General features: G+C 51.3%; 2 protein-coding genes across 2 annotated transcripts in view; both read left to right on the top strand.

Annotated features, from left to right (window-relative positions):
- Positions 1-6443, top strand: part of CKS1B (CDC28 protein kinase regulatory subunit 1B) — a 14656-nt gene extending 8213 nt beyond the window's left edge. Inside the window, exon 3 of the mRNA XM_069949728.1 lies at positions 6232-6443. Within this exon, the coding sequence (XP_069805829.1) occupies positions 6232-6281 (50 nt within the window). The 3' untranslated portion in view covers positions 6282-6443. The remainder of the gene's footprint in view (positions 1-6231) is intronic.
- Positions 6444-35824: 29381 nt separating this feature from the next.
- FLAD1 (flavin adenine dinucleotide synthetase 1) lies at positions 35825-60217 on the top strand. The gene is made up of 9 exons (XM_069949723.1): positions 35825-35886; positions 43047-43248; positions 52923-53682; positions 55504-55651; positions 55734-55832; positions 56172-56361; positions 57109-57182; positions 59729-59860; positions 59945-60217. The coding sequence occupies exons 2-9, from the start codon at positions 43066-43068 to the stop codon at positions 59961-59963; spliced, it is 1605 nt and encodes a 534-aa protein (XP_069805824.1). The 5' UTR covers positions 35825-35886; positions 43047-43065; the 3' UTR covers positions 59964-60217.
- Positions 60218-72089: the final 11872 nt, after the last annotated feature.

The raw sequence follows: 72089 nt of genomic DNA, 5'->3' as shown, positions 1-72089 counted from the left end.
GTGGGGTCCCCCCCCTAGGAGGCCACCGCACAGGACCTTCCTGCACTGCGACTTTACATGGCATCACCCAAACCAGAAGTCCCAGAGGGATGGTGTGTGGGGTTCCCCCCCCCCCAATCTTAGACCTCTTTTACTTGATGAATCTGTTCAGGAATTTTAAGTTTATCATTCTAAAAGACCCATTTGGCTTGGGGACTAAGAAAAGAGAAGAATAGTGTCCCAGACCTATTTCCTCCATATGCAATAGAACTACTGCACCCAGACGAATCAGGTCCTGAACTCCCTCCATCAAGCGATTCCTCTGGGTTTCTGTCTGAAAGTGGGTTACTTGAAATTTTGAGGCAAAGACTAATAAGTAACCCTCCTTTATTATATTCAGAATGAAATGATTCTTGGTAACTTTCTCTCATTGATGTCTCCCCTCAGTTTGAGGGGGTCACTTATCCTTCCCATTGAACTGGGGTTGAAATCCTCTTCTCCTGCCGCCCTTGGGAGAGGACAACCTGCCGCTTTTCCCTTCACCCAGGAAAAGCAAGACTTCAAAAAGGTAAAGAGACGAAAAAGCTTCTTCCCCTTCTGCTGCTTAGGTTCAGGGAATCCTTTCTTCTTGTCTGCTGCCCTTCTAGGTCCGGACCAAAGAGGAGTTCTCCCTGAAAAGGTATTTGGCAAAGCTTATTTTTAGAAGCAACGTGGCCCTGCCAGTGCTTGAGCCATGAGGCTCTTCTAGTAGCATCTGACCAGACAGGGGACTTTGCAGCCATTCTCACCGACTCCGCAGATGCATCAGCTCGGAACCCAGCTGCCAATTCTACTCATTGGTTTTTTTTTTTTGTAAATATAACTTTTATTGCAGAAAATACAATCATAGAAATAGAGCAATTGGGACATGAAAAATAACATGAAATAAACAATTTTTCAGTGTCGTTATACCTGAGGAATCGTATCCTGGCTCAAACAAGTATTTGAACAAACCTAGATTATCAATCGCAAGGCTCACACTTGGTAGTATCGATAGAAACATGACACAGAGGATCCAGTATAAGCAAAAGACCAAGCAAAGGGAGAGAGATAGGAAGGAAGAGAGATAAAGAATGAAAAATAGGAGGGGAGAGTTAGGGAGAAAGCGGGGAGGGGTACAGGAAAGGCAAGGTGCCCTATGTAAACAACACTAGATCAAGACAACACAGAGTCACTAAACACATCCCAGCAGAAGCACACTTTGGGAAAATTGTCTTTCTCCTTCTAGAATGAGCAGTAAGCTCTTCCATTCGTCTAAGAAAGGAGAGACGGTCCAAAAAATCTCCAGAGGAAGGAGATAGTGTGGATTCCCACTTACGAGGAATTGCCTGTCTTGCTGCCTTCAAGGAGCCATTTCCGGAAAGTTTTATCAGATCCAGCCGGGAGGGACAACCGTGCCAGACCCAGGGAAGTGGTGGCTGAGCACACCTTATCATGCAGAGCCAACACAGCCCTCCAAAAGCTCCTGATGACTGGACAGGATCACCAAATATGTTCTAGGCTACCTCGACCGGAGCCACACCTCCACCTAGAAGGGTCAACTGAGGGGAAAAGCCTGCGGAGTCGTTCTGGGTAGTAGTTCCAATGTGTCAAGACTTTAAAATTCAGTATGCCAAATGAGAGAGTATAGTGGGCACCACCCTATAACCTGAGCGCTAAACCAATGCATATAAGAAACACAGAAGGACTATGAAGAAAAAGCATATGCACAAAAAGGTAGCACATCAAGAAAAAAGGAACAACCCCGGAAACAATCATAATATAATTACATACCATGTGCAGGGGAGCGCTGTGTGTTGGACCATACACCGCGGTGCAACCTTGTGTATAGGGCACATGCTCCAGAGTGTTTGAGACCCTAGAGCATGTGCCCTATACACAAGATGGCACTGGTGTATGGTCCAACACACAGCGCTCCCCTGCACATGGTATGTAGTTATATTATGATTGTTTCTGGGGGTTGTCTCTATAATTGGAGCTTTATATATATATATATATATATATATATATATATATATATATATACTGCTACTCACATCCCTGAGGGAGCCGGGTACGGAGGAACGCGTGAGAGCACATCCCTGAGGAAGCCGGGTACGGAGGAACGCGTGAGAGCACATCCCTGAGGAAGCCGGGTACGGAGGAACGCGTGAGAGCACATCCCTGAGGAAGCCGGGTACGGAGGAACGCGTGAGAGCACATCCCCGAGGAAGCCGGGTACGGAGGAACGCGTGAGAGCACATCCCTGAGGAAGCCGGGCACGGAGGAACGCGTGAGAGCACATCCCTGAGGACGTGTGGGGTGTTTTTGCTGCTCCCACCTGACCGATCCTTTCATCTACTGGACCGCACATGGTGATATTCTTTTCCATGCACTTTACGCCCCCAAATAAATCTGTTCAATAATGTCTTAAGTTTCCGCAGGAAGGGACCTACGGGGACCATAGGAAGAGTCTGGAAATAATATAATACGCGTGGTGATCTATCCATTTTCACCGCCGCCAAATAGGGACAAGTTCAGATGTAACCAGTTATCTCTCTCCTTCTCTAAGTCTCATATAATGCCCCTCTCTCAGGCGTAATCTGCACGCCCAGATATTTGAGTGACTGTGACGGAGGGGGAAGCTGGTTTGAACTGGAACATGACAAGGTTAGGGAGGGAAATATTCAAAAGTTCAGATTTAGATGTATAAATTTTACAATTAAGAAGTTCTCCATATTGCCTGATCTCATCTAAAGCGTTGGGGAAGCTAGCTGATGGTTAGGAGATGCATAGAAGGACATCATCTACATGCATAGCCAATCTTTGGGCCCAACCGCCCACTACCGGAGCTATTATAGAGTTGTTGCCCCATTACCTCACACCTGTGCAGTTGGTCCATTGTACATCCCAGCTGCCAAGTCATTTTAAACCGGCAAACCTAGCGTCCTGGGCTGCAAGCGGCTGCTCAGTGTGATCCAGCTCCATAGCCGCTCTAATAAGAGTGTCCCAATCCTCCGGAGAAAAGTAAAGCTTCCCTGCCTCCGTATGGGAGGTACATGGAGAAGCAATATCCCCATCATCCTCCGCAGCCTCCCCACGAGCAGAACCCTCCATAGTAACTACACCAGAGACAGACTGAATAGGTATTACCTGTATTATATAAGAGAGGAGGGGAATCCCCGGCATCATGCGACGTGCCGGCACAACGCACCCACGCTCAGAGGCAAAGATCATCAGGGAAGGCGCAGGGGGACCGCAATTGTGCCCAAGGGCCAGCTCCCTAACTGGGAGCGCCGCAAGGGGAGCAGGGAGCGGAGGCACCCTGAGTATGTGATGCTGAAACGGAGACTGCTCTAGGAGAGGACCATCGTAAGTCCCAGGACCCCTGACCACATAGGGGCACAGGGAACAACTCTGTGCCTTGATCCTGTCAGGAACAGTAACACACTGAAGGGGGTTGGGGGGGGAGTGCCCTTTTAACATCTGCGCGTTTTGTGTTCTTGATAGGGTCAAAGGTGACGTCCTCCATGTTGGTGTTGTCATGAGGACAAGATGGAAAAAAATGGTGTATACAGCTGATACCAGTGATGGAATAGAATGGGGTGTATACAGCTGATACCAGTGATGGAATAGAATGGGGTGTATACAGCTGATACCAGTGATGGAATAGAATGGGGTGTATACAGCTGATACCAGTGATGGAGTAGAATGGTGTATACAGCTGATACCAGTGATGTAATAGAATGGTGTATACAGCTGATACTAGTGATGTAATAGAATGGTGTATACAGCTGATACCAGTGATGTAATAGAATGGTGTATACAGCTGATACCAGTGATGGAATAGAATGGGGTGTATACAGCTGATACTAGTGATGTAATAGAATGGTGTATACAGCTGATACCAGTGATGGAATAGAATGGGGTGTATACGGCTGATACCAGTGATGGAATAGAATGGTGTATACAGCTGATACCAGTGATGTAATAGAATGGTGTATACAGCCGATACCAGTGATGGAATAGAATGGGGTGTATACAGCTGATACCAGTGTAATAGAATGGTGTATACAGCTGATACCAGTGATGGAATAGAATGGGGTGTATACAGCTGATACCAGTGATGGAATAGAATGGGGTGTATACAGCTGATACCAGTGATGGAGTAGAATGGTGTATACAGCTGATACCAGTGATGGAATAGAATGGGGTGTATACAGCTGATACCAGTGATGGAATAGAATGGTGTATACAGCTGATACCAGTGATGTAATAGAATGGTGTATACAGCTGATACTAGTGATGTAATAGAATGGTGTATACAGCTGATACCAGTGATGGAATAGAATGGGGAGTATATATCTGATACCAGTGATGGAATAGAATGGGGTGTATACAGCTGATACCAGTGATGGAATAGAATGGGGTGTATACAGCTGATACTAGTGATGTAATAGAATGGTGTATACAGCTGATACCAGTGATGGAATAGAATGGTGTATACAGCTGATACCAGTGATGTAATAGAATGGTGTATACAGCTGATACCAGTGATGGAATAGAATGGGGTGTATACAGCTGATACCAGTAATGGAATAGAATGGGGTGTATACAGCTGATACCAGTGATGGCATAGAATGGGGAGTATACAGCTGATACCAGTGATGGAATAGAATGGTGTATACAGCTGATACCAGTGATGGAATAGAATGGGGTGTATACAGCTGATACCAGTAATGGAATAGAATGGGGTGTATACAGCTGATACCAGTGATGGAATAGAATGGGGAGTATACAGCTGATACCAGTGATGGAATAGAATGGTGTATACAGCTGATACCAGTGATGGAATAGAATGGGGAGTATACAGCTGATACCAGTGATGGAATAGAATGGTGTATACAGCTGATACCAGTGATGGAATAGAATGGGGTGTATACAGCTGATACCAGTGATGGAATAGAATGGGGTGTATACAGCTGATACCAGTGATGGAATAGAATGGGGTGTATACGGCTGATACCAGTGATGGAATAGAATGGGGTGTATACGGCTGATACCAGTGATGGAAAATAATGGTGTATAGAGTTGATACCAGTGATGGAATAGAATGGGGTGTATACAGCTGATACCAGTGATGGAATAGAATGGTGTATACAGCTGATACCAGTGATGGAGTAGAATGGTGTATACAGCTGATACCAGTGATGGAATAGAATGGTGTATACAGCTGATACCAGTGATGGAATAGAATGGGGTGTATACAGCTGATAGCAGTGATGGAATAGAATGGGGTGTATACAGCTGATAGCAGTGATGGAAAAGAATGGTGTATACAGCTGATACCAGTGATGGAATAGAATGGGGTGTATACAGCTGATACCAGTGATGGAATAGAATGGGGTGTATACAGCTGATACCAGTGATGGAGTAGAATGGTGTATACAGCTGATACCAGTGATGGAATAGAATGGTGTATACAGCTGATAGCAGTGATGGAGTAGAATGGTGTATACAGCTGATACCAGTGATGGAATAGAATGGTGTATACAGCTGATACCAGTGATGGAGTAGAATGGTGTATACAGCTGATACCAGTGATGGAATAGAATGGTGTATACAGCTGATAGCAGTGATGGAATAGAATGGGGTGTATACAGCTGATAGCAGTGATGGAATAGAATGGGGTGTATACAGCTGATAGCAGTGATGGAAAAGAATGGTGTATACAGCTGATAGCAGTGATGGAATAGAATGGGGTGTATACAGCTGATACCAGTGATGGAATAGAATGGGGTGTATACAGCTGATAGCAGTGATGGAATAGAATGGGGTGTATACAGCTGATAGCAGTGATGGAATAGAATGGTCTCATCCTCATTCTCCATCCTTCTTCCCCCTTCCTCATCCTCCATCATTCTTCCTCCATCCTTCTCCCTCATCCTCCATCCTTCCTCATCCTCCATCCTTCTTCCCCCTTGCTCATCCTTCTTCCTCATCCTCCATCCTCCTTCTCCATCCTTTTTCCCCCTTCCTCCTTCCTTCTCCATCCTTCTTCCTCCATCCTTCCTCTTCCTCCATCCTTTTTCCCCCATCCTCATCCTCCTTCCTCCATCCTCATCCTTCTTCCTCCTTCCTTTTTCCCCCATCCTCCATCCTTCTTCCTCCTTCCTCCTTCCTCTTCCTCATTCCTCATCCTTCTTCCTCATCCTCTTTTGTTTTCTTCCTCAGAGCCGCACATCCTCCTGTTTCGGCGTCCGCTGCCCATGAAGAAGCTGTAGCCATTGGGGGCTGATCCCGGCTCTGGAGACCACCAGCACCTTGTCCTGCAGTGCCGAGAGCTGCTGCTATTTATATGTTGTGTATATGTGCCTGTCCTGTCTGTATATCCGTGTCACCACCACTCTGTAATATACTACGCTGCAATAAACTCCTTTCTTCTACCTCTGTGCTCATACGTGTTCCTCTCTGTACAAGTATACAGCATATCCCTCCTCTCTGTACAAGTATACAGTATATCCCTCCTCTCTGTACAAGTATACAGCATATCCCTCCTCTCTGTACAAGTATACAGCATATTCCTCCTCTCTCTGAGTATACAGTATATCCCTCCTCTCTGTACAAGTATACAGCATATCCCTCCTCTCTGTACAAGTATACAGCATATCCCTCCTCTCTGTACAAGTATACAGTATATCCCTCCTCTCTGTACAAGTATACAGCATATCCCTCCTCTCTGTACAAGTATACAGCATATCCCTCCCCTCTCTCTGAGTATACAGCATATCCCTCCTCTCTGAGTATACAGGATATCCCTCCTCTCTGTACAAGTATACAGCATATCCCTCATCTCTGTACAAGTAAACAGCATATCCCTCCTCTCTGTACAAGTATACAGCATATCCCTCATCTCTGTACAAGTAAACAGCATATCCCTCCTCTCTGTACAAGTATACAGCATATCCCTCATCTCTGTACAAGTAAACAGCATATCCCTCCTCTCTGTACAAGTATACATCATATTCCTCCTCTCTGAGTATACATCATATTCCTCCTCTCTCTGAGTATACAGCATATCCCTCCTCTCTCTGAGTATACAGCATATTCCTCCTCTCTGTACAAGTATACAGCATATCCCTCCTCTCTCTGAGTATACAGCATATCCCTCCTCTGTACAAGTATACAGCATATCCCTCCTCTTTCTGAGTATACAGCATATTTCTCCTCTCTGTACAAGTATACAGCATATCCCTCCTCTCTCTGAGTATACAGCATATTCCTCCTCTGTACAAGTATACAGCATATCCCTCCTCTCTCTGAGTATACAGCATATTCCTCCTCTCTCTGAGTATACAGCATATTCCTCCTCTCTCTGAGTATACAGCATATTCCTCCTCTGTACAAGTATACAGCATATCCCTCCTCTCTCTGAGTATACAGCATATTCCTCCTCTCTCTGAGTATACAGCATATTCCTCCTCTCTGAGTATACAGCATATTCCTCCTCTCTGAGTATACAGCATATTCCTCCTCTCTGTACAAGTATACAGCATATCCCTCCTCTCTCTGAGTATACAGCATATTCCTCCTCTGTACAAGTATACAGCATATTCCTCCTCTCTGAGTATACATCATATTTCTCCTCTCTGTACAAGTATAGAGCATATCCCTCCTCTCTCTGAGTATACAGCATATTGCTCCTCTCTCTGAGTATACAGCATATTCCTCCTCTCTCTGAGTATACAGCATATTCCTCCTCTCTCTGAGTATACAGCATATTCCTCCTCTCTCTGAGTATACAGCATATTCCTCCTCTCTGAGTATACAGCATATTCCTCCTCTCTGAGTATACAGCATATTCCTCCTCCTCTGAGTATACAGCATATTCCTCCTCCTCTGAGTATACAGCATATTCCTCCTCTCTGAGTATACAGCATATTCCTCCTCTGAGTATACAGCATATTCCTCCTCTCTCTGAGTATACAGCATATTCCTCCTCTCTCTGAGTATACAGCATATCCCTCCTCTCTCTGAGTATACAGCATATCCCTCCTCTCTCTGAGTATACAGCATATTCCTCCTCTCTGTACAAGTATACAGCATATTTCTCCTCTCTGTACAAGTATAGAGCATATCCCTCCTCTCTCTGAGTATACAGCATATTCCTCCTCTCTGAGTATACAGCATATTCCTCCTCTCTCTGAGTATACAGCATATTCCTCCTCTCTGTACAAGTATACAGCATATCCCTCCTCTCTCTGAGTATACAGCATATTCCTCCTCTCTGAGTATACATCATATTCCTCCTCTCTCTGAGTATACAGCATATCCCTCCTCTCTGTACAAGTATACAGCATATCCCTCCTCTCTCTGAGTATACAGCATATCCCTCCTCTCGGAGTCTATTCCTCCCCTTTATACACGATCTGGATCACATCACTGAGGAGGTGAAGGGCCGGTTCCTGAGTGTGTGACACTAAACATGGCGGAGGAAGCCTGATGGTCTGAGGTTCTGGATTTCTGCTGGTCCAGGGTGAGTGTCTGCCCCCTGACTACCACATGTAATATCCTCTGTATGTCAGTCAGTGCAAAACATTGATCCACAACACAATAAAAGAAAGATGGTCTGGGAAACACATGACTTAAAGGGATTGTTCACCAAAAATTTTTCTTTCAAATCAACTGGTGCCAGGGATTTGTAATTTACTTCAATATAAAAATCTCCAGTCTTCCAGTACTTATCAGCTGCTGTATGTCCTGCAGGAAGTGGTGTATTCTCTCCAGTCTGACACAGTGCTCTCTGCTGCCACCTCTGTCCATATCAGGAACTGCCCAGAGCAGGAGAGGTTTTCTATGGGGATTTGCTGCTGCTCTGGACAGTTCCTGACATGGACAGAGGTGGCAGCAGAGAGCAGAAACATTGTCCCGGAGGAGCAATCCACACATTCTCTGCCGGCCGGAGTCTGCGCCGTAATGACGCTGATCCCGGCTCGGCACTCGGTTGTTTTTGGCTGCAGCCAAAAGCAATCGAGTGCCGATCTCATTGATCTATGCTGCATATCTATACAGCATAGATCTCAATGAGAGATCAGTGTGCATATACTAGAAGTCCCCCAGGGGTAATAACCCTAACCCCAGGGGGGGAGGGAATAACCCTAACCCCAGGGGGGCTTCTAGTATATGAAATAAATAAAGTGTGATATGTTGATCCAGGGATTGTTCTGGTCGCCATTGGAGTCGGGGGGGGGGGGAGTTTTCTCCCTGTGGTGGGGCGATTGTCATCTGCCTCATAGGGGTTTTTGCCTTCCTGGATCAACACAATAGGATTTCCATATGTTAAACCTGATGGACTCGTCTTCTTTCAACCTTATTTACTATGTTACTATGTCATTATCGATAAAAAAAAAAATCCCCTCCCCTAATAAAAGTTTGAATCACCCGCCTTTTCCCATGGTATAAATATAAATAAATAAACAATGTATATTCGCTACACCCTACTATGGATATTGGGAGGTGTTGAGGGATGTGTACTCCAAGTGCACTACTATTCTGCCGCCCAGGAATAATGCAAAGTGTAAATAGTACGTAGGCTCTCTAGGAGTAAGTCCTGTTTATCTGAGGTTTGTGGAAGGCAAATTGATTGCAGAGAGATATTTATCATAAAATAGATCACACTTATCTTATTAAACAAGAAGAAGAATTTCATAGATTCATAATAATAAACATAATCATATAAAATAGATCAAAACAAATAGTTCAGTTCATAAAGTAAGAAATAAAATCCAACGTTCTATGATATAGTTTGCCTAAAATAGAGGGTCAATTGACAATTCTGACGCTCTATTTTTGGCAAACTTTATCATAGAACGTTGGATTTTATTTCTTACTTTATTTATGAACTGAACTATTTGTTTTGATCTATTTTATATGATTATGTTTATTATTATGAATCTATGAAATTCTTCTTCTTGTTTTTAATAAGATAAAAGTGTATTTTATGATAAATATCTCTCTGCAATCAATTTGCCTTCCACAAACCTCAGATAAATAGGACTTACTCCTAGAGAGCCTACGTACTATTTATAAATAAGCATGTTTGCTATCGCCGCGTGCGTAATCGCCCAAACTATTAATTAATCACATTCCTGATCTCGCACGGTAAACAGCATAAGCGTAACAAAAATCCCAAAGTGGAAAACTGGGCATTTTTGGTCGTATCAAATCCAGAAAAATTGTAATAAAAAACGATCAAAAAATCGCATATGCTGTTGTCTTGTCTTGTTCGGCCTCCATATTATGTGGTGTGGGGATGGTTCTAATGGGAGGTGTTGGGAGTGCATGCCGGAGGAGGTGTCCCCAAGCTGGGGGAGATGTCCCTGGGGTTGGGAGTGCATGCCGGAGGAGGTGTCCCCAAGCTGAGGGAGATGTCCCTGGGGTTGGGAGTGCATGCCGGAGGAGGTGTCCCCAAGCTGGGGGAGATGTCCCTGGGGTTGGGAGTGCATGCCGGAGGAGGTGTCCCCAAGCTGGGGGAGATGTCCCTGGGGTTGGGAGTGCATGCCGGAGGAGGTGTCCCCAAGCTGGGGGAGATGTCCCTGGGGTTGGGAGTGCATGCCGGAGGAGGTGTCCCCAAGCTGGGGGAGATGTCCCTGGGGTTGGGAGTGCATGCCGGAGGAGGTGTCCCCAAGCTGGGGGAGATGTCCCTGGGGTTGGGAGTGCATGTCGGAGGAGGTGTCCTCAAGCTGGGGGAGATGTCCCTGGGGTTGGGAGCGGGCACGCCAGGGGAGGTGTCCTCAAGCTGGAGAAGATGTCCCTGGGGTTGGGAGTGCATGCCGGAGGAGGTGTCCTCAAGCTGGGGGAGATGTCCCTGGGGTTGGGAGTGCATGCCGGAGGAGGTGTCCTCAAGCTGGGGGAGATGTCCCTGGGGTTGGGAGCGGGCACGCCAGGGGAGGTGTCCTCAAGCTGGGGGAGATGTCCCTGGGGTTGGGAGCGGGCACGCCAGGGGAGGTGTCCTCAAGCTGGGGGAGATGTCCCTGGGGTTGGGAGCGGGCACGCCAGGGGAGATGTCCTCAAGCTGGGGGAGATGTCCTCAAGCTGAGGGAGATGTCCCTGGGGTTGGGAGTGCACACCAGGGGAGGTGTCCTCAAGCTGGGGGAGATGTCCCTGGGGTTGGGAGTGCACGCCAGGGGAGGTGTCCTCAAGCTGGGGGAGATGTCCCTGGGGTTGGGAGCGGGCACGCCAGGGGACGTGTCCTCAAGCTGGGGGAGATGTCCCTGGGGTTGGGAGCGGGCACGCCAGGGGAGATGTCCTCAAGCTGGGGGAGATGTCCTCAAGCTGAGGGAGATGTCCCTGGGGTTGGGAGTGCACACCAGGGGAGGTGTCCTCAAGCTGGGGGAGATGTCCCTGGGGTTGGGAGTGCACGCCAGGAGAGGTGTCCTCAAGCTGGGGGAGATGTCCCTGGGGTTGGGAGCCGTCACGCCAGGGGAGGTGTACTTAAGCTGGGGGAGATGTCCCTGGGGTTGGGAGCCGGCACGCCAGGAGAGGTGTCCTCAAGCTAGGGGAGATGTCCCTGGGGTTGGGAGCGGGCACGCCAGGGGAGGTGTCCTCAAGCTGGGGGAGATGTCCCTGGGGTTGGGAGTGCACGCCAGGAGAGGTGTCCTCAAGCTGGGGGAGATGTCCCTGGGGTTGGGAGCCGTCACGCCAGGGGAGGTGTACTTAAGCTGGGGGAGATGTCCCTGGGGTTGGGAGCCGGCACGCCAGGAGAGGTGTCCCTGGGGTTGGGAGCCGGAACGCCAGGGGAGGTGTCCTCAAGCTGGGGGAGATGTCCCTGGGGTTGGGAGCGGGCACGCCAGGGGAGGTGTCCTCAAGCTGGGGGAGATGTCCTCAAGCTGAGGGAGATGTCCCTGGGGTTGGGAGTGCACACCAGGGGAGGTGTCCTCAAGCTGGGGGAGATGTCCCTGGGGTTGGGAGTGCACACCAGGGGAGGTGTCCTCAAGCTGGGGGAGATGTCCCTGGGGTTGGGAGTGCACGCCAGGGGAGGTGTCCTCAAGCTGGGGGAGATGTCCCTGGGGTTGGGAGTGCACGCCAGGGGAGGTGTCCTCAAGCTGGGGGGGGATGTCCCTGGGGTTGGGAGCGGGCACACTGGGAGAGACCAGGGGAGGAGTCTCCAAGCTGGGGGAGACCAGGGGGAAAGAGCCGACACTGAGCATCCCCCTGCCATCGTCCTCTGGGAGTCGGTGTCACCATTTTTATCCTTCAGGCAGTAGTAAGTGCAGGGAAAGAAGCTCTATCTGTCCCATTTCCCGTAATAAGTGTATGGGGATTTGTATACATTTTGGGGGGCTATACAATCTCTTCATATAACTTTTGTCCGGATTTCTCCTTTAAGGTTCTTAGCTGACTCGCCTGTTCCGGCACTCCTTATACCACGCCTGCACACTTCGGGGGCTCAGGTTATGGTAATAGGAGCCTTTCTAAATGGAGCATTTCTCTTTGATCGATATGTTTCAGCAATGAGGCAGAGTCAATCAGCAGGATAACGATTACTACAGCGCCGCTCTGAGCAGGGTCAGAAGGAGAGGTGTCCCTACCGTTAGTCAGATGGTGATGCTGGGTACTGTGGTCCTCCCACCTCGCGGTCTATAGGTATGTGGAAGCCATTCTCCATTATTGTGCATTGTGATGCAGTGTCCTGGATGATTGTTCTCCAATAATGGAGGTTATAAGAACATTACAAGTACCCCCAATGCTCCAGCCGAGTACCCCCAAGGATGCCATCCATTATAAACATTGCCTTAGGGTGGATTCACATGTACGCTTTTCAGCTAAATCCACTGCAAAACTCTATAATATTTTGGCATATGGCTTCTGCTGCAAGAATGTAACCATTGCCTATTTACTTAATTATCTGCCAGGCCCTGAACAGATCATACTTACCTGCCTGCACTCCAAACTGCTTCTCAGCCTCACGGGTCGCTGACAGCCCACTCAGCAAATGTCTGCAACGAGAACAGCGCACTGATTGACTGAGAGGCCATCAGAGAGACGGGAGATAGAGAACTAGGTGGGAGCACAGACAGGTAAGTATGATATGTCCCTCTATGCCAGGTATGTCCCATGGAGCCACATATACACCTTTCGGCTATGTACGGCCAGGTATGTCCCATGGAGCCACATATACTCCTTTCGGCTATGTACGGCCAGGTATGTCCCATGGAGCCACATATACTCCTTTCGGCTATGTACTGCCAGGTGTGTCCCATGGAGCCACATACACCCCTTTCGGCTATGTACGGCCAGATGTGCCTCCAGCCAGATGTGTCCCCTGTAGTGAGATATACCACTTGCTATGTCCCCTAAGCCAGATATGTTTCCACACAACTGTGTCTGCGGAGTTCCCCTTGATGAAGGAACTAGACAGGGCTGCCCCCTCTCCTCTCCTGTTCACTATTGCAATTGAACCCTTAGCAGAAAATGTTTGAAGGCCTCCAGATATTGTGGGATTTGTATATCCAAAGGGAAATGAAAATAAAAGTCACTTTTTGCAGATGACGTTATGTTGTTTTTGGCCAATAATCAGATATTGATGAAGAAAGTGATTGATGTGATGAAGGGGCTTGGGGTGTACTCTGGGAAATCGTCCATGTTGTTGTTTAGTGAACAGGATATAAGGGAGTGTGGGCAACTGACGGTATATACCCCTGAAAGACCATGAAATATCTGGGCATCGAGGGGACATTAGAAATTGGGCAATATATTAGGAGAAATATCACCCCCCTATTCAGGAGGATAACAGTAAGCATAGACATCTGGAACCAACCTCCCCCCCCCCCATGATAGTGGGATCCTGCCTGGACAGCCCCCTGTGACCCCAGGCGCTCAGGCACAAATATCCTGGCGCCATCTTGCTGTCACGTGGGATGGACACTGTGGACCCTCAGCGGCTCCCCCGCAGATTCCGGCCCTCCTACAGCCACCGCTGCGCTGTGCTTGCCCTCCTCACACACCAGCACAGGGGTCTGGTGCTGTGGCTATGTGCAGTGCAGCCATCCACTCTATACAGCCCCATACTCCTGTGAGACCTGGGCTGGACTCTGCTTCAGGCTTGGGACCATGCTTGCCATACCCTGCATTAACCCTCTCTGCTCTTATTAAAGGCACCCCCTCCCCCCCAGCACATTGTGACAACTAAGGGGCCTATTCCACGGATCGATAATCGGCTGAATCGGCCTGATTCAGCCAATTATCGCTCCGCGCAATAGAGAGAACGATCAGCCGATGATCGTGTCATCGGCTGATCATTTAGGTTCAGACCTAAAATCATTGTTTGCCACCAGGGCATGACTATGGTGGAATAGCTGCGCGCGGCGGCGACCGACAATTTCAGCAGCATCATACATTACCTGTCCGGGCTGCAGGTCTTCTCCTTCTCCCGTTCCCGCGCCGCAGCAGCTTCGGAGCGGGGCTGTCTGAACTGACAGACTGTATAGCCAATCACTGGTCAGAACCACCGCAGCCAGTGATTGGCTAAGTGGTCTGTCAGTTCAGACAGCCCCGCTCCGAAGCTGCTGCGGCGCAGGACCGGGAGGAAGAAGGAGGAGACCTGCAGCCCGGACAGGTAATGTATGAAACAAGGGCTGCGAGGCCATCGGTAACCATGCTGTTCATGGATTTAGGAGACATCTCAGGGTTTCCTTTATGACCTGTTCTCTGGTTAGAGTCCATTCCTGGCTTTGGCTGTTAATGGACCCTAAAGCTACCCAATTGGCAATGGCTTTTCACCCCAACCTTCCGGCGCCTGATAAACCACAACTGAAACCAGGTAACCTCATTATTGCAGACGCGGATATTTCTGGCTCTCCCGCTGACCCATAAGCGAAATTTGGGGGGTGCAGGGGGGGCAGTGGCTCCTGGGCCCACACTGGTAGGGGCCCAATGAGGTCTCAGAGGCTTAATGCTGTCAGACAGCCTGCAGAGCGATGGGGAAGGACCTGTGGTGACGTCATAAGGGGGCGGGGCTGAGAACTGGAGAGGATTCTTGTGGATGAAGGACCTGTAGTGATGTCATGAGGGGGCGGGGCTGAGAAGATGCTGGTGCATGAAGGACATGTGATCATTGTCCTCTTATATCTCCTCCTGTAAGGAGAGAGAGATGGGATGATAGCGGGATGATGGATGATAGAGGGATGATGGATGATAGAGGGATGATGGAGGGATGATGGATGATAGAGGGATGATGGATGATAGAGGGATGATGGAGGGATGATGGATGATAGAGGGATGATGGATGATAGAGGGATGATGGATGATAGAGGGATGATGGATGATAGAGGGATGATGGAGGGATGATGGAGGGATGATGGATGATAGAGGGATGATGGAGGGATGATGGATGATAGAGGGATGATGGAGGGATGATGGATGATAGAGGGATGATGGAGGGATGATGGATGATAGAGGGATGATGGAGGGATGATGGATGATGGAGGGATGATGGATGATGGAGGAATAATGGATGATAGAGGGATGATGGATGATAGAGGGATATTGGAGGAATAATGGATGATGGATGGATGATAGAGGGATGATGGATGATAGAGGGATGATGGAGGAATAATGGATGATGGAGGAATAATGGATGATGGATGGATGATAGAGGGATGATGGATGATAGAGGGATGATGGAGGAATAATGGATGATAGAGGGATGATGGAGGGATGATGGAGGAATAATGGATGATAGAGAGATGATGGATGATAGAGGGATGATGGAGGGATGATGGATGATAGAGGGATGATGGAGGGATGATAGCGGGATGAGGGAGGGATGATGGAGGAATAATGGATGATGGAGGAATAATGGATGATGGAGGGATGATGGATGATGGAGGGATGATGGATGATAGAGGGATGGATGGATGATAGAGAGATAGATAGATAGGAGATAGATAATAGATAGAGAGATAGGAAATGGATATCTAGCAGCTCATCACATATCTTGGATTGTACATGATCACAACCAGCTCACCCCTTTGAGGCTATGTTCACACTGAGTATGTTTCTGCACGTAGTTTTGAGGTTGATGCGTTCGCTGGGAAGTATACGATATACGGCCGCACAGTGCACACTACGTATGAGCTTACGGCCGGATCGTATACGGCGCCGTGAAACATGAACAAGACCATTGTTTGAGGATGGAAATGTTCCAACTCTGGTCCGTGGATTTCAGTGCGGTCCCGTACGGAGAACTTATTTCAGCCAAATTGAACTTGATTTTTCGATCCAAAAGGTTCTGTGAGTTTTATTGGGCGAAGATTTCCAAGTAAATGACCTGTTTCGGATCGCTTCGAATCAAGCTAGGGAAGCATAACTGTACTACGGGCATACGTTTGCGGTTCGTACGCATCCAGCCGCATGCCGATTTTTCCCACACCCGTAGTTTCAGCCGCACATGTATGGCGGCGTACGAAATGCGGCCGGACTCATACGCAGTGTGAACATAGCCTTAATGTCTAAAAACTTATTACCTATACCACTATTATTTTTAGGCAAAGATAATCTGGTTAAAAGGGTTTCCAGAATTAAGAAAAAAAAAACATAGTTGCTTTTTTCCAAAACAGCGCCACCCTGCTCTTAGGTTGTGTGTGGTATCACAGCTTGGCACTATTCACTTCAGTCGAATACCACACACAAACTAATTCTAATCTTAATCACTTTAAATTTTTTTTGTGGTTCTATATGTGAAATGTAGAGAAGCCTCGCCTGCTTGACTGGAATCGCCCCCGGGACGTCCTGTGCCGGGTACATTTCTTCCAACAGAAGGAGGCAATCACGCCTGGGAAAGAGGCCCGGTGGCATTTGAGGGAGCCGAGCTCACTCTCCTCCCAGATCTATCCAGACGCACCTTGGCCATGCGCCATATACTTCGCCCCCTCCTGGATGCCATTTGAGGCGCCGGGGCATCCTACAGATGGGGCTATCCTTTCCACCTTATGAAACAGCACGCTGGGTCCACTTACCTGCTCCGCTCACCAAAGGATCTGCCAGGTGCTTTGGATCTACTCGGCCTATCCTCGCTTCACCTGCCGGACTGGACGGATCCAGTCCTCCCGCTCCCGCCAGCTGGCCTCGTTACCGGAAACCGCTCCCTGAGACCGGAACCACGTAGATCCCGCTCTCCCCGCCACGGGGGCTCCCGCTCCCTTCCACCACAGGGAGCGCCGCTCACCGCCTGATCGCCCACCGGAGCCCTGCTGAGTGCCAGTTCCCTTTAGCAGTTGGATCGTCACGTTGGCCTGATGCTGCTTCTTGATTACAGGTTGGAAGTTACCGCCCGTTGCGGTGTATCTGTGGAGCTCGGTGTTTCAGTTGCTCTCTTCCCTCGGCTGAGACTGAGCATGGTTGCCATCTCTAGGCGGTGCTGACATCAGGAACTGTCCCTAACCTCATCTTGGGGGCAGAGGGAGAGCTGGGGTGGGGGCTGGGGCAGAGGGAGAGCTAGGGTGAAGGCAGAGGGAGAGCTGGGGCGGGGGCAGAGGGACAGCTGGGGGGCTGGGGCAGAGGGAGAGCTGGGGGGGGGGGGGAACGGGGGAGAGGAAGAGCTGGGGTGGGGGCAGAGGGAGAGCTGGGAGGGCTAGGGGCAAACGGGGGGCTGGGAGAGGGAGGGGTGGAGGCAGAGGGAGAGCTGGGGTGGGGGCAGAGGAAGAGCTGGGGTGGGGACAGAGGGAGAGCGGGGGCTAGGGCAGAGGGAGAGCTGGGGTGGGGGTGGGGGCAGAGGAAGAGCTGGGGTGGGGGCTGGGGCAGAGGGAGAGCTGAGGGGGGGACTGGGGCAAAGGGAGAGCTGGGGGGGGGGGGACTGGGGCAGAGGGGGAGCTCTGAGAACACAGGCTCCCCTCCTGGTCTCCTGCACTTGCACCGGAGGTCCCCGGTGTCCGGAGGAGGCAGCCGCTGCAGGGACAGCTACTGTATGTTCGGGGCTAGAGTTGCAGTTGCTGGAGATGTACAGCGGGATAGAGGGGCGCAGTGCAGACCCCCGATCCCGCTGTACATCTCCAGCAACTGCAACTCCAGCCCCTGGCCCCCTCGGGCCCCATAGCGACGGCGTCCCCTGCCCCCGTGGTAGCTACGCCAGTGGCCTAAATGGCCTGCCCCCTGCCCCAAGCGAGTCAGATCCGACATCCCCTCACTCTGCTATTGCCTCCTATCTTACTGAATCTGGCCTTCCAGCCTTGTCTGAGGAGAACGCATCGCTGCTCGTATCCCCCATTACGCCCACTGAATGGCAATGGGCGATTAAGTCGTCGCCTTCGGATAAGGCCACGGGGCCAGATGGGCTCACTCTGCCCCACTACAAAACCTTTGGCCCCCTTCTTCGAGACCACTTTCTGTCCGCCTTCAATTCTGTCTCCGCTGGCTTTTCTCTCCCCAACGATGCCCTCCGTGCCCATATATCAGTCATCAGTCATCGTTCTTCTCCAAAATCCTGGCCGCCCGACTTACCCCCCTTCTACAATCGATCATGCACCCCGACCAGACTGGGTTTATGCCCATGCGGGAGGCTCGGGATAACACCACCAGGGCCATTAATGTAGCTCACTTTGCCCGCTCCAAAGCCCTCCCCACCATGTTCCTGTCCACGGACGCAGAGAAGGCCTTTTCTCTTTGCCACACTTCGCCATGTCGGTCTTGGCCCACGTATGTTGGAGTGGATTGGCTCTCGGTCAACGGCCTTCTCTCGGCGTCCTTCCCCATATCTAATGGAACGCGGCAAGGTTGCCCCCTCTCTCCTCTTATCTTCATCTTGACCCTTGAGCCCTTTCTCCGACATATGAGACAAAACCCGAGTATTCCCGGGATCCGAGTGGGGGCAGTGGATCACAGAGTTGCAGCCTATGCAGACGATTTTTTCTTACCCAACCTTTTGTCTCCCTCCCCAATCTACTTGTGGAGCAATCACGCTACCAGACTCTCTCTAACTATAAAATCAATCTCCAAAAATCCGAGGCACTCAACATCTCACTCCCTACCTCTGTGGCGACATCTCTTGAGTCCGCTTTCCCTTTCTGCTGGTCCCGCACGTCTCTCAAATACCTGGGAATCCAGCTCACGTCCTATGTTTCAGACCTATTCCGCGAGAACTTTCCCTCCATGCTCGAGGTAGTGGAGAAAGACTTGCTTCGGTGGCACAAGGGCACCTTCTCCTGGTTCGGAAGGTGCTCAATTTTTTAAATTAATGTCCTGCCCGCCTCTTATATCTTTTTCAGGCCCTCCCGGTGGCGGTCCCCTTGTCTTACTTTAAGCAACTTACCTCACTTCTCGTTAAATTTATCTGGGCCCACAAACAACCCTGACTGGCAAAGGAGGTTCTGTATCGCCCCAAATCACGAGGTGGCCTTGGCCTACCTAATCTTTACCAATATTATGTTGCCTCCCACCTTTCTAGGGTTCTGGACTGGCAACGTCACGCCCCCACGAAACTGTGGGTAAACCTGGAGATGGCGCTCACGCCGTTGCCCTTGTTGGCGGCCCCATGGTTGCCAGACTCAGCCTGCCTGATGGGCTTCCACCCCACTATTGTCCCAATGCTGCGGGTCTGCCAAAAACACCTCTCCTCTGGCTTTTTGGCTCCTCATCCTTCCCCGTTTTTCCCAATCCTCGGCAACCAGTCTTTCGCACCTGGAGTGGAGGACTCAGCCTTCCGCCCCTGGGTCCAGGCCGGCACTTTTTGGGTGACTTCTTTTCTCAGGGGATCCGTCTGGCTATCTCTCTCGGACCTCAATAGCATGACGGATCCCGTGCCCCTGGGGTTCTGGAGTTCTCCATCACCTAATCAATGCCGCCAGGGCCTGTTTCCCTGCCCTATGGTGCCAACTCAACCCCCCTACCATTGCTATGTGGATTCGGAAAGTGGAGGACATTAAACGCATGGAGGACCTCACGGCTCAACTGAACGGCCATACGTCCCGGTTCTACCGGATGTAGCTTTATTGGGATCAGTTCACCGAAACCGACAAATACAGATTTCTGCTGGCTCAGTGAGGAGTTGCCCACTCCCGTACTTTCCCCTACCTTACCCCTCTCCCGCTAGTCTTCCTGAGACTTTATCTTCCCCCTCTGACTTCTCCTCTCACCTTTCAACCATCCACTCTTACTTTCCCTCGGCTCTTCATGTTGAGGGATGGCTCACTCCCTACCCCTGCCGATGGCATGCGTCATCTCCCACCGGGAGCAGTTGATGGATTCAATCTGCCTGTTTTGATGTCGCTGGGCATATACGTGCACTAATGTACTTCTGTGAGTGCCTCGGCGCTCACTGTTTGCGATGCCAACTTATTTCCCTGTTTTCTTCTTCCCTGAAAAAGTTGAAAAATTTGAATAAAATTTAGAATAAAAAAAAAAAAAAAGAATACTAAGTAATCGCTCTGCCACCCAAGCTCCGCATGTTCTTAAGGACCCTCTTGGCAACCCTAAATGCCACTGTAGGGACATTGTGAAGTATCATGAAGTATTGAAAACTCTGCCCTCTGGAACATCCCCGGGCCATGACGACTTTACATATTTATATTACAAAACTTTCTCCTCTTTCCTTCTTCCAAGATTTGTCCCCCTCTTTAACACTTTCCCGCACTGTCCCTACTTTTTTACATTCATCCATTACTCTCATCCCCAAAGCTGATAAGGATCCCTCTGATCCCTCTAATTATAGGCCTATTGCCCGAATAAACTCCAACTTATTCCAATTATTTGCTAAATAATTAGCTACATGTCTGGGATATTGGCTTCCTACCTCAATACATAAGGACCAGGTTGGTTTTGTCCCTGGATGCAGAAGCGGACAACACACGTAGGGCAGTAGACATAATTGACATGGTAAAGAAGCGGTTGGGCCAGGCCCTGATGCTTCACTTAGATGCTGAGAAAGCGTTTGATCGCTTAAGCTGGCCTTTCCTCTTTGAAGCTCTGCGGTCTTACAGCATCCCAGGCCCGTTCCTGGCTGAGCTCCATGGCCTTTATTCTACTCCTACAGCCCATCAATTGTCTGAATCCTTCACAATTCGTAATGGCCCATGTCAGGGCTTCCATTGTTGTTTGCATTATGTATTGCGCCCCTGGCATGTGCCATTCAAAACAACCCTGACACCTGGGGGGGCGTTCCTTACGCTGTATCCACTCGCTGCACGGAGCCGGCAGACAGCGGGAGTCAGATGCTGAGATTTCTGGTTCGTACGAACCAGAAATTGGGCAGGTTTGCTCATCTCTACTGCTGAGTCCATATCTGGGCCACGTGTGCGTCTAGGTTTACGCTGTACTCCCGTGAGTCTCCCCTTTTTTTGCTATCACTCCTCTGTCAGTGGGAATGACTCCCGCGGAGGTGAGGAATTGGCTGAGTAAGAACCTATTTCAGTTTGCGGATGTAGTGGATCCTCTTACGCGGACTCTCCTACCCTTTCATAAGCTTAGAGAAAAATGTGATCTTCCACGATCAGAGAACTTTTCCTATTTGAGTATCCAACACTTTATGCAGACGGTCTTTGACTTTCTCACAGTTTCTACTGCAACGGCCTTTGGACAACTGGTAAGGTCAGGTGGGTCCAAATTCTGAGCTCGCTGGTGGATGACTTGCCAGTTTGACACAGGTACATGGACAGGTGGGAGATTGCCCTATCGAGGACTATTGCGCCTGAATTATGGCAAGTGATATGGAGTAGTGCAGCGTCTTCATCAATCTGCACTATTTATAAAGAAACACATTATAAACTTCTAATGGGTTGGTATCATACCCTCACAAAAATCCCGCCAGTATGTTGGCGCTGCAACGCATTGGTGGTCTCCCTACTCCATATCTTCTGAGACTGCCCACTCATTTTTAGGCTACTGGTCTCGAGTGGTGGAGTTATTCTACACGATATTGGATAGCTGGATCCGCCTGGACCCTCTGATTGTCTTATTTAGTGTTACTCCTAAGGCCCTAGGTAAGAAGGCCATGAAATGAGCGCTTCATATGTTGACTGCGGCCAACTGGAAGCAGACCGCCCCTCCGTCCTATGAGGATCGTATAGCTAGAATTAAGGACATAACAAGTCTAGAACGTCTTGCAGCATCCCCTAAACTACCAGTTGCCACTGTTTGAGCTCCTTTGGGGGGGGGGGGGGGTTGTGAACGCTCTGGTTTATCGAGTTGACCTGAATACCGATTCTTTCTGTTTTTTGGTCAGTTCTTTCCACCCTGTTCATCCTCTTCCTCCCTGCCCGCCATCCTGTCGTGTTTTCCTTTGTCGTTTTGTCCGTTACAGTGGACGGTGTTTGCTAAGAACCAACACCCCTGCTTTCCCCAGCTGCCCAGTCTGTAACTTTGGTTGGTACTATTGTATTGTTTTCATGCTTCGATGTGTTCACTCTTTCTTTGTATTTTTTATTTGTGTGAAAAATTACAATAAAAACTACATTAAAAAAGAAAATTTACTCCACTCTGGGGAAAAAAAAAAAATCTTAAGCAGTTAAATAAAATGCAAGAATTAGGGCTAGAATTAGACTGACAAAAGTGGGGCGCCTGTTCGGCTGTATAGGGGGGTGAAGGAGGAAGAGGGGGCGTTACGTAGAGAATATGGGAGAAGGGAGGGTGATACATATCTAAGATGTTCACACATATCAGACTACAATTCAGGGAAGAGACTCAGCCGATATTTACAGAGAGTGTTTGTAATGCAAGGAGAGGAATCACTGCGGAAACTTCCAGAATTATGAAAGCAAAGGAGAATTTGGGAATATGTTAAGAACAAGAGAAAAGATGGGAATTAGACTTAGGAATTGAGAAATAGAGAAATGTATATAAAGGGGTGAAAATATATCAGGGTTAAAGGGGAACTCCAGGTAGAGGTTAAAAAAATGAAACTTCTGCAGAAGCATAACGCATTACTTAGGCTAGGTTCACACTGCGTTTTCAGCATCCGTTTAACGCATCCGTTTTTTGCAAAAAACGCATGAAAAACGGATTGCAAAAAACGGATTCATTTGTGTGCATCCATTTTTCCATTGACTTCCATTATAAAAAAAAAACGGATCCGTTTTTTTTGGCGGACCAAAAAACGTTGCTGACCCTATTTTTCTGGACGTTAAAAAAAACGGATCCGTTAAACGGATGCTGAAAACGCAGTGTGAACCTACCTGTCTATCCCAGTTTTGAAACTACCATAAATACATTCGTTTGGGGGGGGTTTGCTCTGCTTTGTGTTTCTGTTCTTCCTGGTTTGGCATTTCCCAGAATGCAATGCTTTCCCTCATGTGAACATCACAGCCCCCACCCATTACAATCAGTAAAATCAGTGCTGCAGCTGCTTCTGTCCGGTTAGAGATGGTGAATCAATAAGGGGATTGGGGGATCCAGCCCCGCCTCCTGTGACATCACGCCCTGCCCCCTGTAGTCAGATACCTCCCCCATGTAGTCAGATACCTCCCCCCATGTAGTCAGATACCTCCCCCATGTAGTCAGATACCTCCCCCATGTAGTCAGATACCTCCCCCCATGTAGTCAGATACCTTCCCATGTTTTCTTCTCCATCTGGCCCAGACCACCATGATGATTTCCTGTAGCTACAAACATTCTGGAAGCAATATAGCTGTTCACCTGAAATAGATTATAAAGCACACAGCCCTTACCATAGCCATTATAGAACTACTCATCCACAACAGATGTTTTATAATACAATTCAGTCCCCAAGACATACAGCTTACACTACATTCCGGATTTATTCAAATTCATTTGGTTTATATGTTTTTTAATCACAAAATATGAACACGTCACGAGGGCCCTGTGCGTCTTGAATGTTAGATTGCATTTTATCTCTTTCTATATATACTATGTGCAATTTTTAGTATATATTTTTCTAGTAAATAAAGCATCTATAGGAATATATAGCTTTGGAGGATTGGTCATTTAGTTTTAGTCATCCTCTTTCCTTCCCTTGGTACAGGGGATTGACCATTGACCTCAGGTATATTATAGTGTGCTGAGCCCCAAGCTGCCAAACTAACATCTCAGGCTCTTGACGTTTCCTTTAACTTCCTTCCCTTTTTCCTACCTATAGGCTCCTATTAAGTAATAATGACTAATAATAATAGAAATAATGTCTTCTGCTGTGCCTCCATATAGTAATAATGCCTCCTGCTGTGCCTCCATATAGTAATAATGCCTCCTGCTGTGCCTCCATATAGTAATAATGCCTCTTGCTGTGCTCCCATATAGTAGTAATGTCTCCTGCTGTGCCCAATATATAATAATAATGTCTCCTGCTGTGCCCAATATATAATAATAATGTCTCCTGCTGTGCCCTCCACGTAGTAATAATGTCACTGGTGTGCCTCCATGTAGTAATAATGTCTCCTGCTGTGCCCTCTATGTAGTAATAATGTCCCCTGCTGTGCCCACACGTAGTAATAATGTCTCCAGCTGTGCCCCCATATAGTAATAATGTCCCCTGCTGTGCCTCCATATAGTAATAATGTCCCCTGCTGTGCCCCTATTAAGTAATAATTTCTCCTTCTGTGCCTCCATATAGTAATAATGTCTCCTGCTGTGCCCCCATATAGTAATAATGTCTCCTGCTGTGCCTCCATATAGTAATAATGTCTCCTGCCGTGCCCCATATAGTAATAATGTCCCCTGCTGTGCCTCCATATAGTAATAATGTCCCCTGCTGTGCCCCTATTAAGTAATAATTTCTCCTTCTGTGCCTCCATATAGTAATAATGTCTCCTGCTGTGCCTCCATATAGTGATAATGTCCCTGGCTGTGCCCCCATATAGTAATAATGTCTCCTGCTGTACCTCCATATAGTAATAATGTCTCCTGCTGTGCCTCCATATAGTAATATCAGCTCCTGCTGTGCCCCATATAGTAATGATGCCTCCTGCTGTGCCCCCATGTGGTGGTAATATCTTCTTCTGTGCCCCCATATACAAATAAAAAAAAATGGCTTTTTTTTCCAATTTCACCACACATTTATTTGGGGGGTATTTGTTTTTACGCCATTCGCCCTGTGGTAAAACTGGCTTGTTATGCATGTTCCTCAAGTTGTTACGATTACGATATGTAACATGTATAACTTTCATTGATCTGATGGCCTGTAAAAAATTTAAACCATTGTTAACAAATATACGTTCCTTAAAATCGCTCCATTCCCAGGGTTATAGCACTTTTATCCTTTGGTCTATGGGGCTGTGTCAGGTGTCAATTTTTGCGCCATGATGTGTTCTTTCTATCGGTACCTTGATTGCGCATATGCGACTTTTTGGATTTGATGCGACCGAAAATGCGCAATTTTGCACTTTGGTATTTTTTGCCGCTTACGCTGTTTACCGGGCGAGATCAGGAATGTGATTAATTAATAGTTCGGGCGATTACGGCTTTTTATTAAGAACAACACTTTTTTTTAACTTATACTAGAAGCCCCCCTGGGGCTAGGGTTATTCCCACCCCCCAGGGTTAGGGTTACTCCCCCTGGGGTTAGGGCTATTCCCCTCTGGGTTTAGGGTTATTCCCCCCCCCCCTGGGGTTAGGGTTATCCCCCTCTGGGGTTAGGGTTGTTCCTCCCCCCCGGGGTTAGGGTATCCCCCCCTCCCTGGGGTTAGAGTTATTCCCCCCTGGGGTTAGGGTAATTCCCCTCTGGGGTTAGGGTTATTCCCCCCCTGGGGTTAGGGTTACTCCCCCTGGGGTTAGGGTTACAACCCTCTGGGGTTAGGGTTATTTCCCCCCCCCCCCCCCCGCCCCTGGGGTTAGGGTTGTTCCCCCCCTGGGGTTAGGTTTATACCCCCTGGGGTTAGGGTTATTCCCCCCCCCCTGGGGTTAGGGTTATTTCCCCCCCCCTGGGGTTAGGGTTATTTCCCCCCCCCTGGGGTTAGGGTTATTTTCCACCCCCCCTGGGGTTAGGGTTATTCCCCCCCCCCTGGGGTTAGGGTTATTTCCCCCCCCCTGGGGTTAGGGTTATTTCCCCCCCCCCCTCCCTGGGGTTAGGGTTATTTCCCCCCCCCCTCCCTGGGGTTAGGGTTATTCCCCCCCCCCGGGGTTAGGGTTATTTCCCCCCCCCCCTGGGGTTAAGATTATTCCCCCACTCCTGGGGTTATGGTTATTTTCCACCCCCCCTGGGGTTAGGGTTATCCCCCCCCCTGGGGTTAGGGTTATTCCCCCCCCCCTGGGGTTAGGGTTATTCCCCCCCCCCCTGGGGTTAGGGTTATTCCCCCCCCCCCCCTGGGGTTAGGGTTATTCCCCCCCCCCCTGGGGTTAGGGTTATTCCCCCCCCCTGGGGTTAGAGTTATTTCCCCCCCCCCCCCCCTCCTGGGGTAATGGTTATTCCCCACCCTGGGGTTAGGGTTATTCTCCCTGGGGGACTTCTAGTATAAGTACACTGATCTCTCATACAGGTTTAGGCTGGGTTCACACTACGTATATTTCAGTCAGTATTGTGGTCCTCACATTGCAACCAAAACCAGGAGTGGATTAAATACACAGAAAGGATCTGTTCACACAATGGTGAAATTGAGTGGATGGCCGCCATTTAATGGCAAATATTTGCTGTTATTTTAAAACAACGGCTGTTATATTGAAATAATGGCCGTTATTTACTGTTATATGGCGGCCATCCACTCAATTTCAACATTGTGTGAACAGATCCTTTCTGTGTATTCGGTGAAGGACCCGAATGCCAAGCCGTGATCAGCACCATTAAGACCCCGGACAGGGTAAGATGTGTGGATTAGCTGGCATGGTCTGATCGCCGTGCCCGGTAATCAGGTAATAGCCGCGGTCCCCGGCTACATGTGGCACGCGGGACCGCGGCCCTGCTCTTAACTCCCTTACCGACCGCGGGGCTTAAATAGACGCCCGCGGTCGTTAAGGTGTTAACAATGTCTCCTGATGTGCCCTCCATATAGTAATGCCTCCTGATGTGCCCCCACTTAGTAATAATGTCCCCTGCTGTTCCTCCATATAGTAGTAATGCCTCCTGCTGTGCTCCCATTAATAATTTCTCCTTCTGTGCCTCCATATAGTAATCATGTCCCCTGCTGTGCCCTTCATTTAGTAATAATGTCCCCTGCTGTGCCTCCATATAGTAATAATGTCCCCTGCTGTGTCCCCATATAGTAATAATGCCTGCTGCCGTGCCCTCCATATAGTAATATCGGCTCCTGCTATGCCCCCATATAGTAATAATATCTCCTGCTGTGTCCTCCATATAGTAATAATGTCCCCTGCTGTGCCTTTATATAGTAATAATGTCTCCTGCTGTGCCCCCATATAGTAATAATGTCTCCTGCTGTGCCTCCATATAGTAATAATGCCCCCTGCTCTGCCCACATATAGTAATACCCCCTGCTGTGCCTCCATATAGTAATAATGTCTCCTGCTGTGCCCCCATATAGAAATAATGCTCCCTGCTGTGCCCTCCATATAGTAATAATGCTCCCTGCTGTGCCATCATAAAGTAATAATGCTCCCTGCTGTTCCCCCATATAGTAATAATGTCCCTGCTGTGCCCTCCATATAGGAATAATGCCTCCTGCTGTGCCTCCATATAGGAATAATGCCCCCATGTAGTAATAATGTCTCCTTCTGTGCCCTCCATATAGTAGTAATGCTCCCTGCTGTGCCTCCATATAGTAATAATGTCCCTTGCTGTGCCCCATTTAGTAATGTCTCCTGCTGTGCCCCCATATAGTAATAATGTCCCCTGCTGTGCCCTCCATACAGTAATAATGCTCCCTGCTGTGCCTCCATATAGTAATAATGTCCCTTTCTGTTCTCCACATAGTAATAATGCCTCCAGCTGTGCCCCATATAGTAATAATGTCCCTTCCTGTGCCTCTATATAGTAATAATGTCCCTTGCTGTGCCTCCATAGTAATGATGCCCCCTTCCCCACTATGTCCCCATAGTGAATGCTCCCTGCCCTGCTGTTTTCCCCATAGTAACGCCCCCTGCCCTGCTGTGCCCCCTGCCTTGCGCTCATAGCATTGCCCACCATTCCACTCCCCCCCCCCCCCCCTCCAGGCCTGGCTGCAGAGTGAGGTCCAAGGTGGTAAGAAGGAAAGAGGGGGAGAGGAAGAGAGAGGAGGTAAAGGGAGGAGAGGAGGTACTATTCTGAGAGAGGTCCGGCTAGCTCCTGAACAGGGAACTGGGCAACCAAGGGGGTTGTGGGGTGTGGGGCTCCCCCGCCCGGGGCTTCAGCAGCAGTGAGTTGGGGACAGAAAGATGAAGTACCCCCCACATCACAGGGAAGGAAGCCGCAGCCTCCGGTGCACACTCTCCCCCTGCGGCCACCAGATTGGAGGAGCGTTCAGCCAAGGGCTCCTAGAGGGTAGGCGGAAGCATGGGGACAAGTTCCAGGCAGGTAGGTGGAAGGAAGTGACTTGCGTGGGCGGAGAGGAAAAATGGCAGCAGGCTGAGGATAAGCCACATCAGCCAGTGGACGCGAGGGGCACCCCATCTCCGAGTCCACTACTAACTAATGCAGGAGCTCGGGCACAGTAGCTCTGTCCATCACGACCCCCTCGCCGCTGACCTTTTTTTATCTGCAGCTGGCTGGTCCGGTGGCCACCGCCGGGGACATCAGCATTCCGCCACTTTTCCTCTCCGCCTGACCGGAACTCAGCCCCAGGCTGCCGCTTACCCTGTTGGAGTCTTCGGATGGACGCCATATCCACAGGGGGAGAGCGTGCATTGGAGGCTGCTGCTTTGTACCCTGTGACTCCATCCTTCCCCTGGCAGCCTCACCAAGCCCGTCCCTCCGCAGAAGGCTGGTGAGGAAGGTGAGAGCTGCGGCCGGGATTGGTGACGGGACATTGTGTGACACCTGTGTCCTGGCACCCAAAGCAAAAGCTTATTTCTTTCCCCACCCCCTGCATTACATCCCATCCTCTATTGTGTCCTATAGATACACACTTAGCGCTAAGTGTAAGAAGTTACACGCATGCAATCATATGGATACGGATTGCTGGGTGTTTGTATGATCATCTATATATCAGTGGTTTCTCCTGCGGTTATTTGGCTTCAGTGTGAGCACAATCTTAGTGCCTGTCCCTACTGTCCCAGGTCACAGCGGCCATGTCCCTGGGAGGCTCCTAAGTAACCAGATGGAGCATGACCCAATCTACAAGACAGCGGATCTGTCACCCTGGGGTTAGGCAGCCCTTACGGCTCTGGTGTGTATATATATATATATATATATATATATATATATATATATATATATATATATATGTAACCACGGCTTCATTGTGATTTTATGTTTTGTAGATCAATCAGAAGTCTCTAGCCCTTGTATATTTACACATTGTTAGGAAACCTCATTAGACTCCACCAAGAAAGTTTGGCAACGCTTTGCTGTTTTACCTGGATGAAAATAAAGTATTATAGAGTTTATAAGCTGGAGGGTCCAGCAGCTTTGTAGTGTCCCAGCACAGGTGTGCCACTAAGCTTTAGTGCACCTGGGTACAGGATCTCGTTCCAGGTTTCCACAGTGGGATATGGTCTTAATGTATTTTGTATTTTCCCCACTAGGTGTCACTACCGTGTTTTCATACACTTTATGTTCTGCACGGCTGAAGGAGGCAATGGGTTACCTGTTCTATGTCACATGTTATTCTTTTGTCCAATCACTGCACAGGCTGTCTCCCTCCTTTCTCTCTTTGCACACACAGCCCACCAATCACTGGGACGTGTACTTGGCCCCTATAAGAGGGAGGTTAGTTCCTGGTGGGAGGACTTCTCTAGTCAGTGCAGCGGGAAGAGAGACACAGACAGGGACAGTTCCTGCTGCAGTGAAGCCAAGGCCGGATTTTTTTAATGCAAGTAACGTCAGCTAGAATGCAGTGCTAGACCCCTCAGGAGGGAGGACGTCCTCTGAAAATCTCCTTGTCCATGCAGGGGATACTCTCTACAGAGTACAGGGCAGTATACCTGAGTATGGTACTGACCCCAGCAGGACAAAGCTGCCACTTGCCTACGTATTCTGTTGTAACGCATACCTGTTCTGAAAGGGTTTGGGAAGTCTGCTCCACCCAGCGCAGGGACTTGGGGCCTCGTACTACCCTTATAGGACGGGTATCCTGACACTGTAGGGCATTAGACAGTCAGATACTAAGTAAGAGCTTTCTCTTCTGCCTCTCTTCACTACGCTATCCCGGCATAGTAGATTGCTCCACTATCCCGGCAAAGTACACAGCCATGCTATCACGGCATAGTAGACTACTCCTCTATCCCGGCAAAGTACACGGCCACGCTATCCCGGCAGAGTACACTCAGTAACCGGACGTTATTCTGGATAAGCTGCTGGACTCTGTCCGTCATTCTGCACCTACAAACCCGGTTACACTTAGATTATTCAAACCTGTGGAAGAAGGGCCTGTCTGACCGGGGGAGAGTACCAACACCACTCCAGGCTATCGGAACCAGTGCCCAAGTGACCACACACCTACCTAACTGCTTCACCGACGCTTCTCTCAGTCATCTTCAGCGGCTGAGGAAGTATCTTCCGTTATCACCGAAGGCTGACCGCAATATAGGGAAGAGCGCTGGGGTCTTACTACAGTACACATGCAGTCCCATGTAACTCCCCTCCTCCTATAACATGCAGTCCCATGTAACTCCCCTCCTCCTATAACATGCAGTCCCATGTAACTCCCCTCCTCCTATAACATGCAGTCCCATGTAACTCCCCTCCTATAACATACAGTCCCATGTAACTTCCCTCCTCCTATAATATACAGTCCCATGTAACTCCTCTCCTATAACATAAAGTCCCATGTAACTCCCCTCCTCCTATAACATACAGTCCCATGTAACTCCCCTCCTATAACATACAGTCCCATGTAACTCCCCTCCTCCTATAACATACATTCCCATGTAACTCCCCTCCTATAACATACAGTCCCATGTAACTCCCCTCCTCCTATAACATACAGTCCCATGTAACTCCCCTCCTCCTATATCATACAGTCCCATGTAACTCCCCTCCTCCTATAACATACAGTCCCATGTAACTCCCCTCCTATACCATACAGTCCCATGTAACTCCCCTCCTATAACATACAGTCCCATGTAACTCCCCTCCTATAACATACAGTCCCATGTAAGACCCTTCCTATAACATAGTCCCATGTAACTCTCCTCCTATAACATACAGTCCCATGTAACTCCCCTCCTATAATATACAGTCCCATGTAACTTCCCTCCTATAACATACAGTCCCATGTAACTCCCCTCCTCCTGTAACATACAGTCCCATGTAACTCCCCTCCTCCTATAACATGCAGTTCCATGTAACTCCCCTCCTCCTATAACATACAGTCCCATGTAACTCCCCTCCTCCTATAACATACAGTCCCATGTAACTCCCCTCCTCCTATAACATACAGTCCCATGTAACTCCCCTCCTCCTATAACATACAGTCCCATGTAACTCCCCTCCTCCTATAACATACAGTCCCATGTAACTCCCCTCCTATACCATACAGTCCCATGTAACTCCCCTCCTATAACATACAGTCCCATGTAACTCCCCTCCTATAACATACAGTCCCATGTAAGACCCTTCCTATAACATACAGTCCCATGTAACTCTCCTCCTATAACATACAGTCCCATGTAACTCCCCTCCTATAATATACAGTCCCATGTAACTTCCCTCCTATAACATACAGTCCCATGTAACTCCCCTCCTCCTGTAACATACAGTCCCATGTAACTCCCCTCCTCCTATAACATGCAGTTCCATGTAACTCCCCTCCTCCTATAACATACAGTCCCATGTAACTCCCCCCCTCCTATAACATACAGTCCCATGTAACTCCCCTCCTCCTATAACATACAGTCCCATGTAACTCCCCCCTCCTCCTATAACATACAGTCCCATGTAACTCCCCTCCTCCTATAACATACAGTCCCATGTAACTCCCCCCTCCTCCTATAACATACAGTCCCATGTAACTCCCCTCCTCCTATAACATACAGTCCCAGGTAACTCCCCTCCTATAACAAACAGTCCCATGTAACCCCCCTCCTCCTATAACATACAGTCCCATGTAACTCCCTTCCTATAACATACAGTCCCATGTAACTCCCTTCCTATAACATACAGTCCCATGTAACTCCTCTCCTATAACATACAGTCCCATGTAACTCCCCTCCTCCTATAACATACAGTCCCATGTAACTCTCCTCCTCCTATAACATACAGTCCCATGTAACTCCCTTCCTATAACATACAGTCCCATGTAACTCCTCTCCTATAACATACAGTCCTATGTAACTCCCCTCCTCCTATAACATACAGTCCCATGTAACTCTCCTCCTCCTATAACATACAGTCCCATGTAACTCCCCTCCTCCTATAACATACAGTCCCATGTAACTCCCCTCCTATACCATACAGTCCCATGTAACTCCCCTCCTATAACATACAGTCCCATGTAACTCCCCTCCTATAACATACAGTCCCATGTAAGACCCTTCCTATAACATACAGTCCCATGTAACTCTCCTCCTATAACATACAGTCCTATGTAACTCCCCTCCTCCTATAACATACAGTCCCATGTAACTCTCCTCCTCCTATAACATACAGTCCCATGTAACTCCCCTCCTCCTATAACATACAGTCCCATGTAACTCCCCTCCTATACCATACAGTCCCATGTAACTCCCCTCCTATAACATACAGTCCCATGTAACTCCCCTCCTATAACATACAGTCCCATGTAAGACCCTTCCTATAACATACAGTCCCATGTAACTCTCCTCCTATAACATACATTCCCATGTAACTCCCCTCCTATAATATACAGTCCCATGTAACTTCCCTCCTATAACATACAGTCCCATGTAACTCCCCTCCTCCTATAACATACAGTCCCATGTAACTCCCCTCCTCCTGTAACATACAGTCCCATGTAACTCCCCTCCTCCTATAACATGCAGTTCCATGTAACTCCCTCCTATAACAAACAGTCCCATGTAACCCCCCTCCTCCTATAACATACAGTCCCATGTAACTCCCTTCCTATAACATACAGTCCCATGTAACTCCCTTCCTATAACATACAGTCCCATGTAACTCCTCTCCTATAACATACAGTCCCATGTAACTCCCCTCCTCCTATAACATACAGTCCCAGGTAACTCCCCTCCTATAACAAACAGTCCCATGTAACCCCCCTCCTCCTATAACATACAGTCCCATGTAACTCCCTTCCTATAACATACAGTCCCATGTAACTCCTCTCCTATAACATACAGTCCTATGTAACTCCCCTCCTCCTATAACATACAGTCCCATGTAACTCCCCTCCTCCTATAACATACAGTCCCATGTAACTCCCCTCCTCCTATAACATACAGTCCTATGTAACTCCCCTCCTCCTATAACATACAGTCCCATGTAACTCCCCTCCTCCTATAACATACAGTCCCATGTAACTCCCCTCCTCCTATAACATGCAGTCCCATGTAACTCCCCTCCTATAACATACAGTCCCATGTAACTTCCCTCCTATAACATACAGTCCCATGTAAGACCCTTCCTATAACATACAGTCCCATGTAACTCTCCTCCTATAACATACAGTCCCATGTAACTCCCCTCCTATAATATACAGTCCCATGTAACTTCCCTCCTATAACATACAGTCCCATGTAACTCCCCTCCTCCTGTAACATACAGTCCCATGTAACTCCCCTCCTCCTATAACATGCAGTTCCATGTAACTCCCCTCCTCCTATAACATACAGTCCCAGGTAACTCCCCTCCTATAACAAACAGTCCCATGTAACTCCCCTCCTCCTATAACATACAGTCCCAGGTAACTCCCCTCCTATAACAAACAGTCCCATGTAACCCCCCTCCTCCTATAACATACAGTCCCATGTAACTCCCTTCCTATAACATACAGTCCCATGTAACTCCCTTCCTATAACATACAGTCCCATGTAACTCCTCTCCTATAACATACAGTCCCATGTAACTCCCCTCCTCCTATAACATACAGTCCCATGTAACTCCCCTCCACCTATAACATACAGTCCCATGTAACTCCCCTCCACCTATAACATACAGTCCCATGTAACTCCCCTCCTCCTATAACATACAGTCCCATGTAACTCCCCTCCTATAACATACAGTCCCATGTAACTCCTCTCCTATAACATACAGTCCCATGTAAGTCCCCTCCTATAATATAAAGTCCCATGTAACTCCCCTCCTATAACATACAGTCCCATGTAACTCCCCTCCTCCTATAACATGCAGTCCCATGTAACTCCCCTCCTCCTATAACATACAGTCCCATGTAACTCCCCTCCTATAACATACAGTCCCATGTAACTCTCCTCCTATAACATACAGTCCCATGTAACTCCCCTCCTCCTATAACATACAGTCCCATGTAACTCCCCTCCTATAACATACAGTCCCATGTAACTCCCCTCCTCCTATAACATACAGTCCCATGTAACTCCCCTCCTATAACATACAGTCCCATGTAACCCCCCTCCTCCTATAACATACAGTCCTATGTAACTTCCCTCCTCCAATAACATACAGTCCCATGTAACTCCCCTCCTCCTCTAACATACAGTCCCATGTAACTCCCCTCCTCCTATAACATACAGTCCCATGTAACTCCCCTCCTATAACATACAGTCCCAGGTAACTCCCCTCCCATAACATACAGTCCCATGTAACTCCCCTCCTCCTATAACATACAGTCCCATGTAACTCCCCTCCTATAATATACAGTCCCATGTAACTCCCCTCCTCCTATAACATACAGTCCTATGTAACGGCCCTCCTCCTGTAACATACAGTCCCATGTAAATCCCCTCCAATAACATACAGTCCCAGGTAACATCCCTCCTATAACATACAGTCCCATGTAACTCCCCTCCTCCTCTAACATACAGTCCCATGTAACTCCCCTCCTCCTATAACATACAGTCCCATGTAACTCCCCTCCTATAACATACAGTCCCATGTAACTCCCCTCCTATAACATACAGTCCCATGTAACTCCCCTCCTCCTATAACATACAGTCCTATGTAACGGCCCTCCTCCTGTAACATACAGTCCCATGTAAATCCCCTCCAATAACATACAGTCCCAGGTAACTTCCCTCCTATAACATACAGTCCCATGTAACTCCCCTCCTCCTCTAACATACAGTCCCATGTAACTCCCCTCCTCCTATAACATACAGTCCCATGTAACTCCCCTCCTATAACATACAGTCCCATGTAACTCCCCTCCTCCTATAACATACAGTCCTATGTAACGGCCCTCCTCCTGTAACATACAGTCCCATGTAAATCCCCTCCAATAACATACAGTCCCAGGTAACTTCCCTCCTATAACATACAGTCCCATGTAACTCCCCTCCTCCTCTAACATACAGTCCCATGTAACTCCCCTCCTCCTATAACATACAGTCCCATGTAACTCCCCTCCTATAACATACAGTCCCATGTAACTCCCCTCCTATAATATACAGTCCCATGTAACTCCCCTCCTCCTATAACATACAGTCCCATTTAACTCCCTCCTATAACATACAGTCCCATGTAACTCCTCTCCTATAACATACAGTCCCATGTAACTCATCTCCTATAACATACAGTCCCATGTAACTCCCTCCCCCCACTTGCAGCTCCTCTTTCCAGGGCACGAGGGTCATGTGACTCGGGACCATCACGTGACTTGAGCAGTGACTCTCAGCCTCTCATACACTGGTATAACCATCAGGTGGAGAAGACAGAAAAGAGTTACTGTTTCTAACCAATCATAGTGCGAAAAGGGCGGGGCTCAGCGAAACCGGAAGTCTATTCTTGCTTTGAGGAGACTGCAGCAGGTGAGGGGGATCCTGACTGAGTTAGATATGGCGGGAAACTGGTGTGAGGGGAGAGCGCCCACTCCTAATACACCGACTACTGGTCTCCCTGTATATTATATCCTTATATTACACTACTACTACTGTATACTATACTGCCCTGTATATTATATCCTTATATTATACTACTACTACTGTATACTATACTGCCCTGTATATTATATCCTTATATTACACTACTACTGTATACTATACTGCCCTGTATATTATATCCTTATATTACACTACTACTACTACTGTATACTATACTGCCCTGTATATTATATCCTTATATTACACTACTGGTGTATACTATACTGCCCTGTATATTATATCCTTATATTACACTACTACTACTACTGTATACTATACTGCCCTGTATATTATATCCTTATATTACACTGCTACTGTATACTATACTACCCTGTATATTATATCCTTATATTACACTACTACTGTATACTATACTGCCCTGTATATTATATCCTTATATCACACTACTACTGTATACTATACTGCCCTGTATATTATATCCTTATATTACACTACTACTACCGTATACTATACTGCCCTGTATATTATATCCTTATACAGGGGCTGGCTGGCAAATTTTAGCCTGGGGGGCAGGTACACAGCAGTGGCCCATGAGTAGCCGGCTAGCGGCCCATCCTTCAAGGACCACTCTGGTCCTTACCTTTTATTACGCTCCCCACATCGGTGCGAGGAAGGTAGATGCCACCCACTCCAATACTTCCTCCAGCGGCAATGTTCTCACAGTTCGGATAACACATTGAGCCCTTCCAGTCATTTGTAAACAAGGAATTCCTACTGTTCCCTGTGAAGGGGTCGGAAGTCCATGGGAGGACTCAGCGCTGACACCGAGCCATAGTCCCATAGACTTACATTGACAAAGAGACTTCTGGCCCTTTCACACAGAGCAGTAGGAATTCCCTGGTCACAAATGACCAGAAGGGCTGGAGACATTATCCAAACTGTGCTGCTGGCAGAAGTACAGGCCCGGGTTATCATCCACCATCCCTGCACTGATGTTGGGAGGGTAATATTTGGTAAGAGCACAATTGTGCTGATATTGTTTTCAGCTGCACAGTATAGATTTACTGTGCATCTCCCCGAGGCTACCAACCACTGGGTATAAGATGCTGGGAAAGCTGGGTGACCTCCATTACACTGAGTACAATACAAGATGCTGGGAAACTGGGGTTTCTGTATTTTCAACATAATCACTTTTCCCTCCACATGATCACTTTTGCTGTCAAAATTCCCCCGCCCCCCTCATGTGCACACCCCCTATTAGTAAAAATAATAATAAACATGGGATGCTGTGTGTGTGTGGAGGGGGGGAGGGCTGCAGGTTATGCTGTGGGGGGGGGCTGCAGGGGATGCTGTGTGTGGAGATTGGGGGGCTGCAGGGGATGGTGTGTGTGGGGGGTATGGGGGGCTGCAGGGGATGCTGTGTGTGTGGAGGGGGGCTGCAGGAGATGCTGTGTGTAAGGATGGGAGGGGTGCAGGGGATGCTGTGTGTGTGGGGATGGGGGGGCTGCAGGGGATGCGGTGTTTGCGGATAGGGGGCTGCAGGGGATGCGGTGTTTGCGGATAGGGGGCTGCAGGGGATGCTGTGTGGGGGGGATGGAGGGGGCTGCAGGGGATGCTGTGTGTGTGGGGGGATGGAGGGGGCTGCAGGGGATGCTGTGTGTGTGTGGGGATAGGGGGGGATGGAGGGGATGCTGTGTGTGTGTGGGGATAGGGGGGGCTGCAGGGGATGCTGTGTGTGTGTGGGGATAGGGGGGGGCTGCAGGGGATGCTGTGTTTGGGGATAGGGGGGTCTGCAGGGGATGCTGTGTTTGGGGATAGGGGGGGCTGCAGGGGATGCTGTGTGTGGGGATGGGGGGGCTGCAGGGGATGCTGTGTGTGGAAGGATGGGGGTCTGCAGGGGATGCTGTGTGTGTAGGGATGGGGGGGCTGGAGGGGATGCTGTGTGTGTAGGGATGGGGGTCTGCAGGGGATGCTGTGTGTGGGGATAGGGGGCTGCAGGGGATGCTGTGTGGGGGGGATGGAGGGGTCTGCAGTGGATGCTGTGTGTGTGGGCATAGGGGGTCTGCAGGGGATGCTTTGTTTGGAAATAGGGGGGGGTCTGCAGGGGATGCTGTGTGTGTTGGGATGGGGGGGCTGCAGGGGATGCTATGTTCGGGTATAGGGGGGTCTGCAGGGGATGCTGTGTTTGGGGATGGGGGGGGCTGCAGGGGATGCTGTGTGTGTGTGGGGATAGGGGGGGCTGCAGGGGATGCTGTGTGTGTGTGGGGATAGGGGGGGGGCTGCAGGGGATGCTGTGTGTGTGGGGATGGGGGGGCTGCAGGGGATGCTGTGTGTGGGGATTGGGGGGCTGCAGGGGATGCTGTGTGTGGGGGGTATGGGGGGCTGCAGGGGATGCTGTGTGTGTGGAGGGGGGCTGCAGGAGATGCTGTGTTTAAGGATGGGGAGGGGGTGCAGGGGATGCTGTGTGGGGGGGGGGTGGGGGGGGCTGCAGGGGATGCTGTGTGTGTGTGGGGATAGGGGGGGGGGCTGCAGGGGATGCTGTGTGTGTGGGGATGGGGGTCTGCAGGGGATGCTGTGTTTGGGGATAGGGGGGGCTGCAGGGGATGCTGTGTTTGGGGATAGGGGGGGCTGCAGGGGATGCTGTGTTTGGGGATAGGGGTGGGCTGCAGGGGATGCTGTGTGTGTGGGAGGATGGGGGGCTGCAGGGGATGCTGTGTGTGTAGGGATGGGGGGCTGCAGGGGATGCTGTGTGTGGGGATAGGGGGGGCTGCAGGGGATGCTGTGTGTGTGGGGATGGGGGTCTGCAGGGGATGCTGTGTGTGTGTGGGGATGGGGGTCTGCAGGGGATGCTGTGTGTGTGGGGATGGGGGTCTGCAGGGGATGCTGTGTGTAAGGATGGGGGGGTGCAGGGGATGCTGTGTGTGGGGGGATGGGGGGGGGGCTACAGGGGATGCTGTGTGGGGGGGATGGGGGGCAGCAGGGGATGCTGTGTTTGGGGATAGGGGGGGCTGCAGGGGATGCTGTGTGTGGGGGGATGGAGGTCTGTAGGGGATGCTGTGTGTGGGGATAGGGGGGCTGCCGGGGATGCTGTGTGTGTGGGGATGGGGGTCTGCAGGGGATTCTGTGTGTGTGGGGATGGGGGTCTGCAGGGGATGCTGTGTGTGGGGGGATGGGGGGGCTACAGGGGATGCTGTGTGTGGGGGGATGGGGGTCTGCAGGGGATGCTGTGTTTGGGGATAGGGGTCTGCAGCGGATGCTGTGTGGGGGGGATGGAGGGGTCTGCAGGGGATGCTGTGTGTGTGGGGATAGGGGGTCTGCAGGGGATGCTGTGTTTGGAGATAGGGGGGTCTGCAGGGGATGCTGTGTTTGGGGATAGGGGGGTCTGCAGGGGATGCTGTGTGGGGGGGATGGAGGGGTCTGCAGGGGATGCTGTGTGTGTGGGGATGGGGGTCTGCAGGAGATGCTGTGTGGGGGGGATGGGGGGGGCTACAGGGGATGCTGTGTGTGGGGGGATGGGATGGGGGGGCTGCAGGGGATGCTGTGTTTGGAGATAGGGGGGTCTGCAGGGGATGCTGTGTTTTTGGGGATAGGGGGGGCTGCAGGGGATGCTGTGTTTGGGGATGGGATGGGGGGGCTGCAGGGGATGCTGTGTTTGGAGATAGGGGGGGCTGCAGGGGATGCTGTGTTTGGGGATAGGGGTGGGCTGCAGGGGATGCTGTGTGTGTGGGAGGATGGGGGGCTGCAGGGGATGCTGTGTGTGTAGGGATGGGGGTCTGCAGGGGATGCTGTGTTTTTGGGGATAGGGGGGGCTGCAGGGGATGCTGTGTTTTTGGGGATAGGGGGGGCTGCAGGGGATGCTGTGTGTGTAGGGATGGGGGTCTGCAGGGGATGCTGTGTGGGTGGGGATGGGGGTCTGCAGGGGATGCTGTGTGTGGGGGGATGGGGGGGCTACAGGGGATGCTGTGTTTGGGGATGGGATGGGGGGGCTGCAGGGGATGTTGTGTTTGGAGATAGGGGGGTCTGCAGGGGATGCTGTGTTTTTGGGGATAGGGGGGGCTGCAGGGGATGCTGTGTGTGTAGGGATGGGGGTCTGCAGGGGATGCTGTGTGTGGGGGGATGGGGGGGCTACAGGGGATGCTGTGTGTGGGGGATGGGGGTCTGCAGGGGATGCTGTGTGGGGATGGGGGGCTGCAGGGGATGCTGTGTGGGGATGGGGGGCTGCAGGGGATGCTGTGTGTGTGTGGGGATAGGGAGGGCTGCAGGGGATGCTGTGTGTGGGGGGGGGGGGAATGGGGGCTGCAGGGGATGCTGTGTGGGGATGGGGGTCTGCAGGGGATGCTGTGTGTGTGGGGATAGGGAGGGCTGCAGGGGATGCTGTGTGGGGGGGGGGAATGGGGGTTGCAGGGGATGCTGTGTGTGTGGGGATAGGGAGGGCTGCAGGGGATGCTGTGTGGGGGGGGGGAATGGGGGTTGCAGGGGATGCTGTGTGGGGATGGGGGTCTGCAGGGGATGCTGTGTGGGGATGGGGGTCTGCAGGGGATGCTGTGTGTGGGGAGGGATAGAGGAGCTGCAGGGATTGCTCTGTAGGCCTCCCCTGTACAGTAATTACCTGGCTCCCTGCAGACCACCATCTTCTCTATTTTCCGGCTCCTCTATCCAGGCTGTATTAGTGGCAGCTGGGGGGAGAGAGCAGCCTCTAGTGGCTGGAGGGAGAAGGTGCAGCAATTTACTTTTAACTATAAGCCTCATAGGCTTTAGTTAAAAGTATAGGAGTCTGCTGAGGGGGCGGGGTTTGACGGCGTGGAGGGGGCGGAGCTTCAGCGGCGGCCCGCAATACAGCCTGGCCTCTCAGCGCTCTTAGGTGACAGAGAAAAGAGCGCTGGGGAGGCAAGAAGCTGCAGGGCGGCCCTGACACCATCAACCAGCTGTCAGTGAGTGACAGCTGTGCGGCCCTTTAATGAAGTGGGGAAGAACGGCCCGGGGGGCAGATGCCACCCTGCCCCCCAGCCCAGCCCGCCCCTGTCCTTATATTACACTACTACTACTGTATACTATACTGCCCTGTATATTATATCCTTATATTACACTACCACTACTGTATACTATACTGCCCTGTATATTATATCCTTATATTACACTACTACTACTGTATACTATACTGCCCTGTATATTATATCCTTATATTACACTACTACTGTATACTATACTGCCCTGTATATTATATCCTTATATTACACTACTACTACTGTATACTATACTGCCCTGTATATTATATCCTTAGATTACACTACTACTACTGTATACTATACTGCCCTGTATATTATATCCTTATATTACACTACTACTACTGTATACTATACTGCCCTGTATATTATATCCTTAGATTACACTACTACTACTGTATACTATACTGCCCTGTATATTATATCCTTATATTACACTCCTACTGTATACTATACTGCTCTGTATATTATATCCTTATATTACACTACTACTACTGTATACTATACTGCCCTGTATATTATATCCTTATATTACACTATACTGCCCTGTATATTATATCCTTATATTACACTACTACTACTGTATACTATACTGCCCTGTATATTATATCCTTATATTACACTACTACTACTGTATACTATACTATACTGCCCTGTATATTATATCCTTATATTACACTACTACTGTATACTATACTGCCCTGTATATTATATCCTTATATTACACTACTACTACTGTATACTATACTGCCCTGTATATTATATCCTTATATTACATTACTACTACTGTATACTATAATGCCCTGTATATTATATCCTTATATTACACTACTACTCCTACTGTATACTATACTGCCCTGTATATTATATCCTTATATTACACTACTACTGTATACTATACTGCCCTGTATATTATATCCTTATATTACACTACTCCTACTGTATACTATACTGCCCTGTATATTATATCCTTATATTACATTACTACTGTATACTATACTGTCCTGTATATTATATCCTTATATTACACTACTACTACTGTATACTATACTGCCCTGTATATTATATCCTTATATTACATTACTACTACTGTATACTATACTGTCCTGTATATTATATCCTTATATTACACTACTACTACTGTATACTATACTGCCCTGTATATTATATCCTTATATTACATTACTACTGTATACTATACTGTCCTGTATATTATATCCTTATATTACACTACTACTACTGTATACTATACTGCCCTGTATATTATATCCTTATATTACATTACTACTACTGTATACTATACTGCCCTGTATATTATATCCTTATATTACACTACTACTACTGTATACTATACTGCCCTGTATATTATATCCTTATATTACACTACTACTGTATACTATACTGCCCTGTATATTATATCCTTATATCACACTACTACTACTGTATACTATACTGCCCTGTATATTATATCCTTATATTACACTACTACTACTGTATACTATACTGCCCTGTATATTATATCCTTATATTACACTACTACTGTATACTATACTGCCCTGTATATATTATCCTTATATTACACTACTACTCCTACTGTATACTATAATGCCCTGTATATTATATCCTTATATTACACTACTACTGTATACTATACTGCCCTGTATATTATATCCTTATATTACACTATTATTACTACTGTATACTATACTGCCCTGTATATTATATCCTTATATTACACTACTGGTGTATACTATACTGCCCTGTATATTATATCCTTATATTACACTACTACTGTATACTATACTGCCCTGTATATTATATCCTTATATTACACTACTACTACTACTGTATACTATACTGCCCTGTATATTATATCCTTATATTACACTACTACTCCTACTGTATACTATACTGCCCTGTATATTATATCCTTATATTACACTACTACTGCCCGCTATATTATATTCTTATATGACACCTGCCCCGTTTCCTGTGTACCTATGTGTGGTGATGAAGGGGTTACTGTTCCCTCCTCCTCCCCCCGGGGTATTGTTCTCTAGCAGTTGTCTGTGGTTCTCCTGGCAGGGCCCCCCGGTGGCGGCTGATGTTGGGCAGCGGGGGTCTGCGGCTCAGCAGAGAGGTCTGCCGGTTGGCGAGGCTGCAGGCTCATCTCATCATGTCCTCCAATAACTTCTGCCGCCTGTCACCCTCAGCGGAGGAGAAGAGCGCTGCTGACCCCGGGACCGTCACCGCCGGCATCATCATCATCGGGGACGAGATCCTGAAGGTGAGTCCGGAGCACGTGTCCTTCCTCACTACACCGCCCGCATGTCATGTGTTACCGTGTCCTTCCTCACTGCACCACCCGCATGTCATATGTTACAGTGTCCTTCCTCACTGCACCACCCGCATGTCATATGTTACAGTGTCCTTCCTCACTACACCGCCCGCATGTCATATGTAACAGTGTCCTTCCTCACTGCACTTCCCGCATGTCATGTGTTACCAGAGCCTTCCTCACTGCACCACCCGCATGTCATGTGTTAGTGTCCTTCCTCACTGTACCACCCGCATGTCGTGTTACCGTGTCCTTCCTCACTGTACCACCCGCATGTCATGTGTTACCGTGTCCTTCCTCACTGCTCCGCCCGCATGTCATGTGTTACCGGAGCCTTCCTCACTGCACCGCTCGCATGTCATGTTACTGTGTCCTTCCTCACTGCACCGCCCGCATGTCATGTGTTACCGTGTCCTTCCTCACTGCACCACCAGCATGTCATGTGTTACCGTGTCCTTCCTCACTGCACCACCCGCATGTCATGTGTTACCGTGTCCTTCTACACTGCCCCGCCAGCATGTCATGTGTTACCAGAGCCTTCCTCACTGCACCGCCTGCATGTCATGTGTTACCGTGTCCTTCTACACTGCCCCGCCAGCATGTCATGTGTTACCGTGTCCTTCTACACTGCCCCGCCAGCATGTCATTTGTTACCAGAGCCTTCCTCACTGCACCGCCTGCATGTCATGTGTTACCGTGTCCTTCCTCACTGCACCGCCTGCATGTCATGTGTTACCGTGTCCTTCTACACTGCCCCGCCAGCATGTCATGTGTTACCAGAGCCTTCCTCACTGCACCGCCTGCATGTCATGTGTTACCGTGTCCTTCCTCACTGCACCGCCTGCATGTCATGTGTTACCGTGTCCTTCTACACTGCCCCGCCAGCATGTCATGTGTTACCAGAGCCTTCCTCACTGCACCGCCAGCATGTCATGTGTTACCGTGTCCTTCCTCACTGCACCGCCAGCATGTCATGTGTTACCGTGTCCTTCCTCACTGCACCGCCAGCATGTCATGTGTTACTGTGTCCTTCCTCACTGCACCACCCGCATGTCATGTGTTACTGTGTCCTTCCTCACTGCACCGCCCGCATGTCATGTGTTACCGTGTCCTTCCTCACTGCACCACCCGCATGTCATGTGTTACCGTGCCCTTCCTCACTGCTCCGCCCGCATGTCATGTGTTACCGGAGCCTTCCTCACTGCACCGCTCGCATGTCATGTTACTGTGTCCTTCCTCACTGCCCCGCCCGCATGTCATGTGTTACCAGAGCCTTCCTCACTGCACCGCCTGCATGTCATGTGTTACCGTGTCCTTCCTCACTGCACCACCCGCATGTCATGTGTTACCGTGTCCTTCCTCACTGCACCACCCGCATGTCATGTGTTACCGTGTCCTTCTACACTGCACCGCCAGCATGTCATGTGTTACCGTGTCCTTCTACACTGCCCCGCCAGCATGTCATGTGTTACCGTGTCCTTCTACACTGCCCCGCCAGCATGTCATGTGTTACCAGAGCCTTCCTCACTGCACCGCCTGCATGTCATGTGTTACCGTGTCCTTCCTCACTGCACCACCCGCATGTCATGTGTTACCGTGTCCTTCTACACTGCACCGCCAGCATGTCATGTGTTACCGTGTCCTTCTACACTGCACCGCCAGCATGTCATGTGTTACCGTGTCCTTCCTCACTGCCCCGCCAGCATGTCATGTGTTACCAGAGCCTTCCTCACTGCACCGCCTGCATGTCATGTGTTACCGTGTCCTTCCTCACTGCACCGCCTGCATGTCATGTGTTACCGTGTCCTTCTACACTGCCCCGCCAGCATGTCATGTGTTACCAGAGCCTTCCTCACTGCACCGCCTGCATGTCATGTGTTACCGTGTCCTTCCTCACTGCACCGCCTGCATGTCATGTGTTACCGTGTCCTTCTACACTGCCCCGCCAGCATGTCATGTGTTACCAGAGCCTTCCTCACTGCACCGCCAGCATGTCATGTGTTACCGTGTCCTTCCTCACTGCACCGCCAGCATGTCATGTGTTACCGTGTCCTTCCTCACTGCACCGCCAGCATGTCATGTGTTACTGTGTCCTTCCTCACTGCACCACCCGCATGTCATGTGTTACTGTGTCCTTCCTCACTGCACCGCCCGCATGTCATGTGTTACCGTGTCCTTCCTCACTGCACCTCCCGCATGTCATGTGTTACCGTGCCCTTCCTCACTGCTCCGCCCGCATGTCATGTGTGACCGGAGCCTTCCTCACCGCACCGCTCGCCTGTCATGTTACTGTGTCCTTCCTCACTGCCCCGCCCGCATGTCATGTGTTACCAGAGCCTTCCTCACTGCACCGCCTGCATGTCATGTGTTACCGTGTCCTTCCTCACTGCACCACCCGCATGTCATGTGTTACCGTGTCCTTCCTCACTGCACCACCCGCATGTCATGTGTTACCGTGTCCTTCTACACTGCACCGCCAGCATGTCATGTGTTACCGTGTCCTTCTACACTGCCCCGCCAGCATGTCATGTGTTACCGTGTCCTTCTACACTGCCCCGCCAGCATGTCATGTGTTACCAGAGCCTTCCTCACTGCACCGCCAGCATGTCATGTGTTACCGTGTCCTTCCTCACTGCACCACCCGCATGTCATGTGTTACCGTGTCCTTCTACACTGCACCGCCAGCATGTCATGTGTTACCGTGTCCTTCTACACTGCACCGCCAGCATGTCATGTGTTACCGTGTCCTTCCTCACTGCCCCGCCAGCATGTCATGTGTTACCGGAGCCTTCCTCACTGCACCGCTCGCATGTCATGTTACTGTGTCCTTCCTCACTGCCCCGCCCGCATGTCATGTGTTACCAGAGCCTTCCTCACTGCACCACCCGCATGTCATGTTACTGTGTCCTTCCTCACTGCACCACCCGCATGTCATGTTACTGTGTCCTTCCTCACTGCACCACCCGCATGTCATGTTACTGTGTCCTTCCTCACTGCACCACCCGCATGTCATGTGTTACCGTGTCCTTCTACACTGCCCCGCCAGCATGTCATGTGTTACCAGAGCCTTCCTCACTGCACCGCCCGCATGTCATGTGTTACCGTGTCCTTCCTCACTGCACCGCCAGCATGTCATGTGTTACTGTGTCCTTCTACACTGCACCGCCAGCATGTCATGTGTTACTGTGTCCTTCTACACTGCCCCGCCTGCATGTCATGTGTTACCGTGTCCTTCCTCACTGCTCCGCCCGCATGTCATGTGTTACCGGAGCCTTCCTCACTGCACCGCCAGCATGTCATGTGTTACCAGAGCCTTCCTCACTGCACTGCCCGCATGTCATGTGTTACCGTGTCCTTCCTCACTGCACCACCCGCATGTCATGTGTTACCGTGTCCTTTCTCACTGCACCACCCGCATGTCATGTGTTACCGTGTCCTTCCTCACTGCACCACCAGCATGTCATGTGTTACCGTGTCCTTCCTCACTGCACCGCCAGCATGTCATGTGTTACTGTGTCCTTCTACACTGCACCGCCAGCATGTCATGTGTTACTGTGTCCTTCTACACTGCACCACCCGCATGTCATGTGTTACCGTGTCCTTCCTCACTGCACCACCAGCATGTCATGTGTTACCGGAGCCTTCCTCACTGCACCGCCAGCATGTCATGTGTTACCAGAGCCTTCCTCACTGCACTGCCCGCATGTCATGTGTTACCGTGTCCTTCCTCACTGCACCGCCCGCATGTCATGTGTTACTGTGTCCTTCTACACTGCACCGCCAGCATGTCATGTGTTACTGTGTCCTTCTACACTGCCCCGCCAGCATGTCATGTGTTACCAGAGCCTTCCTCACTGCACCGCCTGCATGTCATGTGTTACCGTGTCCTTCTACACTGCACCGCCTGCATGTCATGTGTTACCGTGTCCTTCTACACTGCCCCGCCAGCATGTCATGTGTTACCAGAGCCTTCCTCACTGCACCGCCTGCATGTCATGTGTTACCGTGTCCTTCCTCACTGCTCCGCCCGCATGTCATATGTAACAGTGTCCTTCCTCACTGCACTTCCCGCATGTCATGTGTTACCAGAGCCTTCCTCACTGCACCACCCGCATGTCATGTGTTAGTGTCCTTCCTCACTGTACCACCCGCATGTCGTGTTACCGTGTCCTTCCTCACTGTACCACCCGCATGTCATGTGTTACCGTGTCCTTCCTCACTGCTCCGCCCGCATGTCATGTGTTAACGGAGCCTTCCTCACTGCACCGCTCGCATGTCATGTTACTGTGTCCTTCCTCACTGCACCGCCCGCATGTCATGTGTTACCGTGTCCTTCCTCACTGCACCACCAGCATGTCATGTGTTACCGTGTCCTTCCTCACTGCACCGCCCGCATGTCATGTGTTACCGTGTCCTTCTACACTGCCCCGCCAGCATGTCATGTGTTACCAGAGCCTTCCTCACTGCACCGCCTGCATGTCATGTGTTACCGTGTCCTTCCTCACTGCACCGCCTGCATGTCATGTGTTACCGTGTCCTTCTACACTGCCCCGCCAGCATGTCATGTGTTACCAGAGCCTTCCTCACTGCACCGCCAGCATGTCATGTGTTACCGTGTCCTTCCTCACTGCACCGCCAGCATGTCATGTGTTACCGTGTCCTTCCTCACTGCACCGCCAGCATGTCATGTGTTACTGTGTCCTTCCTCACTGCACCACCCGCATGTCATGTGTTACTGTGTCCTTCCTCACTGCACCGCCCGCATGTCATGTGTTACCGTGTCCTTCCTCACTGCACCACCCGCATGTCATGTGTTACCGTGCCCTTCCTCACTGCTCCGCCCGCATGTCATGTGTTACCGGAGCCTTCCTCACTGCACCGCTCGCATGTCATGTTACTGTGTCCTTCCTCACTGCCCCGCCCGCATGTCATGTGTTACCAGAGCCTTCCTCACTGCACCGCCTGCATGTCATGTGTTACCGTGTCCTTCCTCACTGCACCACCCGCATGTCATGTGTTACCGTGTCCTTCCTCACTGCACCACCCGCATGTCATGTGTTACCGTGTCCTTCTACACTGCACCGCCAGCATGTCATGTGTTACCGTGTCCTTCTACACTGCCCCGCCAGCATGTCATGTGTTACCGTGTCCTTCTACACTGCCCCGCCAGCATGTCATGTGTTACCAGAGCCTTCCTCACTGCACCGCCTGCATGTCATGTGTTACCGTGTCCTTCCTCACTGCACCACCCGCATGTCATGTGTTACCGTGTCCTTCTACACTGCACCGCCAGCATGTCATGTGTTACCGTGTCCTTCCTCACTGCCCCGCCAGCATGTCATGTGTTACCGGAGCCTTCCTCACTGCACCGCTCGCATGTCATGTTACTGTGTCCTTCCTCACTGCCCCGCCCGCATGTCATGTGTTACCAGAGCCTTCCTCACTGCACCACCCGCATGTCATGTTACTGTGTCCTTCCTCACTGCACCACCCGCATGTCATGTTACTGTGTCCTTCCTCACTGCACCACCCGCATGTCATGTTACTGTGTCCTTCCTCACTGCACCACCCGCATGTCATGTGTTACCGTGTCCTTCTACACTGCCCCGCCAGCATGTCATGTGTTACCAGAGCCTTCCTCACTGCACCGCCCGCATGTCATGTGTTACCGTGTCCTTCCTCACTGCACCGCCAGCATGTCATGTGTTACTGTGTCCTTCTACACTGCACCGCCAGCATGTCATGTGTTACTGTGTCCTTCTACACTGCCCCGCCAGCATGTCATGTGTTACCAGAGCCTTCCTCACTGCACCGCCTGCATGTCATGTGTTACCGTGTCCTTCCTCACTGCTCCGCCCGCATGTCATGTGTTACCGGAGCCTTCCTCACTGCACCGCCAGCATGTCATGTGTTACCAGAGCCTTCCTCACTGCACTGCCCGCATGTCATGTGTTACCGTGTCCTTCCTCACTGCACCACCCGCATGTCATGTGTTACCGTGTCCTTTCTCACTGCACCACCCGCATGTCATGTGTTACCGTGTCCTTCCTCACTGCACCACCAGCATGTCATGTGTTACCGTGTCCTTCCTCACTGCACCGCCAGCATGTCATGTGTTACTGTGTCCTTCTACACTGCACCGCCAGCATGTCATGTGTTACTGTGTCCTTCTACACTGCACCACCCGCATGTCATGTGTTACCGTGTCCTTCCTCACTGCACCACCAGCATGTCATGTGTTACCGGAGCCTTCCTCACTGCACCGCCAGCATGTCATGTGTTACCAGAGCCTTCCTCACTGCACTGCCCGCATGTCATGTGTTACCGTGTCCTTCCTCACTGCACCGCCCGCATGTCATGTGTTACTGTGTCCTTCTACACTGCACCGTTAGCATGTCATGTGTTACTGTGTCCTTCTACACTGCCCCGCCAGCATGTCATGTGTTACCAGAGCCTTCCTCACTGCACCGCCTGCATGTCATGTGTTACCGTGTCCTTCTACACTGCACCGCCTGCATGTCATGTGTTACCGTGTCCTTCTACACTGCCCCGCCAGCATGTCATGTGTTACCAGAGCCTTCCTCACTGCACCGCCTGCATGTCATGTGTTACCGTGTCCTTCCTCACTGCTCCGCCCGCATGTCATGTGTTACCGGAGCCTTCCTCACTGCACCGCCAGCATGTTATGTGTTACCAGAGCCTTCCTCACTGCACCGCCCGCATGTCATGTGTTTCCGTGTCCTTCCTCACTGCACCGCCAGCATGTCATGTGTTACTGTGTCCTTCTACACTGCACCGCCCGCATGTCATGTGTTACCAGAGCCTTCCTCACTGCTCCGCCCGCATGTCATGTTTTACCGGAGCCTTCCTCACTGCACTGTCCGCATGTCATGTGTCCACACCATGGGCTGACAACAGCAATCGCTACACCTCCTCCCATACACGACTAGAGCTGAGATACACCCTCCCATACACGATTAGAGCTGAGATACACACCCTCCCATACGCGACTAGAGTTGAGATACGCCCCCTCCCATACACGATTAGAGCTGAGATACGCCCCCTCCCATACACGATTAGAGCTGAGATACGCCCCCTCCCATACACGACTAGAGCTGAGATACGCCCCCTCCCATACACGACTAGAGCTGAGATACGCCCCCTCCCATACACGACTAGAGCTGAGATACAACCCTTCCTGTACACAACTCATCTAGAGCTGAGATACACCCCCCATACACGACTTGTCTAGAGCTGAGATACACGCCCCTATACATGACTCATCTAGAACCCCCCATACATAACTCATCTAGAGCCCTGTACATTACACGTCTAGATCTCCCCCCCAGTACATGACACATCTAGATCTCTCCCCCCAGTACATGACACATCTAGATCTCCCCCCAGTACATGACACGTCTAGATCTCCCCCCCAGTACATGACACATCTAGATCTCCCCCCCAGTACATGACACATCTAGATCTCCCCCCCAGTACATGACACATCTAGATCTCCCCCCCAGTACATGACACATCTAGATCTCCCCAGTACATGACACATCTAGATCTCCCCAGTACATGACACATCTAGATCTCCCCAGTACATGACACATCTAGATCTCCCCCCCATTACATGACACATCTAGATCTCCCCCCCAGTACATGACACATCTAGATCTCCCCCCCACTACATGACACATCTAGATCTCCCCCCAGTACATGACACGTCTAGATCTCCCCCCCAGTACATGACACATCTAGATCTCCCCCCCAGTACATGACACATCTAGATCTCCCCCCCAGTACATGACACATCTAGATCTCTCCCCCCAGTACATGACACATCTAGATCTCCCCCCCAGTACATGACACATCTAGATCTCCCCCCCCCAGTACATGACACATCTAGATCTCCCCCCCAGTACATGACACATCTAGATCTCTCCCCCCAGTACATGACACATCTAGATCTCTCCCCCCAGTACATGACACATCTAGATATCTCCCCCCAGTACATGACACATCTAGATATCTCCCCCCAGTACATGACACATCTAGATATCTCCCCCCAGTACATGACACATCTAGATCTCCCCCCCTAGTACATGACACATCTAGATCTCCCCCCCTAGTACATGACACATCTAGATCTCCCCCCCCCCCCAGTACATGACACATCTAGATCTCCCCCCCCCCAGTACATGACACATCTAGATCTCCCACCCCCAGTACATGACACATCTAGATCTCCCCCCCCCCCCCAGTACATGACACATCTAGATCTCCCACCCCCAGTACATGACACATCTAGATCTCCCACCCCTAGTACATGACACATCTAGATCTCCCACCCCTAGTACATGACACATCTAGATCTCCCACCCCTAGTACATGACACATCTAGATCTCTCCCCCCAGTACATGACACATCTAGATCTCTCCCCCCAGTACATGACACATCTAGATCTCCCCCCAGTACATGACACGTCTAGATCTCCCCCCCAGTACATGACACTAGATCTCCCCCCCAGTACATGACACATCTAGATCTCCCCCCCAGTACATGACACATCTAGATCTCCCCCCCAGTACATGACACATCTAGATCTCCCCAGTACATGACACATCTAGATCTCCCCAGTACATGACACATCTAGATCTCCCCAGTACATGACACATCTAGATCTCCCCCCCATTACATGACACATCTAGATCTCCCCCCCAGTACATGACACATCTAGATCTCCCCCCCAGTACATGACACATCTAGATCTCCCCCCAGTACATGACACGTCTAGATCTCCCCCCCAGTACATGACACATCTAGATCTCCCCCCCAGTACATGACACATCTAGATCTCCCCCCCAGTACATGACACATCTAGATCTCTCCCCCCAGTACATGACACATCTAGATCTCCCCCCCAGTACATGACACATCTAGATCTCCCCCCCCCCAGTACATGACACATCTAGATCTCCCCCCCAGTACATGACACATCTAGATCTCTCCCCCCCAGTACATGACACATCTAGATCTCTCCCCCCAGTACATGACACATCTAGATATCTCCCCCCAGTACATGACACATCTAGATATCTCCCCCCAGTACATGACACATCTAGATATCTCCCCCCAGTACATGACACATCTAGATCTCCCCCCCTAGTACATGACACATCTAGATCTCCCCCCCTAGTACATGACACATCTAGATCTCCCCCCCCCCAGTACATGACACATCTAGATCTCCCCCCCCCAGTACATGACACATCTAGATCTCCCACCCCCAGTACATGACACATCTAGATCTCCCCCCCCCCCAGTACATGACACATCTAGATCTCCCACCCCCAGTACATGACACATCTAGATCTCCCACCCCTAGTACATGACACATCTAGATCTCCCACCCCTAGTACATGACACATCTAGATCTCCCACCCCTAGTACATGACACATCTAGATCTCTCCCCCCAGTACATGACACATCTAGATCTCTCCCCCCAGTACATGACACATCTAGATCTCTCCCCCCAGTACATGACACGCCTAGAGCCTCCTGGTACGTCACTCCTCTAGAGCCCCCCTCCCCTCAGTGATGATGTCTCTTCCCTCCTAGGGCCATACTCAGGACACTAACTCGTACTTTATGTGTAAGAAGCTTCGCTCCATCGGGGTGAAGGTGAGCCGGATCTCTGTGATCCCAGACGACGTAGACATCATTGCTGGGGAGATTGCGGCCTTCTCCTCTCGATTCACCTATGTCCTGACCTCCGGAGGGATCGGTCCCACACACGACGATGTCACCTTCGAGGCTGTGGCCAAGGCCTTCGGGGAGAGTGTCTTCCCCCACCCGGAGCTTGTTTCCTTGGTGCAGAAGTTCTTCGGGAAGTCGGAGGCATGGTGTCCAGAAATGAAGCTGGCACGCATCCCTGTGTCCTCCAAGCTGAATTACGGGACAGACAAGCGCACCGGCGACTGCTTCAAGTACCCGCTGATCAGCGTGCGCAACGTCTATGTCTTCCCGGGGATCCCTTCCCTGATGGAGCGCGCTCTGGAGGGCCTGGACCACCTCTTCCGCAATGACAAGACGCAATTCTACTGTCGCGAGATCTTTGTCAACGCCGACGAGATGTCAATCACCCCCGTCCTGGAGGAGGCCAATGCCTGCTACCGAAGGCATGTCAGCCTCGGTTCCTACCCCGACTGGGGCAATAACTATTACCGGGTGCAGCTGACCCTGGACTCTGACTCGGAACCCCGACTGGAGGAGGCCTATAACTTCCTGATACAGCGCCTCCCCCTGGGAGTGGTGGTGCCCTTCGTCAGGGACCCCGTGTCTAAGGGCGCGGCAGAAGTGTACCAGCTGGCGCAATCAGGTTCACTACATCCTTCACTCTTATGATGTCACCAACGCTTTACTGTAGACGTCCACCTGTCACCTACGCTTTACTGTAGACATCAGCTTGTCACAGACGCTTTACTGTAGACATCCACCTGTCAATGACGCTTTACTGTAGACATCCACCTGTCAATGACGCTTTACTGTAGACATCCACCTGTCACCGACGCTTTACTGTAGATGTCCACCTGTCACCGACACTTTACTGTAGACGTCCACCTGTCACCGACGCTTTACTGTAGACGTCCACCTGTCACCGACGCTTTACTGTAGACATCCACCTGTCACCGACGCTTTACTGTAGACGTCCACCTGTCACCGACGCTTTACTGTAGACATCCACCTGTCACCGACGCTTTACTGTAGACATCCGCCTGACACCACAGAGTCTGCTAAAAAGCTGCTGAGTGACCTGGTGGCTGAGCTTTTAAAAGAAAATAGAACCGGCTGTTTAGAATTCCCTAGGAGGCGGTCCTCCTCCTCCTGTATAGATGCTGGGGGGCGGTCCTCCTCCTCCTGTGTAGATGCTGGGGGGCGGTCCTCCCCCCTCCTGTGTAGATGCTGGGTGGCGGTCCTCCTCCTCCTGTGTAGATGCTGGGGGGCGGTCCTCCTCCTCCTGTGTAGATGCTGGGGGGCGGTCCTCCTCCTCCTGTGTAGATGCTGGGGGGCGGTCCTCCCCTCCTGTGTAGATGCTGGGGGGCGGTCCTCCTCCTCCTGTGTAGATGCTGGGGGGCGGTCCTCCTCCTCCTGTGTAGATGCTGGGGGGCGGTCCTCCACCTGTGTAGATGCTGGGGGGCGGTCCTCCTCCTCCTGTGTAGATGCTGGGGGGCGGTCCTCCACCTGTGTAGATGCTGGGGGGCGGTCCTCCTCCTCCTGTGTAGATGCTGGGGGGCGGTCCTCCTCCTCCTGTGTAGATGCTGGGGGGCGGTCCTCCTCCTCCTGTGTAGATGCTGGGGGGCGGTCCTCCTCCTCCTGTGTAGATGCTGGGGGGCGGTCCTCCTCCTCCTGTGTAGATGCTGGGGGGCGGTCCTCCTCCTCCTGTGTAGATGCTGGGGGGCGGTCCTCCTCCTCCTGTGTAGATGCTGGGGGGCGGTCCTCCCCCTCCTGTGTAGATGCTGGGGGGCGGTCCTCCCCTCCTGTGTAGATGCTGGGGGGCGGTCCTCCACCTGTGTAGATGCTGGGGGGCGGTCCTCCCCTCCTGTGTAGATGCTGGGGGGCGGTCCTCCCCCTCCTGTGTAGATGCTGGGGGGCGGTCCTCCCCTCCTGTGTAGATGCTGGGGGGCGGTCCTCCTCCTGTGTAGATGCTGGGGGGCGGTCCTCCTCCTGTGTAGATGCTGGGGGGCGGTCCTCCTCCTGTGTAGATGCTGGGGGGCGATCCTCCTCCTCCTGTGTAGATGCTGGGGGGCGGTCCTCCTCCTCCTGTGTAGATGCTGGGGGGCGGTCCTCCCCTCCTGTGTAGATGCTGGGGGGCGGTCCTCCTCCTCCTGTATGCTGGGGGGCGGTCCTCCCCTCCTGTGTAGATGCTGGGGGGCGATCCTCCTCCTCCTGTGTAGATGCTGGGGGGCGGTCCTCCTCCTCCTGTGTAGATGCTGGGGGGCGGTCCTCCTCCTCCTGTGTAGATGCTGGGGGGCGGTCCTCCCCTCCTGTGTAGATGCTGGGGGGCGGTCCTCCCCTCCTGTGTAGATGCTGGGGGGCGGTCCTCCTCCTCCTGTGTAGATGCTGGGGGGCGGTCCTCCTCCTCCTGTGTAGATGGGGGGCAGTCGTCTTATCTGCAGTTAACCCCTTTGTGTCTGGACAGGTTGTCCTCTCGGAGAGAAGGTTCGGGTGGCTCTGCAGACAGTGGAGGCGGCTCTGGATCAGTACAGTTTGAAGAGGGTGTGTGTGGCGTTCAATGGGGGGAAAGACTGCACCGCGCTGCTGCACCTATACAACGCCGCTGTGCAGAGGTGAGTGACGTCCGGTCAGAGATATGGGGGGGGGGGGGGGAGATCAGGAGCTCATCCAGCTCTGCTTCATCTCCACTGCCAGGCGCTACCCAGAGCGGAAGGAGAAGCTGCAGGCGCTGTACATTCGCATCGTCTCCCCCTTCCCTGAGATGGAGCAGTTTATGCAGGACACAACCAAACGGTGAGTGATGGAGAAGACGGTAACAGCACACGCTGCCCGTTGTATATCACACACTGCCCGCTGTATCCTCGATATCACACACTGCCTTCTGTATCCTCGATATCACACACTGCCTTCTGTATCCTCTATATCACACGCTGCCCGCTGTACATCACACGCTGCCCGCTGTATATCACACACTGCCTGCTGTATCCTCTATATCACACGCTGCCCGCTGTACATCACACGCTGCCCGCTGTACATCATATGCTGCACCCTGTATATCACACGCTGCAGCTGCATCCTCTTTATCACACGCAGTGGGTGTTGCGGTGTTGACGCTGTCTCTTTACCTCCCAGGTACAGTCTGCAGATTTACACTATCCAAGGGGACATCAAGCAAGCGCTCATGGACCTGAAGGCCGAGCAGCCACAACTGGAGGCCATACTGATGGGGACTCGCCGCACCGATCCCTACTCCCGATCCCTGACCCCTATGTGTATGACTGATCCTGACTGGCCCCGATACATGAGGGTGAACCCCCTGCTGGTGAGTGCTCTGCTGATCATTGAGTCTGTTTTGTGTTAGTGATGTGTGCTGCTGATCGCTGTGTTAGTGATGTGTCCTGCTGATCGCTGTGTCAGTGATGTGTCCTGCTGATCGCTGTGTTAGTGATGTGACCTGCTGATCGCTGTGTCAGTGATGTGTCCTGCTGATCGCTGTGTTAGTGATGTGTCCTGCTGATCGCTGTGTTAGTGATGTGTCCTGCTGATCGCTGTGTTAGTGTTGTGTCCTGCTGATCGCTGTGTTAGTGATGTGTCCTGCTGATCGCTGTGTTAGTGATGTGTCCTGCTGATCGCTGTGTTAGTGATGTGTCCTGCTGATCGCTGTGTTAGTGATGTGTCCTGCTGATCGCTGTGTTAGTGATGTGTCCTGCTGATCGCTGTGTCTGGGATGTGACCTGCTGATCGCTGTGTTAGTGATGTGACCTGCTGATCGCTGTGTCAGTGATGTGTCCTGCTGATCGCTGTGTCAGTGATGTGACCTGCTGATCGCTGTGTCAGTGATGTGTCCTGCTGATCGCTGTGTCAGTGATGTGACCTGCTGATCGCTGTGTCAGTGATGTGTCCTGCTGATCGCTGTGTCAGTGATGTGTCCTGCTGATCGCTGTGTCAGTGATGTGTCCTGCTGATCGCTGTGTCAGTGATGTGTCCTGCTGATCGCTGTGTCAGTGATGTGTCCTGCTGATCGCTGTGTCAGTGATGTGTCCTGCTGATCGCTTTGTCTCTTTTTTAGGATTGGTCGTACCATGATATCTGGGAGTTCCTTCGGACACTCTATATCCCCTACTGTATCCTGTATGATAAAGGGTGAGGATGCCCCTTGTGCCTGCCACTCGTGTTTTCCTCCCTGTGCCTGCGACTTGTGTTTCCCCCTGTGCGCGCACCTCGTGTTTCCCCCCTCCCTGTGCCCGCCGCTCGTGTTTGCCTTGCTGTGCCCGCCGCTGGTGTTTCCTCCTCCCTGTGCCCGCCGCTGGTGTTTCCTCCTCCCTGTGCCCGCCGCTGGTGTTTCCTCCTCCCTGTGCCCGCCGCTGGTGTTTCCTCCTCCCTGTGCCCGCCGCTGGTGTTTCCTCCTCCCTGTGCCCGCCGCTGGTGTTTCCCTCCCTGTGTCTGCAGCTCGTGTTTCCTCCTCGCTGTGCCCCCCCGCTGGTGTTTCCTCCTCCCTGTGCCCGCCGCTGGTGTTTCCTCCTCCCTGTGCTCCCCCGCTCGTGTTTCCTCCTCCCTGTGCCCGCCGCTTGTGTTTCCTCCTCCCTGTGCCCGCCGCTTGTGTTTCCTCCTCCCTGTGCGCTCGTGTTTCCTCCTCCCTGCGCCCGCCGCTCGTGTTTCCTCCTCCCTGCGCCCGCCGCTCGTGTTTCCTCCTCCCTGCGCCCGCCGCTCGTGTTTCCTCCTCCCTGCGCCCGCCGCTCGTGTTTCCTCCTCCCTGCGCCCGCCGCTCGTGTTTCCTCCTCCCTGCGCCCGCCGCTCGTGTTTCCTCCTCCCTGCGCCCGCCGCTCGTGTTTCCTCCTCCCTGTGCCCGCCGCTCGTGTTTCCTCCTCCCTGTGCCCGCCGCTCGTGTTTCCTCCTCCCTGTGCCCGCCGCTCGTGTTTCCTCCTCCCTGTGCCCGCCGCTCGTGTTTTCTCCTCCCTGTGCCCGCCGCTCGTGTTTCCTCCTCCCTGTGCCCGCCGCTTGTGTTTCCTCCTCCCTGTGCCCGCCGCTTGTGTTTCCTCCTCCCTGTGCCCGCCGCTTGTGTTTCCTCCTCCCTGTGCGCTCGTGTTTCCTCCTCCCTGCGCCCGCCGCTCGTGTTTCCTCCTCCCTGTGCCCGCCGCTCGTGTTTCCTCCTCCCTGCGCCCGCCGCTCGTGTTTCCTCCTCCCTGCGCCCGCCGCTCGTGTTTCCTCCTCCCTGTGCCCGCCGCTCGTGTTTCCTCCTCCCTGTGCCCGCCGCTCGTGTTTCCTCCTCCCTGTGCCCCCCGCTCGTGTTTCCTCCTCCCTGTGCCCGCCGCTCGTGTTTCCTCCTCCCTGTGCCCGCCGCTCGTGTTTCCTCCTCCCTGTGCCCGCCGCTCGTGTTTCCTCCTCCCTGTGCCCGCCGCTCGTGTTTCCTCCTCCCTGTGCCCGCCGCTCGTGTTTCCTCCTCCCTGTTCCCCCTGCTCGTGTTTCCCTCCCTGTGCCCGCCGCTCGTGTTTCCTCCTCCCTGTGCCCGCCGCTCGTGTTTCCTCCTCCCTGTGTCCGCCGCTCGTGTTTCCTCCTCCCTGTGCCCGCCGCTCGTGTTTCCTCCTCCCTGTGCCCCCCGCTTGTGTTTCCTTCCCTGTGTCTGTTGCTTGTGTTTACTCCTCCCTGTTCCCCCTGCTCGTGTTTCCCTCCCTGTGCCTGCAGCTCGTGTTTCCTCCTCCCTGTGCCCCCCGCTCGTTTTCCCCTCCCTGTGCCCCTCGCCCGTGTTTCCCTCCCTGTGTCTTCCGCTCGTGTTTCCCCCTTTCTGTGCCCGCCGCTCGTGTTTCCCCCTTTCTGTGCCCGCCGCTCGTGTTTCCTCCTCCCTGTGCCCGCCGCTCATGTTTCCTCCTCCCTGTGCCCGCCGCTCGTGTTTCCTCCTCCCTGTGCCCGCCGCTCGTGTTTCCTCCTCCCTGTGCCCGCCGCTCGTGTTTCCTCCTCCCTGTGCCCGCCGCTCGTGTTTCCTCCTCCCTGTGCCCGCCGCTCGTGTTTCCTCCTCCCTGTGCCCCCCGCTCGTTTTCACCTCCCTGTGCCCCTCGCCCGTGTTTCCCTCCCTGTGTCTTCCGCTCGTGTTTCCCCCTTTCTGTGCCCGCCGCTCGTGTTTCCTCCTCCCTGTGCCCCCCGCTCGTTTTCCCCTCCCTGTGCCCCTCGCCCGTGTTTCCCTCCCTGTGCCCGCCGCTCGTGTTTCCTCCTCCCTGTGCCCGCCGCTCGTGTTTCCTCCTCCCTGTGCCCCCCGCTCGTGTTTCCTCCTCCCTGTGCCCGCCGCTCGTGTTTCCTCCTCCCTGTGCCCGCCGCTCGTGTTTCCTCCTCTCTGTGCCCGCCGCTCGTGTTTCCTCCTCCCTGTGCCCGCCGCTCGTGTTTCCTCCTCCCTGTGCCCCCCGCTTGTGTTTACTTCCCTGTGTCTGTTGCTTGTGTTTACTCCTCCCTGTTCCCCCTGCTCGTGTTTCCCTCCCTGTGCCTGCAGCTCGTGTTTCCTCCTCCCTGTGCCCCCCGCTCGTTTTCCCCTCCCTGTGCCCCTCGCCCGTGTTTCCCTCCCTGTGTCTTCCGCTCGTGTTTCCCCCTTTCTGTGCCCGCCGCTCGTGTTTCCCCCTTTCTGTGCCCGCCGCTCGTGTTTCCCCCTTGGTGCCCGCCGCTCATGTTCCCCCTCGGTGCCCTGACATCTCTCTCTCCTGCAGGTACACGTCTCTGGGCAGCACGGAGAACACCATAAAGAACCCAGCTCTGCGTTACATGACGGCGGCGGGCGTGGAGAGCTACCACCCGGCCTACATGCTGGAGAAGGAGGAGGAGGAGCGCACGTCCAGGAAGTAACGTATCCAGCTGCTGTGTACGTGTGTGCCCCCATGCTGCCCACCCTGCCCCCCGCACTCACGCTGCCTGTCTTCTCTCAGTCTGCAGGTCCCCTCATAGATGTCACCAGCAGACCCTGCGGCCGGGGGGCACACGGCCGGGGACCTGCTCACTGACCCGGGGGTAATGCTGCTCTGTGCTGTCAGCGATTACCTCTGCTGTGTCAGCAAGTGGTAGGCATCATGAGACCGCCGCCCATGTGGGGCCCCTCCCCTGGATCCCGGGGCCGGCTTACACTTCGGACTCCAGGGTGTTCCATAACACAATACCCCCGGCAGCTGATATATTGCCCCTCTGTCTGCCCGGACCCCATAGGATGATCCCATTGAAGAGACAGCAGCGTGGTGTCCTGCCCTCGCTGTGCCAGGCTGAGCCCCACCGCCCTATGGTGCCCTTCGCTCCGTTTTCCATGGGACAGGCGCTGCGGAATATGACCCTGCCCTTCCCCCGATACAAGAACGTGATGGGCATCAACGTGGGTTACTCGTTCCTGCAGAGTCTGAAGGAATGCCTGTACTTCCTGCTGTGCTGCTGGTGTGTCAAGGAGCTGCTGGACTAGTGGAGCCGAGTGCGCTGCTGGACTAGTGGAGCCGAGTGCGCTGCTGGACTAGTGGAGCCGAGTGCGCTGCTGGACTAGTGGAGCCGAGTGCGCTGCTGGACTAGTGGAGCCGAGTGCGCTGCTGGACTAGTGGAGCCGAGTACGCTGCCGGACTGATAGAGCCGAGTGCGCTGCTGGACTAGTGGGGCCGAGTGCGCTGCCAGCACCGTGCTGCCCCAGAGGTCGCACCATGGAAGCATGCACATTTTTGCTTTACCAATAAAGTCCTTGGGTTCCTCGCTGTGTTGTGTCTCAGAGTGTCTGGTGTTGGGAAGGGGGGGGGGGGGGGGTAGCACATCTGTCTACACGGAGTGTTGCTGCTTTGTGAGGTGCTTCGCCGGGTTGTGGAGGGTCTGTGTACATCAGCCCCTCTGATATCACTGCTGTACTGTAATAAGATATCATTCTCTATTCTTATATCACTGCTGTACTGTAATAAGATGATATCAGCCTCTCCTCTTATATCACTGCTGTACTGTAATAAGATATTCTCTATTCTTATATCACTGCTGTACTGTAATAAGATATCAGCCTCTCCTCTTATATCACTGCTGTACTGTAATAAGATGATATCAGCCTCTCCTCTTATATCACTGCTGTACTGTAATAAGATGTAATAAGATGATATCAGCCTCTCCTCTTATATCACTGCTGTACTGTAATAAGATGATATCAGCCTCTCCTCTTATATCACTGCTGTACTGTAATAAGAAGATATCATCCTCTCCTCTTATATCACTGCTGTACTGTAATAAGATGATATCAGCCTCTCCTCTTATATCACTGCTGTACTGTAATAAGATATCAGCCCCTCCTCTTATGTCACTGCTGTACTGTAATAGGATGATACCAGCCCCTCCTCTTATATCACTGCTGTACTGTAATAGGATGATATCAGCCTCTCCTCTTATATCACTGCTGTACTGTAATAAGATATCAGCCTCTCCTCGTATATCACTGCTGTACTGTAATAAGATATCAGCCTCTCCTCTTATATCACTGCTGTACTGTAATAAGATGATATCAGCCTCTCCTCTTATATCACTGCTGTACTGTAATAAGAAGATATCATCCTCTCCTCTTATATCACTGCTGTACTGTAATAAGATGATATCAGCCTCTCCTCTTATATCACTGCTGTACTGTAATAAGATGGTATCAGCCTCTCCTCTTATATCACTGCTGTACTGTAATAAGAAGATATCATCCTCTCCTCTTATATCACTGCTGTACTGTAATAAGATGATATCAGCCTCTCCTCTTATATCACTGCTGTACTGTAATAAGATGATATCAGCCTCTCCTCTTATATCACTGCTGTACTGTAATAAGATGTAATAAGATGATATCAGCCTCTCCTCTTATATCACTGCTGTACTGTAATAAGATGTAATAAGATGATATCAGCCTCTCCTCTTATATCACTGCTGTACTGTAATAAGATGATATCAGCCTCTCCTCTTATATCACTGCTGTACTGTAATAAGATGTCAGCCTCTCCTCTTATATCACTGCTGTACTGTAATAAGGGAATATAAGCCTCTCCTCTTATATCACTGCTGTACTGTAATAGGATACCAGCCCCTCCTCTTATGTCACTGCTGTACTGTAATAGGATGATATCAGCCTCTCCTCTCATATCACTGCTGTACTGTAATAAGATATCAGCCTCTCCTCTTATATCACTGCTGTACTGTAATATTATCAGCCTCTCCTCTTATATCACTGCTGTACTGTAATAAGATATCAGCCTCTCCTCTTATATCACTGCTGTACTGTAATAAGATGTCAGCCTCTCCTCTTATATCACTGCTGTACTGTAATAAGATATCAGCCTCTCCTCTTATATTACTGCTGTACTGTAATAAGATATCAGCCTCTCCTCTTATATCACTGCTGTACTGTAATAAGATACAACTAATATCAGCCTATGATGTCAGCTGTACGCTCAGTATGGGCCGAGAATGCAGCTGGCAGAATGTTAGGGTCCAACTAACCAGAGATGGACGAAGCTTCTGAACCTGAGTAAATAGCAGCAGATAAGACCGGAGGCTGCAGGAGAGATGGGAGAGACCTGCACTGTTATCTGTATACAATCTATTACTCTCTGGTATCAGCTATGTCAGGCTGGGGGGGGGGGTGTAGGACAGGTATATACAATCTATTACTCTCTGGTATCAGCCATGTCAGGCTGGGGGGGGGGGAGGTGACTGTAGGACAGGTATATACAATCTATTACTCTCTGGTATCAGCCATGTCAGGCTGGGGGGGGGGGGGAGGTGACTGTAGGACAGGTATATACAATCTATTACTCTCTGGTATCAGCCATGTCAGGCTGGGGGGGAGGAGGTGACAGTAGGACAGGTATATACAATCTTTTACTCTCTGGTATCAGCCATGTCAGGCTGGAGGGGGGGTGACTGTAGGACAGGTATATACAATCTATTACTCTCTGGTATCAGCCATGTCAGGCTGGGGGGGAGGGGAGGTGACTGTAGGACAGGTATATACAATCTATTACTCTCTGGTATCAGCCATGTCAGGCTGGGGGTAGAGGTGACTGTAGGACAGGTATATACAATCTATTACTCTCTGGTATCAGCCATGTCAGGCTGGGGGAGGGGAGGTGACTGTAGGACAGGTATATACAATCTATTACTCTGGTATCAGCCATGTCAGGCTGGGGGAGGGGGGGAGGTGACTGTAGGACAGGTATATACAATCTATTACTCTCTGGTATCAGCCATGTCAGGCTGGGGGGCGGGGGGGTTACTGTAGGACAGGTATATACACTATTACTCTCTGGTTTCAGCCATGTCAGGCTGGGGGGGGGAGGACAGGTATATACAATCTATTACTCTCTGGTATCAGCCATGTCAGGCTGGGGGGGGGAGGTGACTGTAGGACAGGTATATACAATCTATCACTCTCTGGTATCAGCCATGTCAGGCTGGGGGGGGGGGAGGTGACTGTAGGACAGGTATATACACTATTACTCTCTGGTATCAGCCATGTCAGGCTGGGGGGGGGGAGGTGACTGTAGGACAGGTATATACACTATTACTCTCTGGTATCAGCCATGTCAGGCTGGGGGAGGGGAGGTGACAGCTGATTCCTCTCCTGGTCAGGTGTGGTGGTGCAGGTGGAGCTCTCTGCTGCTGGGATCGCTCTGAGTCTGGTGCCTGAGGCCTGCTCCCTTCTGCCTGGGGGGAGTGGGCTTTGGGATGCAGGAGGAAGGCGAGTCCCAGGCTTCTGTTTCCCGGGGTAGGCCGGCGGGGACGGATGGTGCACAGCAACTGGCCTATTCGGAGGGGGTACGGAGATCTGGCGGGGGTCGCAGTGATGCTTCCTCTGCCCCCCCTCTGGTTTCTAGCCGCCGCCGGGAGGCTGTGGTAGATGTGAAGGACTGGGGTGTAAAATGCCCTGAGGAGACGACTGACGTTTATGGATCCAGAATTGCTTATTTTATCAAGACATATGAACTGAATGGCAAAGAACTGTGCAAACTGCGTGCGGAGTTGAGATGCGCCCGAGTCCAGGTGAATACAGCATCTGGGCGTAAGCGCACGGATGCCAACAAGGTCATAATGAGACTGAAGTCTGAGATCAATATGTTGGAGAAGGAAAATATGGATATTCAGAGGAACAGCGGGCCCTTCCAGGAGAAGCTGCTGAACCAGGCCAGGTTTGACCAAATGAACAAGGGGTTAAGCCAGAGTGACTACATGGAGAGAGCGGAGGAGGCCGAGGCTCCTGATGTGACCCAGGGGTCCCAGAGTGGGATCTGCCCCGGACAGCCCTCAGCTCCAGGACCCAGAGGCCCAGACGGTGACAGCGACCCAGGAGGGGACCTGATGGCAGCCATCATACAGATGGAATCTCCGGTGCGGGTGGTTGGACCAGAAAGGGGTGAGTCGACATCTAATGCACCCCTTTCCCCAGCTCCACCTAGTAGGTGCCCTGTGGTGGACTCTCAGCAGGGGATGAGCTGTGGGCAGAGTATGAAGGTTCCCTCAGTAACATCACATGATGCTGTTTCGGCTTGTGGTAGCAGTAAGAGTGTCAGGGCGATTACGGCTGTGAAGCCGGACATTGTTGGGAAGGTTGGCGGCCCAGCGGGTGGCTGCATGTCTCTGGCATCGGGGGGCCACAGCAAATCGGACAAGGTTAAGGCTGTGGACCCTGTGTCAGAGATTAGGAGCAAGGGCGCAGGTGAGCGGTGCCACGGGGTGCCGGGCGGTAATGCAGGCTCTGCGGTGGGGTCTGCTGTCGAGGTGTCACCTGTGGTGGTTTCTAGTGGGGGAACCGTGTCGGCTGCTGGGACGGGTGGCACCTCGGCAGGAATAATAAAACCGGCCACAGCTGGACTGGCAAATGCTGCCGCTAAGGCAATGAAAGCCCTTAAAGTGACTGCTCCCACATCCACTGGAACCATGCAAGAGACTAAACATGCTGCTGATGGTGGGACAACATCCGGACAAACTACAGCTGTAAAGATGGCGACGAGTCATGTGACCCATGAGGTGGAGGGGGTTCCTGGCGAGAAGTTGAAGCCTGCTGCTGTTACAGCGGTGGACGGAGACTTGCCAGGTTCTCCCGGTGAAGCTGAGGTCACTCCTATCGGTGACTGCATTAACCTGTCTGTGCTTTCTGGTCCAGGACTGAATGGTGGTGTGAATGGTGGAGAGGGAGGATGGGGAAGATGATGAGAGGATGGATGTTGGGGATCGGAGGATGAGTGGAGGGGGCGGATGCATGGTTCCTGTGGAGAGAGATGCTGGTGTGGTTGGTCCGTCTGAACCCCCGGCAGCGGCGGTGAGGAGCTATGCGAGTGTTGCTGCCGGGGCACGTAGGCTGTATGAGAGAGCTGCACCCCCTGGTCCTGGGAATAGTGACACCCAAAGGCGCTTCTTGGAGGCCTTGCGGAGGGGGGATAGATCTATCACTGTAGAGGGTAGAGAGGTAGAGTTGTCTTTCTGGATAGAGAGGCATGGCTTAGCCGCCTTCCGAGAGCAAAGGAGCGGGGAGGAGTCATGGTCACTCCCCACAGCCGGGTCCGGGGTGGCCAGGAGGAATGTGGTCCGTCTTAGGTGGAGGGGCAATGATCCCTGTCCTAATAGAACTAAAGTAGTGGAGCTCCTCCTCAAGATGGATTTCAGGGCTAATGACATCTTTGCCCTGATACATCCTCATGGTTCCCCGATTTTCGATGTCAGTTTCGTCCGGGCTGAAGGGCTTGAGCTTTTTTGGTCTCGGTACGAGCTGGCAAAGATAGAACCCGAATGGAGAGACTTTGCTGTCCAAGCAGTCTCCCGTCAGAACAACATCAAGAAAGTGACGGTATTAACATGTAACGAATCTCTTTCTTGCATAGACATCATGACCTGGATTGGGCGTTACGGAGAGGTGGTCAACATTCCCCAGAAGAACAGGGATGAGTTTGGTATCTGGTCGGGGGCCTGGACCTTCATGGTCAAGTTGAAGGTTTCAGGTAATTCTGTCACCCACATTCCCTCTTCCACTTTCTTGGGGAGGGACAGGATTCTGGTCTTCTACCAGGGGCAGCCGAAGGTCTGCCATAGGTGCGGTGACCCCACACACTTTAGTGCACAATGTAAGGTGCAGAAATGCGCCCTGTGTGGAGGGATAGGACATCTTGCCGCAGCCTGTGGGGACATTCGTTGCAACCTGTGTGGTGATCTCGGTCACCCTTTCAGCCGCTGTCCGGTCTCCTTTGCCAATGCGGTCCAAACTTCAGCTGGGGTTAGCCGTGAGGCTGACCCTACCGGAGAGGGTACCAGCAGAGGCAGGGAGGCTACTGGTCCAGGGAAGAGAAAATTAACACCATCCAAGCTGAAGCGTATGGAGACACGCCAGAGGCAAAGGGAGGGGGAACCTCAGGTGGCAGCTGAGGAGGTCCCTGTACCTGAGCCTGAGGTGGTGGAGATTGCTGAGGACCTGAGGGACAGTGAGTTGGAGGAGGAGTCCAGGAGACTGGATAGAGAGGAGGAGGAGAGGGCCACTACTGCAACCTCCTCTCCCGCAGAGAGTCTGGATGAGGAAAGCAAACAGTGGCTAGAGAATAAGAGAAGATCGGGTGCCAGAAAAAAGAGAAAGCGGGTGAAGAAGAAGGAGTCTTCTTCCCTTGAGTGGGATCATTCCGTTCCCCTCACCCTTGTCCAGATACCGGCGGAAGAACCTACTGGCTCCCCTCTGGTAGGCTGCCCTAACCGGTATCGGGCCCTCAGGGATATTTCCTCCTCTGATGAGGGGGCTGGGGAGTCGGTGCCGGTGTCTGAAGTGAGGTCTCTGAGGGGTGTCAGGTCTTCCTCTCAGGTAACGGGGGGAGGACTTGTCTCAGGACCATGTGGGGTGCAGAGTGTGACTTGTGTGGAGGAGGGAACACGCCCTGTAAATATGGATGTGTCTGTGTGCTTGAAAAGGGGAAATGAAGGAAAGTCTGATGAAGACATTAAGCACAAGGAAGGGGGAGGGAAAAAGAGGGCTGTCAAGCTTGATCACCCATGATGGCGGCACCCTCCCCGTTGACTCTGGCGAGTATTAACGTCGCCAGCATAAAGTCAGATACGGCAAGATTTATGGCCTTTGATTTTCTCGGTCGAATACAGGCCGACATTTTCTTTTTGCAAGAGACCAGACTTACAGATCTAGCAACTATGCATAAGGCGAAGCGTGAGTGGAGGCATGGCCCCTCTCACTGGTCTCTTGCGGCCGAGCCGTATAGCGGGGTGGCGGTTCTTTTTAATACCGCACAGGTTGAATGCAGACGCGTAATCGAGCTAGAAATGGGGAGATGTCTGGTATTAGACGTCCTCATGAAGGGACAAGAGCTGCGCCTCATAAACATCTACGGTCCACAGACTAAATGGGACCGCAAAAGTCTCTTTATGAGGATTAAGCCTCTACTTTTTACTAGCCGGCAGGTCATCTTTGGAGGGGACTTTAATGCTGTAACAAGGTCCCGAGATAGAGGAGGCTCCAGAGATCGGCTAGGTTATGATAGCGCCGCCCTGAACAGCATAGCCAGTGAGACTCGTCTGGTGGATGTCCACATCCGACATACTCCAGACCACAGTGGGTTCACCTATTTTAGGGGTAGAGAGGTCAGGTCTAGGATAGATAGGTTTTTTGTTAAGGAGGAGGCTGTCTCTTCACCTTTACAGGTGGTGGAGGTAGAATTCTCCGATCACTGTTTGATTATGTTTTCTTTGAATGTTTCAGAGACCCCCAGGATGGGAAGGGGATTGTGGAAGCTGAATTCGTCTCTCCTGGAAGTCAAGGAAATCAGACAATCCTTTGAGGAGTTTCTGCAGAGCCAGGTACCATTACTGGACTTATGCAGCACTAAGTCAGAGTGGTGGGAGATGTTCAAAAAACGGGCGGCGAAATTCTTCCGCCAGACCGCGAACCTTAGGAGTCTGAATAGGGATCGCCTATATCGGGCACTAAGGAGGAAACTCGAGGTCCTTGTCTCGAATGGAGGTGACAGAGAGGAGATCTCCAGAGTGAAGTCTTTGCTGAAGAAGTGCCAGTACGATAGACACACATCTTTGGTTTTCAAGAGGGATTTCGGGAAGTACCGCTCGCCCGACCCTTGTCGAAGCTGTAAGATGTCAGTGGATTGTAAGTTTGTGTCAGGCCTGGTCGATAGTACAGGATCTCTGAACAAGTCCAGATCAGGGATCTTGGAGGTCATCAGAGCTTTCTACTCGCATCTCTTGGGGAAGAGGGATCTCGATCGAGGCAGGACGTCGGCTTTCCTGGCTGATGCCATTTCCCGCTCAGGAGTAGACCCCTCTCTTAATGTTTTGACAGAGAAGATCAGAGAAGAGGAAGTCAGGCTGGCGATTGAGAGGCTCGCCCTCAAAAAGTCACCAGGGCCGGATGGCTTAACGTCCGAATTTTATAAGACCTTTAAGGACGCTTTGGTTCCCCTCTTGACTGAGGTAATAAATGAGTCTCTCTCCTCGGGCACTCTGCCGAGGTCGATGAGGAGGTCGGCTCTGATCATCCTGTCAAAGGGTAAAGACCCGTCCCACATTGAGAATTGGCGTCCCATAGCGCTTCTTAATGTGGACAGAAAGATCCTGGCAAAAGTGCTATTCAACAGGTTGGTGAAGTTTGCACCCCAGCTCCTTTCGGGGGCCCAGCACTGCTCTGTTCCCGGTCGTAGCACTTTTAGTGCTGTGCTTGGTGTCCGCGAGGCCGTGGAGCAGGGTAGGGCTGGTCACTGGAGGGGGTTTCTACTGTCCTTGGACCAAGCTAAGGCTTTTGATCGGGTTGATCACGAGTACCTCTGGTCTACTCTTTTGAAATACGGTCTGCCGGGGAGGTTCGTGGATTGGCTGAGAACATTGTACGCGGGGGCTGAGACTTTTCCGTTGGTGAACGGTTGGGTGGGCTGCCCTTTTGCGGTGGAGTCTGGTGTACGTCAGGGCTGTCCTTTAAGCCCTCTGCTTTATGCGTTCGCCATCGACCCCTTCCTCCAAAGGATAGATGGTGGACCGTTGGCGGGGGTGAGGATGGACCTGGCGGTGCCGGACTCTGCCTTGAGGGTAGTGGCGTACGCCGATGATGTCTCCATTTTTGTCTCTTCCCAGGGGGAGGCGGAATGGGTGATGTCAGAGGTGGATTGCTACTCGGAGGCATCGGGGTCTAAAATCAACCGTGACAAGTGCAAAAGTCTTTGGTTGGGAGGGGGAGACCCTGAGTTTTGTCTCCCGGACACCCTCCTTGTGCCCCAAGAATCTGCAAAAATTCTGGGCATCGAATTTGGTCCCGGGGATTACCCCACACGAAATTGGGAGAGCAGACTGGAAGATGTCTCCATAAGAGTGGAACAGTGGAAAGGTTGGTCTTTGACCTTTAGGGAAAGGGTCTTCTTGATCAAGTCTTTCTTGCTCCCGTTGTTAATCTACTTGGGCAGTGTGAGCCTTTTGCCGGAACCCCTCTGGACGCGGGTCTACGGTCTGTTCTTCCTAATGTTGTGGGGGAACAGGCTTAACCTAGTTAAGAGGGAGGTGACTTACCGCACGAGGAGACTAGGCGGGTTGGGTATGGTCAACCCGGTGGTGTTTTTAGTAAACACCTTTTTAAAGACTAATGTTGCGAACCTCTGGAAAGAGAGGGCTCCTCCGTGGGTAGTCTCTTGCAGGAAATGGTTTCAGCCTTTCTTCCAGGAATGGGAGATAGGCGGTCGAGTGAAGGATCTTCGCACGCCACACGGGCATCTCCCGACTTATGCTGCACTGGTTCTGAAGGTCATTAGGCGGTGGGGGCTGGGAATGTGGGAGGTGAGAACTCTCCCGAGGAGAATCCTTGATAAGAGGGTCTTACTGAGCCATTTCCAGAAACCACTGGCCCTCAAGGATTGCCCAGGTGGGGATCAGGGGGTTGGGTTGTCTCTTTTAAATTCACCTAGGATCCCCCTAAAGTTTTGGGATTTGACCTGGCGCGGCTTCCATGGTAGGCTATATGTGAAGGACAATCTGAAGTACAGGAACTCTGACGAGAAGGGGTGTCCCCGGGAGGAGTGTGGGGGAGCGTTAGAGAATATGGATCACTTCCTGCTTCATTGCCCTTTTAATATAGAGGTATATCAAAGGGTGGGCGCTTCCATCGGCTGGCCGAGGCTGGCTGCCCTTTCCTATGCTGAGTGGACCTATGGAACGTTCAAAGACCTGGGCGGTAGGGACCGCTGCACTTTATTCTTAGTCAGTGTAGTGGTCAGGTATCACACGTGGCACGCTCGGTGTTTAGTTTCGACGAGACAGAAAATCCTCCCTGTGGATGAGGTTTGTAGGAACACGCTCGGTGACCTGGTGAGGGTGCGCTCCTTGGAGTATGAAAGGTTGGGGGCATCTAAGGCATCGACCCTTTGGAGGGGGATTTCCTTTAAGGTGCCTTAGCTGAGTAGTCTCTTTCCTGGTGAGGGGCTGACGCTATCACCTTAGATTTTTGTTTTGTTTTTGTGATGGATAGGATGTAGATGGCTTACAGACATCGAACCTGAGCCCTGAGGGTTTGCTGGGTGGCCTATGGTGTTGGGAATATGTAAAGTATGGAGGTTGGGGGGTTATGATGTAGGGTATATTGTATCATAGTTGTATATATGTGGGTATAGAGGGGTATGGGAGGTGGGGGGGCGGGGGCTGTAGTATATTATAGTTGTATATATGTGGGTACAGAGGGGTATGGGAGGTGGGGGGGCGGGGGCTTTGTTGTATTGTATTATAGTTGTATATTTGTTGGTACAGAGGGGTATGGGTGGTTGGGGGGCAGGGGCTTTGTTGTATTGTATTATAGTTATATTTGTTAATACAGAGGGTTCCGGGAGGTGGTGGGGGGGGGGGGGGTATTATATTATGATTATATCTTAAAAAAAAAAAAAAAAAGTTGAGTTTGGTTATTTTATTATTTTCATTTCCTGTCTTGGTTTTATGCAGTCGGTTATGGAGATTGCTGGACTGTTTTGTGGAATATTGCTTATTTGGTTATTTTTTTTGGGGGGGGTTATTTTTATGTGGTTGTATATAATGTGTATATATATGTGGCTGTATATAATGTGTGTAGAGGTGACTGTATGGTGTCCTGGACCAGACAGGGTTATTATATGTATATTATGTATATGGGATCTGTATATGCCGGAATAGGCTGTTCTATTTTGTTACGAATTGTTTATATTTCTGTTATTTCATTTGTTTATGATTTATTGTTATGGCCGATATGCCGGGTTATGTTTTGTATTTTTTTTATATAAAATAAAAGAGTTACAATCTATTACTCTCTGGTATCAGCCATGTCAGGCTGGGGGAGGGGAGGTGACAGCTGATTCCTCTCCTGGTCAGGTGTGGTGGTGCGGGTGGAGCTCTCTGCTGCTGGGATCGCTCTGAGTCTGGTGCCTGAGGCCTGCTCCCTTCTGTCTGGGGGGGGGGGGGGGGGGGGCTTTGGGATGCAGGAGGAAGGTGAGTCCCAGGCCTCTGTTTCCCGGGGTAGGCCGGCGGGGAGGGATGGTGCACAGCAACTGGCCTATTCGGAGGGGGTACGGAGATCTGGCGGGGGTCGCAGTGATGCTGCCTCTGCCCCCCCTCCGGTTTCTAGCTACTGCCGGGAGGCTGTGTTGGAGGTGAAGGACTGGGGTGTGAGGAGCCCTGAGGAGACGACTGACGTTTATGGATCCAGAATTGCCTATTTTCTTAAGAACTATGAACTGAATGGTAAAGAACTGTGCAAACTGCGTGCTGAGCTGCGATGCGCCCGAGTCCAGGTGACCAACACGTCAGGACGGAAGCGCACGGAGGCCAACAAGCTGGTAATGAGAATTAAATCCGAAATTAACTTACTGGGAAAGAAAAACATGGACATTCAGAGTAACAGCGGTCCCTTCCAGGAGAAGCTGCTGAACCAGGCCAGGTTTGACCAGTTAAATAAAGGGTTAAGCCAGAGTGACTACATGGAGAGAGCGGAGGAGAACGAGGCTCCTGATATGACCCAGGGGTCCCAGAGTGGGATCTGCCTCGGACAGCCCTCAGCTCCAGGACCTAGAGGCCCTGATAGTGACTGCAGCG

This window comes from Dendropsophus ebraccatus, chromosome 13 (assembly GCF_027789765.1).
Source record: "Dendropsophus ebraccatus isolate aDenEbr1 chromosome 13, aDenEbr1.pat, whole genome shotgun sequence".
Taxonomy (NCBI): Eukaryota; Metazoa; Chordata; class Amphibia; order Anura; family Hylidae; genus Dendropsophus; species Dendropsophus ebraccatus.
Note: the sequence above shows the minus strand (reverse complement) of the source record. Positions and strands in the feature narration are given on the sequence as shown.

Coding starts and splice junctions, on each gene's coding strand:
- FLAD1 (XM_069949723.1), top strand. CDS start 43,066: ATGTTGGGCAGCGGGGGTCTGCGGCTCAGCAGAGAGGTCTGCCGGTTG. Junction 55,652..55,733: donor TACAACGCCGCTGTGCAGAG/GTGAGTGACGTC, acceptor CTCCACTGCCAG/GCGCTACCCAGAGCGGAAGG. Junction 55,833..56,171: donor ATGCAGGACACAACCAAACG/GTGAGTGATGGA, acceptor TTTACCTCCCAG/GTACAGTCTGCAGATTTACA.